General features: G+C 40.9%; 3 protein-coding genes, 1 long non-coding RNA gene and 1 other non-coding gene across 7 annotated transcripts; 4 read left to right on the top strand and 1 right to left on the bottom strand.

The window, feature by feature from the left end:
- Nucleotides 1–37,056: 37,056 nt before the first annotated feature.
- c9h4orf47 (chromosome 9 C4orf47 homolog) lies at nt 37,057–43,931 on the top strand. Of its 3 annotated transcripts, none has more exons than XM_037779485.1 (8): nt 37,057–37,130; nt 37,634–37,742; nt 38,882–39,101; nt 39,285–39,422; nt 40,231–40,306; nt 40,587–40,772; nt 40,892–41,055; nt 42,957–43,931. In XM_037779485.1, the coding sequence occupies exons 2-8, from the start codon at nt 37,643–37,645 to the stop codon at nt 43,000–43,002; spliced, it is 930 nt and encodes a 309-aa protein (XP_037635413.1). In that variant the 5' UTR covers nt 37,057–37,130; nt 37,634–37,642; the 3' UTR covers nt 43,003–43,931. The 3 variants fall into 3 exon arrangements, with proteins under 3 accessions (XP_037635413.1, XP_037635412.1, XP_037635414.1); XM_037779484.1 differs by having other exon boundaries at nt 40,892–41,109; XM_037779486.1 differs by lacking the exons at nt 37,057–37,130; nt 37,634–37,742 and having other exon boundaries at nt 38,961–39,422; nt 40,892–41,109.
- Nucleotides 43,932–44,706: 775 nt separating this feature from the next.
- Nucleotides 44,707–47,439, top strand: LOC119494981. The gene is made up of 5 exons (XR_005208329.1): nt 44,707–44,850; nt 45,588–45,690; nt 46,464–46,525; nt 46,719–46,784; nt 47,041–47,439. It is a non-coding gene; the product is annotated as an uncharacterized LOC119494981 (long non-coding RNA).
- Nucleotides 45,875–46,074, top strand: LOC119494995. Its single transcript, XR_005208337.1, has one exon. It is a non-coding gene; the product is annotated as a small nucleolar RNA SNORA74 (small nucleolar RNA).
- Nucleotides 47,440–49,529: 2,090 nt separating the features above from the next.
- On the top strand, nt 49,530–56,426 carry hvcn1 (hydrogen voltage-gated channel 1). Its single transcript, XM_037780883.1, has 6 exons — nt 49,530–49,702; nt 52,566–52,794; nt 53,474–53,575; nt 53,664–53,895; nt 55,394–55,506; nt 55,880–56,426. Exons 2-6 carry the CDS (start codon nt 52,615–52,617, stop codon nt 55,934–55,936), a joined length of 684 nt encoding a protein of 227 aa, XP_037636811.1. The 5' UTR covers nt 49,530–49,702; nt 52,566–52,614; the 3' UTR covers nt 55,937–56,426.
- On the bottom strand, nt 56,401–70,045 carry LOC119494758 (tectonic-1-like). The gene is made up of 14 exons (XM_037780882.1): nt 69,540–70,045; nt 67,898–68,015; nt 66,609–66,742; nt 65,513–65,664; nt 65,297–65,399; nt 63,901–64,013; nt 63,427–63,447; nt 61,609–61,743; nt 61,342–61,467; nt 58,244–58,332; nt 57,909–58,046; nt 57,670–57,823; nt 56,881–57,012; nt 56,401–56,759 (listed from the first exon to the last, which is right to left on the bottom strand). Exons 1-14 carry the CDS (start codon nt 69,979–69,981, stop codon nt 56,613–56,615), a joined length of 2,004 nt encoding a protein of 667 aa, XP_037636810.1. The 5' UTR covers nt 69,982–70,045; the 3' UTR covers nt 56,401–56,612.
- Nucleotides 70,046–71,809: the final 1,764 nt, after the last annotated feature.

The following is a 71,809-nucleotide window of genomic DNA, read 5'->3' as shown; positions in this document are numbered from 1 at the left end:
GCGTTAAGGAATTTAAGACATGACCAAAATAATCAATAAACAGAGATAATACGGACCTTTACTTGTCAGCGGTGATTGCTGTTCTGTCCTCTTTGCACTATAGCGTAGAAACTGTGATGAATAATAGTGAACACTTTTAGGAAAAAACTCATGGGCTGTCTTAACTGAAGTAGAATTATATACAACAGAAATATCCCAGAAGTGAGCGCAATCGCTGCAGCGTTAAATAAGAACACAAAAATGACTTTTCTTTTCCTTCTCACCGACCTATCGATCGGTCGGAGAGACATTATCCTTGGTTGAGGACAACCTTAGATTTAACCTAACCGCTTTTCTGCCATTTCTCTTCCAAGTATTGATAACGCTTTAACAAAGAGCATGGAGGAATCAGGGGCCCAAAGCAGGCCCGGCGGCAGTCATAAATCAGTGGGCGGGCATTTGATATCCGTGAGCGAGCATGATGTAAACATAATAGGCGGCGCCAGCACGTGAGTGTATTGATCAGGCTGATTATACAATTATAAGCACATCCTCTCGATCTATACGTAACATATGCAAGTTGCGCAGAATGTTCACTGGTCTGGAAACAACATGGTGAAGTAAATGACACTTTATATACCTAGCAAGTCCAGCCCCGGTAAAGCCTTCTGATTTTTACCAACAAAACACATATGAAGAGTTTATTTTAGACTTCTCTATCAGGCACTAAATATCAGACAATAAAAATAAGTATAATAATAAGTATGATTATTATTGCTATTGGCAAAATTACTTTTATTATTAAGACTGTGTCTGATTATTGGCAAATAATGAAAAGAGCAACTTCAGGACCCGCTACTTCAGTCCTCAAGGTACAAGGCAGTGCAATATTTAATGAAAAATATAATAAACCAATTTCTATTCAAGTTAAATCAACAGTGATTTAAACTGCTGCTTCTGTTCTCGTTCTTAACATAAACAGTGGTGTAGGAGCCATAAATGATTTCATAAAGAAGAAATGTTTGTAGTAATGTTAATTAGGGTTATGATGCTTTGTTTTTTTTGGTATGGGTATTTTTTAGTGTTTGTGATATTGTCAATCTATTATTGTGTCATTTATTATTATGGGATTGTGATGATATGGAAGATTTGGGTCACATGGATATGGGCCGCACTCATAGTTAATATAATCAGCTGTTCACCTGGATGCCAGGGGGAGGAGAGGGTGGGTGGGTTGCTGTATTTTTTTGTTGATTGCTATTTTGTTGTCGCAGTTGTATTTTATCTGGCCTTTGCATATTTTGCAAACAGCGAGTGATTTATCAAGGACAAAATAACAAGGAGGAAAATCGTTCGCTCGTCTGGCTCTTCCTCGCCATCAGCCCTGCTTTGTTTTGTTGTCATCTTTCTGAGATCCGCTGCTGCCGCATGGCGATGACGTTATTCACAGGGAGCGTGAACCGGAGTAACATTTAACATTTCTTTACTATTAAGAGTGCTAAAATATACATCCATATAACGATTGTCATGCTTAAATACAAGGTGCAAATTCTTAGTATCGATACAATCGATTATTCACCTTGCAGATCGATTTTGGATCGATATACATCCCCCTTGAAGGACAACTTGCCGAGTACCTATCGATGTAGTTGGATCGTAGGAATATAAATCGATACATCGATGTAGTAGATGAATCGCTACACCCCTAAGCTTTAGTTTGTTGGTTATTTTCTTGTAGGTAAAGAACGCAGAGCACCTATTCCCTTTTCTTCTTCGAGAGAGTGTTGAAAATAAATTTGAAAAAAAATCTAAATTTATCATCTTGGATGTGATATAGTAAAAACAAAAGTAATGACTTATTTTCTGCTTGACTGGAAACTAATAGTATAGCACTGGAACTGAAATTTGTTTCAAGACTTTTCTTGGAGAATATGTTTGTTGTGAGCTCTCAGCACCGTCGTAACATCATGCCGGAACGGTAGACACATCACGGGGGAGTTGGTATACAGGTTGTGTTTGCATGATGGGTCCATATGTGTTTTCCTGGGACATCAACCCATCACTCAGTTCCTCTCCTCTGAGCCTCCTCCTCTTCTTCCCGCCCCTCCATTCCTCTTTCCAGGCCATATGTCTCTATATTTGATGTGTGAACAACTGTGTATGCATCAGCACAGTTGTGCTTGCTCGCACATATGAGTGTGTGTGTGTCCATATTTGGAAGAGGTCTTAATCAGATTGTGTAGCTGAGTGAAATATGAAGAGCTGCGTGATTTCATTAAGGTGGTGGAGTGATGGAGCTCATCACAGCTCACCGACACCTCGGATTTCTCTTTATTTATCCTCAACATTAATCCAACAAAACAATTCACCTAAGAGCCTCTCTATCTTTCACACTCTCCCACCACCACCACCACCACCTCCACCTCCTTCTGTCTGTATTTCATTTTACTACGCTATGTGGAAAGCTGAGGCATACGGTTTATATGTCACGGTGTGCTTTGTTCCAGTGTGTATGCAATCAAAACGGAGAGGGACAGAAGGGGGAAGCGAAATAGAGAGCAGATAATGTATATAACTGGTTTATTTACTTGCTTTCACTTGCATCATTTTTCGTCTCAAAATCACACTCTGCACAGTAGGAGGCATGGCGAGCTCTGACATCACAAGCTCCAGACAGGCAGACAGGGAGAGATGAAAAAAGAGCAGCAGAGTGGAGGATTGGCTAAAGTATTACAGACAGACAGACAGACAGACAGACAGACAGACAGACAGCAGTGTCCATGGAGATAGCTCCAACAATGGACGATGTCAATAATATGTGTTTTCAGCAGCAGTATATTTCTTTGTGCTTGTGTCGACACCAAAACCTCTGCAACAGCCCAGGTGGGCCTGCAGGGCCACACGCCTGAGTTTCAGCCCGTTCCCACTCCCAAGTCGTCAAATACGGCAGCTTGGTCAATGGCCCTATGCTTCAAACTATGACACTCTATGTGGTCATAGTTATGGCGGGAGTAAAGCACGAAGTCAGGTGATGTATAAAGAGCAACAAAGTCCACGTAAAGAGGAGGTGAATGGATGGGTCCAACAAACACAAGGCTTTCATCCAGGAGACCGCTGTTCATGTCCCGTGCGTTACGTTTCACTTTCACTTTGCAATCAGTTGATCGTTCATGTTCACGTCAAGTCACATTTTCACTTTACAAATGTAGTAATTTTAAGCCCAACAATGTTGTTTTTTTCCTAAATCTAACTATGTGTTTTTGTTTAATTCACAACATTAAGCATGTGTTTACTGCGACCGAAAAGTGACGCCGAGGTGTCTGACAAAGCATCAGTATGAGAAGAGTTGAGATGAGGACGCGTTGGCGTTCACATGCAAACACAGCTTTTGTTCAAGACAAAATGAAGACACGCCTGGTTGTAAAGCAGCCCTGTGACAGGAAATCAGATTTCAACAGTTTCATGAAAACATTCAAATGAGTGCTTCGATTTTTTGAAAACTATTTTTTTTTTTTAAACTACTTCCAAACCTTGTTTTTTAAAGAACCCCAGCAGATTGATTACAATTGGACAAGGTCCTGAATAGTATGTAGATACTGGCATCATATAAAACTAGAAAACCTAAGAATCCATTGGTACCAACCAGTACAAGCTTATCAAGAAAGAGGATAAATAACACAATTAATTCATTAATTAAATGAATAATCATTAAATAAATAAATGTTGGCAAGGCCATTTTCAAAGAGGTCCCTTGACCTCTGACCTCAAGGTATGTGAATGAAAATGGGTTTTATGGGTACCCCTGAGTCTCCCCTTTACAGACATGCCCACTTTATGATAATCACATGCAGTTTGGGGCAAGTCGTAGTCAAGTCAGCACACTGACACACTGACAGCTGTTGTTACCTGTTGGGCTGCAGTTTACCATGTTATATATTAAATTAATAATAAATATATACATACAGTTGTATAAAGCAGCATATTTGTCCACTCCCATGTTGATAAGAGTATTAAATACTTGAAAAATCTCCCTTTAAGGTACATTTTGAACAGATAAATAATGTACAATTAATCGCGATTAACTATTTCTGTTAATCTATAACTTTAACTTTAATTTCCATACTAAATGATCGTATTAAAAAAGCTATAGTTCACTTCAGATCATGATATGTATATATCACAGCTGTGCGTTGGGCCAAACAATGGCCCTTAGCTGTAATATAATCACAACATACCCCAACATTGTGAGCTATTGCTTAAATATATCTACAATATTTGAGAAAAAAACACACACAATGTTTTAAGTTGAACGTGTTGCATACAAAGATGGCTGAGCTGCTTTTTTGTCATGTAACTGATACGATTTGGCCCGAAGGCTGGAACCAAAATTCAACAGACTACAAAGCTAGAATGTAATTAAGCATATTGCACCTATTAAGAATTACCAATGCAGTGAAATGCAGTGTTCAGAGTTTTTCATTGCACATTTGATTTAGTTTTCACCCCCTCAGAGCAAAGCGAGTCCACCCAGCTAGCAAATTAAGCAGCGTGCATCCGTCTTGCCTCTGCCTTGATTTAAGAATTAGCCCGAGGCCCTCTTCCTCCTCCACACCTGAACTAACTTGGTTGAACGCTAGAGGAAAATTATGGTAAGTATTGCGAAAGGCTGCTGTGAATAAATGAGCGTCCTCTTACCATGTAGGCTTTCTTTGATAAAATTGGGAAATCCCATGTCCTCCATTTGTTCTCTGTTTTCCATGAGATGAAAGTTCTTTTGGATTCTTACATTCTGTCCGCCGGCCTGACGTGATTTATTCTTCGTACCTGGACGTGAACTGTCCATCGTCTCAGAGTTGTTTTGATGTGATAGTGACAGAGGCCTGGCCAATAGGGAAACCAGCAGGACAACAGACGAGACAAGAGCAAAGCTCAGCAAGAGATACGACAGAGGGACAATGTGTGTGTGTGTGTGTGTGTGTGTGTGTGTGTGCGTGCGTGCGCTATCAAGATTGAGATGATGGAGTAAAGGCAATGTAAACATGGCGACTCATACATGCACACATGCGCACCAACACTACACATGTATGCACACACACACACACACACACGCCATGACATTTGGATTCCATTAAAAGTCTTTGTCTCTGATCAATAATTTAATAACCTGAAAGGATGAAAGACTCATCGTAATCAATACGTGTGTGTGTGTGTGTGTGTGTGTGTGCGTGTGCGTGTGCGTGTGCGTGTGCGTGTGCGTGCGTGTGGGAGCTGAGAAAACAGTTAAGCTCTCTGTAAATGCATCGTCCTCATGCATATGTGCCTGTATATATGTGTGTGTATAGTGAGTGCATGGCATGGCTCTATGTGGTTGGCGTGGAGAGGAGATTGTGTTGCTATGGCTCTACCTGTTTGGCGTGGAGAGGAGGTCATGTTGCTCTGGCTCTACCTGTTTAGCGTGGAGAGGAGGTCGTGCTGCTCTGGCTCTATCTGTCTGGCGTGGAGAGGAGGTCGTGTTGCTCTGGCTCTACCTGTTTAGCATGGAGAGGAGGTCGTGCTGCTCTGGCTCTACCTGTTTAGTGTGGAGAGGAGGTCGTGCTGCTCTGGCTCTATCTGTCTGGCGTGGAGAGGAGGTTGTGTTGCTGTAGCTCTATCTGTCTGGTGTGGAGAGGAGGTCGTGTTGCTGTGGCTTTACCTGTTTGGCGACGCCAGGAAGCTGCTTGACATCCTCCTGGATCCACCTTCTCACATATGCTCATATTATACGTAAGTATTATTTTTTTTGTCATGTTGTATTTTCATTATGTTGTTACTCTGTACACACGACATCTATGGCACGTCTGTCTATCCCGGAAGAGGGAACCCTCGTCTTCCTGAGGTTTCTTCTATTTTTTTTCCCCTGTTAAAAGGGTTTTTTTTTAGGGGGGGAGATTTTCCTTATCCGATGAGAGGGTCGTACTGTAAAGGACAGAGGGTGTCGTATCCTGTACAGATTGTATTTGGAATAATCTCAAACCATGGCAATACTCCACAAATGTAACTGTTCCTTTTGTATCCATCAGTTGTTGTTATTTAAGATGAAACTTTCTGTCCGTCACCGTTTGTGTAGCGCCTCGTAAGGAGCTGTTCTAACCGCACTCCTCACTGACAGTTCACCTTCATATTAGCGTCTCGAGATAACTTCTGTTATGATTTGACACTGTATAAAAATAAACTGAATTGAATTATTACTGAAGTTACAATTGCAAACAGCTGCTGATGTCAAATGATTATATAAATAAGAACGTTTGCTTGCATTCAGCACTAGCTACATGTCATGTTGTCATATAGAATAGAAAATGTTCTACATAAATTATTGAATTAATAGTAAATATATCAGTTGTCATGAACACTGTTCTGCTCATCTGACAGAGATCATACAATACAGCGGTATGTCAAAACAATGGACAGCCGATGCAGCTCTGCCACATGTGATATTTAATTGACGTCGCTTTAAAATGACGGCTCCGAGACAAGAATGTCTCGTTTGTTTAATGCCTGTTACCTTTAATCCTCTCTCCTCGCATCTCTTCCTCGTCTGCTCCGCTCACATCTCCCGTGAGCGGGACTAAGACGTGAGGAGAGGAGGCGAGGAAAGGAATCGAGGATGTACAAAACTGGGAAATGAGAAAGGCCCGTGGACTGCACAAAAGGTCCACCTCACATGCAGAAAATTAAATGGACTTTTCTCTATTGGTGAACTGGCAGAAGGAACTTGTATTTTGGGGTGTAATGAACAACAACTCATTGACTTTTGGTCTTGTTTCTTAATAAAAGAGACAAGGAAAAGTCGCTACCATGGCTGAGGAGAAAAAGAAGTGAGCGCCACCGACAGAAACGTCAACTACAAGAACAGACAATCCCCCGGAAAGTTACGTCACAGTACACAAATAAGTAAATGGGAGTCAGTGCCTTCAGTAGTGGTAACCTCAACGTCTGACAGTTTCAGACTAGTCACCTTTAGTTAGTATAACGTCCCGAGCTGCTGTCGTGTTGATGTTTGAATGGGACCGCTGTGTGTACAGTGTTGCCCTCTTGATGCTCTGTGGTTTTGGCTTGGTGTCTGTGTTGTCAGTGTGTGTGTTTGTCTGTGTAGAGGTATACGTGTCCATGTTAATACCTTTGTCAGTGTTGTTTGTGCTTCTTCATTGTCATTCTGGTGAGAGTTAAGTACTTTTAATTATGCTGCAGCATCCCTCGATCTCTAACACCGTTCCCTGTTTCTTTGTCTTTTTCCCTTTTTCTCTCATTTGATTCAGTTTTTTTCCAGATTCTCTCTCTCTCTCTCTCTCTCTCTCCCTCTCTCTCTCTCTCTCTCTCTCTCTCTGTCAGCATCTTCCTCCCTTTCTTCATTTACAATCTCCCACGCACTCCCTCTTTCTCAAATTCCATTTCAGTGTCTTGCTTTGGCAGGACATGCTGAGCTAGTGCCAAGGCAATAATGAGAACTGTCAAGCAGCGACAAATGAACAGGTGAGAGAGACGCAGGGAGAGGGAAAGAAAGAGAGACGAAGAGACAGAGGGAGAGAGAGACATGAATATGAAGTACTGGCACTGCTCTGACTACTGACAGTCCACTCACGCATGCATGGACACACAAGTACACTCCCATCCGCTCTGTGAGCACACATTGCAGGGCTCCTCGATGTATACGCTTTCGCGGCTGATACACGGACTGACATTTTTACGTTAATGCTGGCCAGTACTGATATTTTCTGCTAATGTCCAACATTTTACCACTTTGATGTACAACATTCTCAAACGAGGATTTATCTTTTTCAGATAGCTGTCTCTTCATCGACAAGTTTGGCTGGAGCGGTCTTTTTCGCTCCGTGTTCCAGAATGAATAAAATCTTCGGACACCGTCGCAGATCAATTATAACTCAACTCAAAAATGCAACCCCGACTCCTAAAAGGTAGGCTCATGTACTACTAATTAGCTGACCCAAACGGAATCTGCGAATTGATTTACAGTTTTCCCTGGTGATCCAGAATGAAAATCAGCGGAATTTAGCAGAATGGGTTTGTACTTTTTTACAGGTGCTGAAAATGCTGCACCGCCTTGTAGCAGGTAAAGTCTCAGGGGCACCGTCCGGTGCTGAAGTGAGTGATGGGTTTTTTCTTCTGTGGCAATGACCCATGCGAAGTTGTCAAACTCTGAGGTCTTGAAAAATCTTCCCGTTCATTTCTCTCATCTCTCCGAGCCGTAGTGCTCAGACTTGGTTGAGTTAATTGAGTCCAACAAAATCTGTTCAACTGTTTGCTGATGTTCCTCCCAGACACACTTGTTGCAACACGATATTGATGTGGGTGACTCGCAGCCCATTAAACAGCATCAGTATAGAGTAAATCCAGACAAACAATGTCGTCTTAAGCCAGGCATACACTGTAGGACTTTAGCTCGTTTCTGGCCCTATTTTTGAGCAGCACAACTCATTTTAGAGTCAAACCGAATTTCAGCTTTGTCGGGCGTCGTTTACCGTGCAGTTTACAGAGGGGACCGAGGACCGATTAACGCCTCCCAACCGGCCGTCGGACAGTCTGATGAATTTCTGACATGTCAGACATTTTGGTCGGCCGTCCACAGGCTCTCGCACAGTTGAAGCAGAGCCACGAGCCAATTCTTCAACGTCAGTGTCTTTTTTCGACTTTTTATTACAGTAATCAGAGTGCAGCTATCAAGATAACAATGTACAATAGATATAGTAAAACTTAGTAATTTCTCTCTGCAAAATGGAAAAGCCAAACTGTCCACATCTCCCCAGCCACCTGAGAGTCTTTTTTTTCAGCAGACGTGATAGCACAGATGATCAAGGCAGCACGTTTCTGCCTTGTTAGCATTGTGACCCGTACAGACCTCTGCTAGCAAATACACTTAACCTGCCTCAGAGCTTTCAAACAAATCTTTATTGACAACTGTCAACAGCTAGAACGGCCCTCAGGGGCCGACGGGCTGTGTTTTGTTTCTATTTTATACATACGGTGTGAGCACTCAGGTCGTGGCTGACGATCGGACCTTTTCAGTGTGAGCATAAATCGGGAGCTTTGACTTTAAAATACAATCTACTCCTACAGTAGGAGTAGGAATTACACAACAACATTTCTAAAACCGTACAGTATATGCCCAGCTTTAAGAAGCAGGTGGAGTGTATGATACAGCATGATATTTCTGAGCCCAGATGTAGCGCATGGAGCTCCCTGTGTTAGCTTGCTGATGAAGCTAATGGTGAACATCACTTCCGTACAGCTTTTCGAAAGGTCAACGATGGTTGAATGTATTGAGGCTTTCCCTGTTCCAACCACCCAAACTGAGGTTCGCCATTATTTAGCCAAGGTTGGTTATTACAGAGGCTTCTGTAAAACAAATTCTCTGCCGTAGCCTCGCCTTTAACTGATCGCCCAAGTCCAAAGGTGAGCTTTAAGTGGTCCGATACCTGCCAGTCTGCGTTTGAACAGATGAAAAGCCTCCTGTTAAATGAACCTGTCCTCGCAGCGTTAGCCATTTCAGTTCGCTGTGGTTGCAAGTCACACCGCCGTAGGGTTTTGTTGGGATAGAGCACCCGATTTCATGTTTTTTTTTAAAAAACGTAATCGCCATCAGAAATAGTATTCAACCATCGACAAAGAAGCGTTGGTGCTTGTCATGGCTATAGAATATTTCGAGGTTTATGTTGGCTCCCATACTTGTTTATGTGGATAATTATCCTTTTGTCTTTCTGAATAGGATGCCGAACAAGAACAGTCGCTTGATGTGTTGGAGTTTGCAACTGCAGGCCTTCAATGTGAAGGTCAGACATCTCCGTGGCAAGGATAATGTTCTGGCTGACACATTGTCCCACCTGTAAACAGCTTTGTTCGGAACAGTCTATTCTGAGTATTTTTCTTTCAGCATACAGTAAATTAGGGTGGGGGTGTTACATACTCCCCCCTGCTGGTTATTATGTGCATAATGCATCGGTTCTCATGATGTCCTGAGCTCTATTCCAGGTGAATCTGGTCTGGCACTGACTGTGGAACAAGTGCTATAGAGGGGGAAGGGCTCCTGACTGGCTCTCTCTCTGCCTTCTGGCCTCAGCAGCAGCAGCAGTTTGATTTTTATTTGAATGTTTAGTTCTTTGCCTTTGTCGATTCTTTTGTTCTGATGGGTCCGGTAGACCTGCTTTCATGGCTTTATTTCTGTTAGGCTTAGTTCTTTTGTTGGCTTAGATTAGGGGGTTGAGCCCAGATCTTACGATCCATTGTGGGTTGGTCTGGGTGGCTTCCCTTCATTTTGTTTATGTGTGTGTGTGTGTGTGTGCTTTAGCTTCATATTTTATTACTGATGTTTGTTTGCATCTGAGCTGCTCTTTTTTACTTTTAAGTTATACGTTTTCATATCAACAAAAGTGTATTTTACTGCACTGTTTATGACAAAGCTTTAGCATGTGCAGCTGAAAACACCTGGGCCCAGAGGTACAACACAAAAAAAATGCATGCCCTGCTCTCCACACAGAAACTGGTTATTAAAATATGAAAGTGCAGCTGAGCTTAGCTGAGCTATAGAGGCATAATATCAAATGCAGTCTTGGGAGAAACTTTATTTAGAGCCTCAATCTCATTAGATTATATGATACGGACGTTGGCATTTATCTGTATGATCTATTTGTAATGTGCAAAATAGGACTGTACACATTGTCACCCAATTTGTAGAAAAGTGTGGGAATAAGATCAGTATATGAATTTGATTTGCTACATGTTGTCAATCAAAACAGTATTATGGCTTACAGTATACACCTGCCGTGCATAAAGACACGAAGGCTGCTGTGGCCCTGTTAAATGATGTTTGTGGCAGACAAGTACAGGACCAGTATGTTCAGTCCAGGGCGTCAAATAGCGTAATATTAGACACTCAGTGGACGTAGTGTAAAGAGCAGCATCAACACGAGGCAATCAAAGGAATGATTGGCTTTAGTAATAATAGCAATTACACTTGCTAAACACCAAGAAATTACAGAGCCAATTTGATGATCGGATCTCAAGTCCATTACTCTCCTGTATCAGGACACCACAGGGCTGTTATCACAGCTTTACAATGGCCACTCACCACAGGAGGGTGTTTAATTCTCTCAAGACAAATAATTAAGGAGATCAACAAGATGTGTCACCTGGTAACGTCCATTCAGTGTTGATGATGAGAGGCATATGGCGTGTCTTACACATAATGATGATAATAACAATATATTTTATTTGGTGGCGCCTTTCAAGACACCCAAGGACATCTTACATAGATAAAATTATACTCAAACAGATAAAAACAGCCATGGATGACGGAGACACATTTAGGTAGACACATATGATAAACTGATGGACACTACAATGAATAGGCAAGTTTGAACAGGTGAGTTTTGAGGTGGGATTTGATTGTTGTAATAATGTCAGACTGCTGGAGGTGAGGAGGGAGGGAGGTTCCAAAGCCTGGGAGCAGTGCAGCTGAACGAAGTCAATCCGGTATTGGACAGGGAGCCAGTGTAGTTGGATGAGAATGGGGGTGATGTGGTCAGAGGATCTGGTGCGGGTGATGATCCGGGCGGCAGAGTTCTGAATGATTTGAAGTCGGTTGAGCAATTTGGTGGGAAGACCAGAGAGGACAGCGTTGCAGTAATCAATCCGGGATGTAACAAATGCGTGGACCAAGATTTCTGTGCTGGAGTGAGACAGGGATGGGCGGAGTCTGGATATGTTGGTGGAAGAAAGCAGTCCGGGTGACGTTTTTTATGCGGGGTGCAAAGGAGAGTGTGCTGTCTAGGGTGACCCCAAAGCTCTTGGCGTGGATGGAGAATGGAACGGAGAAGCCATCGATGATGAGGTTTGGAGCAGTGGTGTGTTGTAGCTTTGGATAGGTTGTTTTTGGAGCCGATGAGCAGGGTCTCTGTTTTATTTCCAATGAATCCTCTTTTTGACTAAAATGAGGCCACAGGTACTCGATGGCTACATCTACACCAGAATAGTATAGTTATTGTGCACACACAGGAAAGCTCTTAATCCTTTCCGCGGGGGCTGTGGCTCCTGTTTAAATCATTCATTCTTTATCCGTAACCGCTTATCCCATTCGGGGGCGCGGGGGGCTGGACATTTGGCGAAAGCGGGGTACACCTTGGACAGGTCGCCAGCCTATCACAGGGCTGACACATAGAGACAGACAACCATTCACACTCACAGTCACACCTATATCATTACCTTATGTTACTTGCAAAATGTACCCCGTAAAGAGCCTATAGCTTCTGTCCCAGCCTAGCCAAATGTGCTCTGCCAAAAAGGTCCCAAACCAGCCGACCCTCCCTATAGCCAACCAAATAGAGTTTTTAATCAATCGGTGCCGCAGCGAGAAGTCCTGAACCCAGAGTCTCGCCGGTGCTATCACTGTGGCAAGTTAGGCCATATCTCATACCAGTGTATAAAGCCCGATGAGCCATCATACGTCCCTCCTCATCACCCGCTGGCGCAGGCTTCTTCTTTGTGGAGAAGAAGGACAAGTCCCTGACGCCCTGCATTGACTACAGGGGCCTCAACGACATAACTGTCCTCTACCACTCATCTCTTCTGCCTTCGAGTTGCTGCAGGGAGCAGCTATTTTCACCAAGCTGGATCATCGCAACGCCTACCACTTGGTCCGGATGCGGGAGGGCGATGAGTAGAAGACGGCCTTCAACACGCCCACTGGACATTATGAGCATCTGAGCCTTTCGGCCTCACCAACGCCCCGGCGGTTGACATGCTGAGGGACAAGCACATGTAATAATATATAGTATAATACTGATACTAAATATCTCCGTAGTTTTGGGTAAACATCAGTCAGAAACTAAAGCAATGACCCTCATGTATACTACACACAGAGCAGGTAGGCTAAGATTACAATCAGCTTTTTCACTGTTGTCACTGATAGGAATAAAGGTTTTATATAATAGAGAGACATACAGTAAAATGACTCAGTTGGCCATTGCTGCTCATTTTAATGAAGTTGAACTCTGCTCAACTTTCTAGTGAAGTTGATGAGATCCGCTCTATACTGCTAAATTGCTTTTGTCACTTGTTGCTGCCAATGTAAGCGGATGGTTGTCATTGCTTTCCGCCATGTTTCAGACATCAAGACGTATCTGAAGGTTGTAATCTCAAGAAGGGGGAAAAGACTGGTGGTCGCATTCATGAAACAAAGGAAAGTGTGACCTTTGTCCCAGTTCAAGCATAACACAGATTACATTACTGTTATTAGTTATTAACCGTAATGTCTTAAACGCACTGGTATGAATGCACACACAAATGTTCAGCCATGCAAGGGACAAATAAGAATGGAACTACCCAAAAACACCCAAATGTCAATATGACACCCATTCAACAGTGGGAGCATACAGTATATGAGCTATTGAGTGGGTGGAGAAAGAGAATCCTTGAATCCATCCTTCAGACAAGCCGACAGCAAGAGGAGGACAGAAGGCGGAGGACGATAGGGGGGAGATAATGAAGGGGAGCACGGGATGAATGGAGTGGCAGATTAGAGAGGAGGAGAGTAAATTGAAAGTATTGAGTGACTGGGAGAGGAGTGGAGGGTCGAAGAAAGAAGCAGCAGAGAGTGAGGCAAGTTGGCAGTCTGAAGAGGAATGAGAAACAGAGAGGCGAGAGAAAATAGGGCTCAGGGATGAGGAGAGGAGAATATGTGGCAGGAGAACCGTTTGAAAGGAGAACAGACAGGTAAGAGACGAGGTGCAGGCTGCAGAGGAGGGCCACATCAAAGTAGAAGGTCGAGGTTAGAGGAAGGAAGATAAAGACCTGAAAGAGAGACCAAAGAGGGATGAACATTCTCAGTTACAACACATACCGAATATGACACAACACAAACTGTATATGTTAGTGGAATCACGACGGCTTTTTAGATAATATTTCTATCCAAAGGAGATATGCGCATATCCTATCTCAAATGCATGTGCGTTGGAAAGTATCACTTTCTTGAGTCTTGAGAAAGAAAGATCCCGCACACTGCTCTTGCTCAGCATCACAATTTATAAATTATACTGCTTCCTTTGTCAAGACTATTTCTTAAAAAAATAACATCTGTAAAAATATTAAATGAGTAAATCACAAAAAGACTCCAATGTGGTTCTTAAAAAGTTTTGTGATGTAATCCTGCTTTGGAGTTCGCACTCCTAAGAACAGTTTCCACCTTTAAAAAAATGTTCTCAAAAGCACCATTCAGGTTTTATGCAAAACTATTGGAGCACGTGGATTTGGATATTGATATTGGAGCGATACTGTAAAGGTGTGTTCAAACTGAATGCAAAGTGTCAACACAAATGTGTACAAAGTCAATTATGACACTTGTGGATTCGCTTTAGGTGGCGTTAACTGTGGCAAAGATGCATCTGCAACACATTCTCACTCCCAACTCGTCACACATAGACGCTTGGTCAGGACCCCTTGGTGTCACTTTTTAACACACTGGGTATCTCTTTATTTTTCAGCATGCAGGGTGGTCCAATAGACTTCAACACATTGTGATTCCAGGTCATAACTGTCAACAAGATCTCATCCCAGCTCCATCACATACTGAGGCTCTGTCAGACCCCTCGACGTCACTCTACGTGTCATTTGTACGCCCGCCATGCAGCAAAACTACTGTAACATCCACTGTTAGATTTAGGTTACAAAACCACCTACATCACCCTGGTAACGTGGAGGCAATCCCATTAAATGAAACTAGCAAGAAAAGGCAGAAATGGAATACAATATTCATGACTATGTTTTTATTAGTGTATAGGCTATAATCACCTGAAACTAGTTAGCTTAGAATGAGCCCTTCATATCTACATAGGGAGCGTGTCTTCTTCACAGAGACTGTTATGTTGCTCCACCATATTTCTACAATAGCACAGAATGGACAAACCTAGAGTGAGCCTTTCACGTTTTTACGTTACCTGAAGGCCACCGTAGTGCTACAACAGTAACGTGAGGCACAGAGTGCAAAACCGTGGTACTGTCAGCCGCCGTCTGACTTCTGTTGCCCCTAAAGTAGTGTTATTGCAACACGTTCTCATCCCAACTCATCACATACTGACACTTTGTCAGACCCCTCTGCGTCACTTTTCGGTCGCAGTGAATGTATCCTTAATGTTGCGAATTAAACAAAAACACTTGCTTAGAATTAGGCAACAAAACCACTTACTTAGGTTTAGGAAAAAACAACATGGTTGAGATAAAGATTATGTTTTTACAGTGAAAATATGACTTGATGTTGTGTACATGGGACACGAACAATCAGCTGATTGTAAAGTGAAAGTGAAACAGAACAGCAGTCTCCTGGATAAAGAATTTTCTGAACACATTATTTTTGCTCTTCCTCTGGTGCCACCACAGAACAAACTTTACTTTTTTAGCTCTACTACCGGTAAGGCTCTAAGAATAGTCATCAGTATATTGTTTGGTGCTTTCAGTGATTTTAAATTGTGGTGTGCAAAGAAACAGAACTGTTGTCGGAAGCGTAATTTAATGTCTTCAAATCACTAAACGAAGACATTATAAATGCTGTCATTTATCACCTTGATAGGGTTTGAATGCACAAATTATTGTTTGATACTTATTGCAAAGCCGGTATTTTGTTTTGGGCCGTATAGTTTCTGTCAAAAAGTCACGGCAGTAAAGCCAATAAATCAAAGCAAATTGACAAACGAAGGTAAAAATGATGAGAGAGGAAAGCATGAAACAGAGAAAAAGTAATAACTTCAGTGGAATGGGGTCAGAGAGATGGAGAGAGATGGGGGGGAGGGGGAGAGAAGAGAAACAGATACACGGACACAGAGAGAGGGAGAATAAAAAAGACACGGAGCGAGCTGGAGGATGAATCGACAGCGATGAATAGCAGTGCATAGGGGGGAAATAGCCAGGTGAGGAGGGGAGCGATGGATAGGGAAAGGGCAGAAGAAGAAGAATGATGGAGGGCGGTGGTGTGGGGTTGGTGGCAGCAAGGGGACGTGGGAGGGGAGGGGGAGAGCCGAGGAGCCCGACGGCGATGAGAACATTATGGCTGGATAATGAAGAGGTTCCACGCTGTCAGCCAACACCATTCACCCTGCATGGCTCTGACCCCAAAGTGTCAACAAGCTAAACGACCGAGCAGCAGCGCATTACTGCATGTACACACACTCACAAACACACACACCCCTACACATGTATGCATGCACGCACACGCAGACAGACAGACAGACAGACAGACGTACAAGCAGATATTGCTTACACACAAATGTGTGTCTGTATGAACCTGTGAATCAGCGAAATATTTATATAAATGCAAATATATAGTACACATGTTAGCGATGCAGTAATAGTTGTTTCTACATGGTCACAATGTACTGTGTGTATGTGTGTGTGTGTGTGTGTGTGTGTGTGTATTTACACAAAACCTAATAACAGTTACTGATTCACTCACACACACACACGCGGCAGCTCTGGAGTGTGTAGCCAGTGCTCTGCTGTTTGCAGTGTAAATATCATATTCTTTATTGGTATTCAGAACAGTGAAATTCAATAAATTGAGTCAACAGAGGTTGTTTCATAGAGCTAATCTCTGCTCACACATCACATCACAACACAACACAGTCACAGCGAGAAAATAGAGTTCAGACCAACTGAAACCTGCCTTCAACAGTCTATTCACTGTCCATGTTCCTCTATCTCTTTGTCTCTTGCTCCTCTCTTGTCCGTCTCTGTCTCCCGTCTCTGTGTCTCTCTCTATCTCTCTACCCTCCCAACCCGTTTGCTTTATCACACATTTGCACACAGGCACTGCTTTTCCTCTTTTATTCCTTCTTCTATGCAGCTCTATCTCCGTCTCTCTCTCTCTCTCTCTCTCTCTCTCTCACACACTTTCTGTCGTTTTTTCTGGATGCCTGATGCAAAGCCCTATCTGGGCAGTAAAACACTCTTTTTTGTGGCCCTCCTTCTGTTTCAATTCAAACTCCACTCTGCTTTACTGACATGACAGGACAGAAAACCTGTGTTGTAAAAAGCACTTTCCTATCGCCTGTGTTAGTAGACGTTATATTACATGTGCTGACAGACTACTGCAGCCCACATGTACGGACGCTTCAATTTTGAAAATACCACCAAACTTTATATCCGTATACTATAAACCACCTTTACAGCCACTGCAGAGAGAACCGGGCCTTTATTTGTAACAGACAGGCCTTTGTTTTTAATTTCTGTTTCATACGTATATCTCATATTTTAGTAAGAGGACTCCCTGTTTTCTGACCTAACCTGCCTCTTTTTAACAGGAACAAGAGGTAGTAAGAGGTTACTTACTAATTACAGTTTCAGTTTTTGCTAATGCTCCTACTGCCATCCAGCAGCTCACATTTACTAGATGAACTTCAAAATTGAGCTTGAAGGTTCGTTCTTGACCTTGGAAATAGTAGTTTGACGAAATATCATTAACTCAAGGTCCACTTACCAGATTTCCTCCAGAGCTTTTACCATAATTTATTGGCTTTCATCGGTGGACGGAGTCATGATTTAACATACTGTACTGAATTTAACATACTGTAATTGAATTAACATACTGTAATATTGTAGGGGCAAGTACTTCTCCAACTTATCTGAACAAAATATTAGTGCACCACTTTTTTTGTTGTTGATTATATTTGACATCAACATTCTTCAGAAATGTACATTTGTCTTTGAAGTGAGATATAAGAATGCAGATTTAACTTAGAGAATCTTCATCTTCCTTTGTATAAAACATCCCATGGTCAGTTTTCTATCAGATTTCGTGGCTTTACCTTATGAAATGAAAGTGTACATTTAATGGATTCCTCCGTGTCATTATCTATGTACAAAAATAGACTTAGAACTGCTCTGCTGACAAAATAATTTGATTTGGAAGCTGTTGTTCATTCTGTCAATACAGCAATTACTCCTTCTTCTCTGCATTTTCTTTTTTTGTTTGAACTATACGTATTTTAAATGTGTTATATTGTTGTGTTATATGTTAATGTTACATTAATTGTGCGTGCTCTTGTGTAACGTAGGTAATGTATGTCATTGGTTAAATAAAGGTCAAATAAATAAATGATTGGATAATCCATTGGTTGACTTTTAAAGTGAAACATCTACAGGAAGTGTTAAGTCTCTTTGACAGTACCCTAACACTGAACAAAAAAAAGAGAAACAGAATGGTGAATCATTTTTGTGGGAATTTTAAACCTTTATTATAGAGAGACAGACAATAGAAAGATGACAGGAAATAAGGGAGAAAGAGCTGCAACATCTTACCACTAATCGTTACAGCTATTCCAGTACAGTTATTGTTTGTAATTATTTTTGTTTAATTAAACAGCTTAAAACACATCTGGACTTAAATATAGTTTTGTTTGAACGCATCACAGTTCACTTAGCCGCCTTTTTGATTGATAGTTGTCACTACACCGTTTTTTAAAAACTTACAACCCCTACTCAGGCATTTTTCTTCCCTCCATTACCAGCAAATGGTTTTGGAGTGCTCCATTTCTGCTGAGCTAACAATGACAGGACTGAAAAAAATATGTCTGAGCTACCAACCAGGTCTCACGGGAAGGTGTACGAATACCACGACATTATGCAGACATTACGTGTGTCACGAGTACGCGTTATAGCCTTTTCGTGTGTCATTTGTACGCCGCTTTTAGCGTGTCATTTGTACACCACGCAAATGTGCGCAGTTAGGTTTATGCAAGAAAACCACAAACTTAGACTCAGGCGAGAAAACCACTTAGGGTTAGGAAAAACATCAATGTCGGGCTTAAAGTAGAGTAAAACCAGTACGGAAACAACTACAGAAAACATGTCACGAATGTCAATTAAAAAAAAGAAACGTGGCAAACGTCATGTGACAAACCTCACTAACAGAACTTACAAAACAAAACGCCGGTCAACAACGGTCTTGAACACGGGGTCTCCTGGTTACAAGTCTGGGGTTTGTTGCACGCTAAACGCCTTGCGCATCATTGTGGCATTTATATGCCTTCTCGTGCAAACAGGCTGGAGCTAATGGCTAATTAGGTATGGTGAATTAAGTGATATGGTTTAAAGAAAAACACAGCACTGTGTCTCACCATCATTTTCATCTGTCCATCGATATCCCCTCTGTCTTTCTGTCTTTCTTACTGTCACCTCTTAATTCTGCATACTCCTGTATTATATCCACCTATTCCTTCTTCACCTCCCACTCTCTCCTTATAAGTAGTCTCTCTCTCTCTCTCTCTCTCTCTCTCTCTGTCACCCTCCCTCCCACTCACTCTGCTTATGCGTTTTTGTCGTCTTTTATATTGTCAGGTGAAGATAGCCTACATTTCAAAATAAGACGTTTTGTTAATCAAGTTTGTTTTTTCTCTTAATCTGTCATTTTTGTCCCTCCATATCTCTAACTCTTTATTTTGCCTAGTATCTCTTCCTCCTTCTCTCTCTTTCTAAGAGTGTGTGTTTTAGAATTAGGATGTTTCATTAAGTGGCATCGAGAGCGAAGCGTCTCTCTCTCTTTTTTTCTTGTCTTACTGATAGTCGGCGCACCACAGCAATCTATGTGTGTGTGTGTATGTTTGCTGTGGGACTGGCTGGATGAGGAGAAAAGCCTCTGATGGCTCCAGTCACTCTCCCCTGAGCCTGCCGGATTAACTGGGACACACACACAAACACACACACACACACACACACAGGCGGCACAAACATACAAAGAGACAAACCACACACACAAACACACTTACAGTGTGTGTGTGTATACACGCAGCAAAATAGAACTGCCATCTGTCCGTGCATACATTTACATGCATACACCCACACACATACACACACTGACATAACATTGAATGGGACAACACTCACATAAGAGAAAGATTTTGTATACTGTATTTCAGGACACAGATTAAATCAGCACATGGACACGTACACACTGTAGGTGTGCATGCATCCATGCACACGTAAATGCACACCTCAGTAAAATGAAAGACGGTGAAGCACACACACAAACACATACACCCACCCACACACACACACACACACACACACATACAGATCCAGACAGACAAAAATATACTGTCCATGCATCACACGCTCAACATAGTGAGTTTGATTCCAGGAAGTGTTGCCTCGTCTGTTTTTAGTCTTGGACATTAAATATTTAAAGGGACCAATCACACGATTTAATTGAATCTGAGGCCCCGCCCTCCGGGGGCGACGGGCTCCGATCACAGCCAATTAGAGGCAGATGAGCCTGACAGTAATGGGTGCTATCTGTTAGTCCCTGGAGAGAGAGAGAGAGAGAATGTGCGCGTGTGTGTGTGTGTGTGTGTGTGTGTGTGTGTGTGTGACAAGGTGCAGGGTAGCTTGTTGTGCAGCATCTACACACTTACCGACCACCCATTCACACACACACAGACAAACAAATCGATGCATATGGGTACAGTATGCACACACACCCACACACACACACACACACACAGACTTGAACTGTCCCTCCTTCAGCAATAATCATATTTACGAAGTGTGTTTCTGTCTGTACTCTATGTGTGTGTGTGTGTTTGTGTGTGCGGAGAGAGAGAAGGGGGACATGCAAATCTACGTTAACCTAATTATTCTGTTGGTCCCCTGTGTTTTCTCATTAGAACTCACTGCCAGCAGGGACCAGAGAGAGATAGAGAGAGAGAGAGATAGGGAGAGAGAGAAAGAGAGAGAGACTTAGTGAGAAAGAGAGATTTAATAAGGCGGATTGAGCTGCAAATGAATAGAAAGCAGAGAAAAAGATGGAGTGATGCAGAGAGATGAGTGTTACAGAGAGACAGAAGACAGCTTGTTGAAAAGTGTATGAGCCATAAACTCCCAGAGGGACTCATGACTGAGGTTTCTCACCAACTTAGTGCGCATGCGCACACACACACACACACACTCACCCACACACATATATATATTTCATATCCAAAGTAAAATTGCCTTAATGTCATGATTATAAAAGTTTACAGTTTTGCTATCTAATGATTTATTTTAGATTTTGTATTATATATTAAGACAATTAAACATGACTAGGCTACTAAGTTGAAAAAAACTATATTTACAGTATTTGTCTTTTTCACATGAGAGACCAAACGCTTAATGCCCCAAGGACGATACCCAGAGATAAATAGGTTAATTAATATACACATTTATTTAGCTAGTCTTACAGCCTTATAGACAGGAGCAGATCCCAATTAACGTGCTACATTAGGGGGGCTTGAATTAAAAATGAGTGTCGGGCCCCTGGTGAATCCCCCGTCACTTTCTTGCCGAGAGTTAGATGAGAGTTAGTGAGAAGATTGATACCATGTTAAGGTCTATGTATGAAGCTAAAGCCAGCAGCCAGTTAGCTTAGTTTAGTTTAGTTTAGTTTAGCTTAGCTTAGGGTAAAGACGGGAAACAAGAGGAAACAGCTTGGTTGCGTCCGAAATTCCATACTAAAATGCTATTTAGTACGTTAAACAGTATGTGCGATTTTTTAGTTCTGAAACCTTAAACGTGAATTACATACTATTTCCAGTGAAATATTACAGCATGCAAATTCTGGACACTACGGCGCCATGAATATCCCACAATGCAGTGCATAAATAGCGGCGATGTTCTTGACAGATGTTGATGGACAGCTCTGTAACGTCAATAATGCTTCAATTGCAAGAGGCTCAATTACTGCTCAGTGCATCTGAAAAGATACATACTGTTCATTCACACAGAAGTATGTAGAACAATAGTACACATATTAGGTACTAAGCCCTTGTCCGTCCAAAGGAAACAGAATCCACCCACTAGCACCTCTGAGGTCCATTAATTACATGTTATATCTTGTTTGTTTAATCCGTACAAAGTGTAAAATGAGAAACCGCGAGTAGTCATCCATCTCCTCATGTCAATCTCAGCAAAAAAGTATTATATATTTTATATATCTGAAAAAAAAGAACTTTTCCTTTAAAAACGTCACAAGCTGTTTTCTGATATGAACGGAGTTGCCCTTTCATACATGTAGTACCCAACAGGAGATTGTCCGCATCAGACGTGTTCTCACCTATTGGGAATACTGCGTTTGGTTTAGGCGAGGGGTGTCGCCTGGGTTGAGCGGGCAGGAGGCAGGACATGACGCAGAAACACTGTGGCCACATAGCCGCTTCGTAATTTGGTCAAAAACAAAGAATGTCGGCGTCTCTCAAGTTTGACATTTAAAGGTTGGCGTCTTCATGTAAATGACCCCTCTTCTTCACCCTCGGGTGTTTGTATTCTTCTGGTTTCACGCCGCATGACAGAAACCTCATCAACACGCCCACTCGCAAAAGCTTTGAATTCTCCGTACAATGAGCGGCTCTATTCACACATAAGCTCTATCGGACATTACACAGGACTTGGTACTAGGGAGCTGGCGTGGTAAAGTCTGTTTAATGTGCACTCCAACTGATTCAGACATTTGCGTTCTCACATACAGCTCCTCCAGGTAATGTCTAGATAAGTTCAAGGTTGCAGTATGTGTGTGAAAGGGGCTACTGTTTAAAGTTAAAGTTTTTGGGAATAGAGGGAAAGGAACAATTTCACAAATATTTGGGAGGAAGCAGAGCGGTGGAAAAAGTTAGAAGAAGCCCAAGTGACTATTCAGACAATGAGGACTGCACCAGCAGGAACTCAAATCAACTTTCACCACTGCTTAATACAAGAACATCATCTATAATACATCTGCAATATGCTACAGAGAGGAGGAATCCAGGGGGGGAACAGGCTGTTCCTACACTGTTCTATTGTGTTTATTCTGTCTCTGAATAAACAGCGACGACAGATCGTTGCTGCGCAAGTATCCTATACTTCATTGGCTAATTTTTCATCAATTCTCTCTGTTATAATAATTCCTAATTGAGCCAAAACATCCATTCATAGCAAATCACATGTAGACATTAGCATCTCACAGTGAGGGACAGTTAATATGTTAATCATTGAATATGTGCTGTATGTTTCATTAGCAATGTGATTTGAAAAGAAAGAAATTAGACGACGCACCATAACTATCGCTGCATATCCTCTCTGCAGCCTGCGTGAGACCTCACTAAATGAAAAACGAGGCCACTAATTCATTTCCAGGGGGAAAGCTAAAGAAAAGGCCCTGGAGCTCTTCCTTAACTTTACAATTGTGGAAGAAGTATTCAGATCCTTTACTTCAGTAGAAGTAGCTAGTTTAGTTTAGTAGCTGGGTTTTTTATATATATATAAATTATAACTGATAACTGTAAATTTAGACTGTATGGATGGACCCAGTAGTTTAGGAGAAATGCTGCCCCATATTTCTTTGGAGCAGGTGGCTAGGTATTACACATTGTACCTTTTAATGAAAAAGCAGGATCTTACATTTCATTTGTAGTTGGTTGAGGTGGAGTTACGTTTTAACTATTTTGTAAAGAACTGCAACTAATGATTATTTTTAATATGGATTGGATCTGCTGATCATTTTCTCCATTAATCGACTGGACTTATTCGTGGTGTTGCTCTGGCTCTCTCTATTTGGCGTGGAGAGGAGGTCGTGTTGCCCGGTCTCTACCTGTTTGGCGTGGAGAGGAGGTCGTGGTGCTGTGGCTCTACCTGTTTGGCGTGGAGGGGAGGTCGTGGTGCTGTGGCTCTACCTGTTTGGCGTGGAGGGGAGGTCATGTTTCTCTGGCTCAACCTGTTTGGCATGGAGAGGAGGTCGTGTTACTCTGGCTCTATCTGTTTGGTGTGGAGAGGAGGTCGTGGTGCTGTGGCTCTACCTGTTTGGCGATGCCAGGAAGCTGCTTAACATCCTCCTGGATCCACCTTCTCACATATGTTCACATTATATGTATTATTGATATTATTGATAGTATTTTTTTCATATGGATTGTCTATGTTGTATTTTCATTATGTTGTTACTCTGTCCATACAACATCTATTGTACGTCTGTCCATCCTGGAAGGGGGATCCCTCCTCTGTTGATCTTCCTGAGGTTTTTTCCATTTTTTTTTTTTGGTGGGGAGTTCTTCCTTATCCGATGAGAGGGTCGTACTGTAAAGGACAGAGGGTGTCGTATCCTGTACAGATTGTGATTTTTGATTTTGGGCTATACAAATAAAATTGACTTGACATGACTTATTGATTTGCTATACTTGTTATATTTTCGTAAAATGTGTGTGCAACAATCTTAATTTGTAATATATTGACAAAAAGATTCAAGATTTAAACTAAAACAGCTTTTAAACAATACAAACTGCTCTATTGTCCTAAGAGTCCAGTAGCCATAGTGCATTAAGTTCAGGATCAATAACCACGCAACTTAAAATTTATTCCTGTCTTTTGTTTTTGAACTAATAGGCCTTTTTACAGCAGACATGTCATAGCAGGAAAAGCACAAGTGTAATCGATATCACTAATGCTGGCTGTATTTACTGTGCATGATGGCTCAGTAGCGTGACTTACTGGGACATTTCAATAAAACAGAGCTATCATTAATGTCATTAGAAACACCTGTGTTTCTCCTTAAGTAAGAGTGCTGTGACAAAGGCCTATTCAGGCAACCTCACTTCTGCTGTCATTGAGTTTTCAATAGATCCATGTAAATTAAGTTAAATTAAATACATTTCCCACTACTTCCTCCCACCTTTACAAGGGATAGTTTGGAGAAACAGAGAGAGTACCAGCACCAGCAGGGGCAGAGTCAACCACACTTCCCATATCTCCTCCTGTTTGTGGCATGATCCTCCTTTGACTGTGCTCCGCTGATTGCACACGAGCTGTATCTCAGTTCACAAGGAAAAACTGCACTTTCAGACTGCTGCATCTATTTGATAAAGAACCTGCACGTCTCTAGACGCCCTCTGAAAGTAGCATTAAACATTTAAAAAAAAGCAATGATAGGCACATTCTCACTGAAATGAAAAATCTGAATGTTGTTGGGGGGAGTGGCCCCTTCAAAGGAACAGTTACAGGGTTACAGATACAGATAAGTCAGGGATTTATGTCATGTAGTCACATGTAAACTACAAAGGTTAGACTGTTAAAAAAAGATTTTGTAACTGCCTTTAATGCAGCTATTATCTGGTAGGTTACGGAAGATTTTTAATACGGAATTTGATGCATGATTTATGAATTAGTAAGGAAATAAAAGCAAAGACAAGCTGCTGAGTTATGAACAAAAATAAAGAGATTGTCTTGACATGAAATGCTTCAAACAATGCAACATCAAGAACTGTGAATAGACAAATAAGACCAACAGGTTACAACCACCACAATTTAATGGGATTACAATTAATATCCATATAGGCCTGAGCTGGTTGTCTTCTTAATCTCACAAACACACTCTTGTCGTCAGCGTATGTCAGCTTTGCATGATGCTTTCTGGAATGTGAAGGAGCTTTTTAAGAATATTGGAACAGTGCTGTTGTCTCCCGCGCCAGGACTCTACTAAAGCCATCATGTAAGCATAGAGCCCATAATGCAACACAAGTCAGACAGCATGCTGAAAGAAAAAAAATGGAATTTGCCAAGTATTGTTGAAAAGAGAGCAAAAGTGTTTGGTGAAAGTCAGTGAGAACATGATTGAAGGAAAACACAGAATGGATTGTCTCTCTTATGTGAGTGGCGGAGAAGCAAAGACAGGAAATAGAGAACTTGGATCAGAGTGTGAGAGGAATGGAAATCTGAGGCTCACATTCTCCGCATGTCGTCCTTCTGGCACCTGTGATGCTAACTGCTAACTGCTGTGGTTTGTGGTTGGAAGGCTTCTCACCACTGTGTCACTGTCCACTCACTCACACACACACTCTCACAGGGAAATGACGATTTACTTATTCTCACACAGACAAAAGACCTTCTGTAATCCAACCCTTGAGAGCTGAGATAGTGGGCTCCATGCTAACACTTTAGCATGCACTGTGCTCACTGATAGCAGGCTGTATTTAATGACATTCAACACTCAAGTCCAGGGCTAGATATCTCAACAAGCACTGACCAAGTTTTCTATCAAATTGGGTATGGATATTCATGGTACCCAGAGGATGAATCCTAATGTCTTCACCCTGACCTTTCCTAAAGTATATATATAATAATAAATTATAATAGTCACATTTCTGTGGAATTCACTGAGCACATGTATGCTTCCCAGAGGATAAACCCTGTCCATTTTGGACATTTCATGAGCTTTCCTCTAACATACGGTGACCAGACACATCCCGGTTTGTCCGGTGCTGTCCCAGTTTCAAGCTGACGTGTCCCGAGTCCCGACAAATATCTGTAAAACACTCAAATGTCCCGGTTTTCACCACAATTAAAATAACAATATTATACTTACATAGACGTTTATCATGTTCCACTCATTAATTAATTTGTCCGCATGAGATAAGAGAGCTAGCACAGTGCACCGCTGCAGTCTCTGCAGAGATTGATGTTGCGCGCTGTTAGGCCACAATTACGCACGGACACAACAGATCCACTGGTTACATTTAGTGGAGTTTTGATCCACAGAACCCTCCGTACTTACAGTATGTGCACATCAAACGTGTCGTGTTGATGAATTATTCTACACAGTTCCTTCTGCGCATCAACAGGCATTTCCCTCCTCTTATAACTCCCTCAGGACCGTCCGTTCCTGTCAGTCTTTCACCCGTTGTCTCCATCCTGGACAAAATGTCCTCTGAGCTCCACAATGTTTGTTATTATAGCCTGTGACGAGCAACATGACGTGATAGTGATGGTTCGGGTTCAAAACTAAAGTTGAAAAATAATGTACGTACTCCCAGTCAACAATAAGTTTCCTCTGAGGAAAACTCTCTACAGGACTCCCAAACTGTCAGTGTCATGACCAGGATAGCCCTGTGATAAAGGGGGAGAAAGTAGTGAATGTGATAAGTCATGATCAATGCCTTTTCTCTGATCCCACTCCGTGATCAAATGCATGCGTGAACGTGCGCAAGCATGAACATGCGGTACATTTAAGGGTCCCGGTTTGGGGGTTTAAAAATATGGTCACCCTACTCTAACACCACCCTCAGGCCAAATGTCTGTGTATGTAGGCTATACAAGATATCTAAAGACTGGATTGCATGAAATGTGTCCTGGATAATCATGGTTACCATAGCAGCCTTGTTTCTAAACAAAATTAAGACCTGAAATAAGACTCGCTGTTGCGATTTTGCAACGTTTTCACAAAATCCTCGAGAAAATAAAAAAATAACCAAAAATATTTTCCTGATCAGAAGCTTGCTAAAGATAGTTTTAAAAAGATGAAAAAAATCTACATCAATAAAATCAATGCTTGGGTTTTAGAGGGTTAATAATATGTGATTTATAGCATGGCATTGTCTATCTGTATCATTACAATTTATGTCTTTTAACACACTTGACAAGTACATTATTTTATTGTGTGTGTGTGTGTGTGTGTGTGTGTGTGTGTGTGTGTGTGTGTGCGACTGTGTGATGCCTGCCCTGTGGGCCATATAGTTTAGTATTAGTATGATTAATAGGCCTTTAAGTTGGCTGAAGGGACTTTTTCCATTCAATCATATAGAAGCTGTCATCTGTGTATGTGACCTCTGACCTCTGACTAAAAGATCGTCACTCACTGACACACATGTACAGTGGCTCACATTCTCAAACATAGATTGATACTCCAGCGCATGAACACGGTGTCAAAGATTCTGTAGTCTCACATATACACACACACACACTTGCACAGCGATGGTGTCGGTGGAAGGTGTCGCTGGGCAGATAATGGCAAGGTGACAGGTCAGAAGCTTGAGGGAGGGTTCGAGAGTTAAGAGGTTCAGTGGGGGGACAGCACTTTGGCTGATTGGTTATGGTCCCGTGGGATGGGGGAGGCACTGAGACATGACATCATACTGTCCTGTGAGAGGGAAAGAAAAGAGAGCAGGAGAGAAAGAGAAGGGTGAAGGTCAGAGGGTCATAAAAAGGAGCACTGGGTGGTGACAAGAACACCATCTGCATGAGGTCAACAGCTTATTATCATCAAGCGTCCTGGTGAAACTCACAGTTCACACGTTAGCTCAGTTTAGCCTCAGAGTTACTTGATTACCAAATAATTAAGGTAATCAACCATTTTAAGCGCTGCACTCTAACTCTAGTCGTGCTGGGTTTCATATCATGGTCAGATGATTTGGGTAGAGTCAAAATGGAAGTACATTTGGGAAATGTTCCTAGCACCTGAACAGCACAAATATGGGGCAGCGTTTCACCTCTACTACTGCGTTTACAATCTAAATTTATATCTACTAACAGCAGGGCAATAATACGCCAAATTCAACCAAACTGCTGTAACTCTGAGAGCCGGTCAAAATAACACCGCTATCTTATACCTTCACGTGTGGCGTCGGCCTATATTGTGTTTACTGTGCCACTAACCGGGGGCTGTATGGTCTGTGTACATTTTGACAGTTTGGTTATTGGATTAAAACCAAAGTGGAAGAAACAAGAAAACGACTTGTGTTTTCGTTTTGTCCTCCCCGCCACCAGGGAGACCACTTCGCTGGGAGGAGACGCGCGGCAGCTCCGGGAGAAGGACCTTCAATTAGCAGGCTGTGTAGTAACTCAGGGACCGGTGGCCAGCGGCTGGATCTAACCTGTGTAACAGCAGCAGCAGAAAGTTCGCTGATTCGAGTCAGAATCAGGAGTTGGGGCGGTCCACCGGCATCAGACCCTCACTAACTGAAAGTCTGTCTCCTGGACCACCACCTGCTCTCCTTACGGCGAAGTAGTCACCTGGCGGCGGGAAGGATGAAACAAAAATACGAATATTTTTTTTCATTTCTGCCACTTTGGTTTTAATCCAATAACCAAACAATTAAAAGATACACAGACCCTGCACCTTCAACGTGATTAACAAGCACTCGGGGCAGCTCTACTTCTTCGTCCTCTCATGTTGGACTGAGGGCAAACTGGACGGAATAATAGTAGAATATTATTAGGCTATGCATGTAAACATCAATGAGGTTTTCATTGAGTCAATGTTTTATCATTTAGATTCTGTCTCTCACCTTAATTTTCATCTCCACCTTATCACTCATGGCTGGCTCTAGATAACCACGTGTATGCATGATCTGAAGTATGCGTATGCACACATTTTCACGACATGTTCTTGTTTAATAAATACCAGATTATGTGTGGTAAATAGTGTATTTTTTGCACGTATGCATAATACAACTGGTCCCAGCTCCAAACCTTATGCGCAGGCAAGAAAAGAATCAAATCATTTTCCAAAATGTTGAATGATACCTTAAACCAAAAAACAATAAAGAGTAACCGACAGGCTGCTATGAACTGTTCTAATAACAGCAACATATGTAGGTTAACCAGGACAAAATATGTGAAAAAACAACACATTGGAAGTTATTGTCGTAACATCCAATAATGTAATTGCATCTGTAATTCTCTTCTGCACAAAATGTGCTTTACTCATATTTAAATCGCCGGAGGAGCATGTCTGATATTTTATTACCTTCATTAAACTGTAAATCTAATCCTGTCCAATGTTGCTGTGGAACATCTGAATATGAAGCCCCTCTAACGTACAGTATGAATCGTAAAAAATGAAGTGTTTGCCTCAGTTTTACTACAGCGTGTAGAGAGAGTGAAAAATTCTGTCAGTGATTTATTGGGAAGTAAAAAAGATGGTGTGGAGTGGAGGAAAGAAAAAGGCTGCTATCTCTCCTCATCGCTGCTTAGAGTCCTACTGCTTAATGGCTTTGATGGAGGTTGGATAAATGAAGAGGTAAAGGGAAGGAGGTTGACCAATAAAATTAGAGTGAATGGGGCATTCTGGTGGATTACCACAACGTCCAGCCCGTTCTTATTCCCAACTCATCACATACAGACCCATTGGCGTCACTTAGGTTTAGGCAACAAAACTAATTGGTTAGGTTTAGCAAAAGATCATGATTTTGTTCAAAATAAGAATGTTTGTTATGTAACTGAAGTGTTGTATGTAAGTTAAAGTGGCAGTAGGCAGTATATATTTTTGGCATAATTGTGCAAAAATTCCATTATAACCTTTCAGCATATTGTAATTCAAGTGTTCTGAGAGAAAACTAGACTTCTGCTCCTCCTCATGGCTCTGTTTTCAGGCTTTAAAAAATCTAGCCCGTGACGGGAGACTCTGACCAATCACAGGTCATTTCATTGGGAAAGCCTTCCTATTGGCTGATCTCCGGTCATGTAACCAGGCGTTCCTTCAACAGATTTTACAATGGCGGCCACGTCACAAACTTTCTCATTTTACAGCTAAACCGTGCACTACAAGATGATTCTGAAAAACATATGAGGGGAGAAATAGGCATTAACATAACATAACATTGATTCATATTTGATCAGCGCAGCCAAGTTTGACTCTTTAGTCAGAGTTCGCGAGTGATTGACAGCCGGCTCTCATAGATGGCAGCTGATCAGCTCTGGTTGTTTTCCTCCGGTCTGTGAAATCTTGCAGATGCCGTTAGGAGCACCGGACGACACAGAATCACATGATTATTTTCAGTTTACCCGTTTCATGTACTACTGTCACGATATAGCGACCGTTTTATAAAAACATATTCATATTTGCTCCAATCTCGCCTTCTTCAGCTGTTACATATGTTAACTAATGTAAAATATCTCAACGTTGATTTTTGGTTTCACATGGGACACGAACAACGGTCTTATGGGTGAAAGTCCTATATTTGTTTAGCCAGGTAGTCTGAGACAGTTATGACTATTACAATAACAGCTCCCTCAGTTATAAAGGTTCATTGGCGCCTCCTAGGGGTGTACATGAGAGAGGGAAGTGAGAGCGCATTTCAGCAAGTTTTTTTTCATCTAGTGAGAGACGGACACAAGCACAGTAGCGCCAGCAGGTAGCTTGTGGGCAGAGAGTGGAAAAGAGTTTAACCAGTGTGATTAAAGTAGAAAACTAGTGGTGATAAACGAGGAGAGATTTCTTGACAGTGTGAAAGAGAAGTTACAACAACCACGGAGCCAAAGAACGTATTGCTAAGAGGTGAAAATCAATTGTTCAATTGCAAAATTTTGGACTGAAAGCGACCACCGGACGCCAGTAAAACGTCCGCCTACAAAGTGCTGTACAAAAGTAAAAACTAAATTATTTCTATTCTATTGTCATGATACTAATGTTTCTACCGAAACGGCCTGTGTTGAACAATAAACATATTATAAATATGCATACTTTTATAACTATTTACTTATTTATTTATTCAACTTTTTTGCCCGGCTGCTTCCCAGAGGAGCACAAAATGAGCGATGGACATAAATGGAAGTTAGAAAAATACATCACACAGATTTTTTGAGATAATAATAATAATAATAAATAATTCCTAGGGTCAGAATATCAATAAATACAGACTCTAATAATGAATAAATAATATAAAGGCGTTGTGCCAGTAGAGATGGTTCCTGCTCCTCTAATCAGGACTCAGTATAATACAGACTGCAGGCTGTTATTAACGTGCAGGTGGTTGTTAAGCAGGTAACGGGCTACAGAGAGAAAACACTGCTGCTCTGCCACCGATAATAACTGTGTGTCTTTATTAGTATTAGTGCAGTTCAGACATAAACAGCTGTTAAAGCCGACTGACAGCTGATCCAGCTGTGATCAGCTGCTGCTGTCATCAGAAACGGACGGCGCGCTTCAGAAGAAAAGGACGTCACATTTCTCTATAAACATATTTCCTCTCTTCCTCTCTCCTCGTGTCTCTTCCTCGCCTCCTCCGCTCGCATCTCCCGTGGGCGGGACTAAGAAGCGAGGAGAGGAGTCGAGGAGAGGAAGGAATCGAGGAGAGGAATCGAGCCGTATAAAATCAGAATTGGGAAAGGCCAATAGTCCCCCCCTTTGGTTTAGGTGTTTTAGGTTTCAGTTAATAATGTAATAAACTCATTTAAAAAAGGTAACATATTGTTAATCATTTGTACCGTACTGTTAAATTAGTGACTGATGTCTAAAGCAAAACTAACAGCTGGGAGCAGTTCCCATTAACCCTGATGATTATTCAGTTACATGTTTTTAAATGTCATCTCAGTAGTTTCTCGGTTTGTGCCCTAATCAAATTCAGACTGAGTGAGACTGTTTGGATTATGTAATATACTGTAGACTTCTATTTAAAACCCAACAGATTGGTTCCCAAAATCCAATCAATTCACGCTGAATTCTTCAGTGATTTTCCTCTTGGATTGGTGACTGAATGGATTTCCTGCATTGTGCCGCATGTCAATAACACTCAGAAGGAGAGTCAAGGAAGAAGGGAGGGAAATTAGAAGGCTGCTATTAGTATTTACAGGATTCAACTCGAAGTGACTCTTTATACTCAGCACTACAATTATTTGCTGGACTCTATATAGTATGATGTTCTGACATGTGGCCTTGTGTTAACTTTGAAATCGCTCTGAATATCTCAGCTTTGTAATTTGTCACTCTTGAGTTTGTAAAATGTTGTTTCACTCACATTCTTCACAAGTCCAATTGACCAAGTAGCCAAATCCTGACAGAGTGGCATCCCTCTCAAGTACACTGTGACAGTCATGCTGGTTGTGATTGCCAATGGGAAAAAATAACCAGCTCTGACATCAGTGAAGCAGCTCCAGGCCAAAACACAATACTGAACGGTGGGAGCCTCACATGCAGAATGCAGGAGTCACATTCGAATCATCCGGTAAAAGACCACCACTCATCAGAAGTCCACTTTCTGTATTTTATGACTCGGGTAACGCTTTTAAATTCATTCAGATTATGGACATCTCCAGAACAGCCACCGTGCAAGTTTGACAACGCAGGCAGGGAACAGAGACTCAGCTGCAGACACAGACACTGGACGTGAGGTAAGGTAAAAAAAAACAACAAAGTCTTTACTCTGAAGCAGGAGGTCCTTCACAGGTAATCATTCCAAACTGCAAACTATAACAGGCAAGGAGGAGGCAGACATCCTAAACCCTGGAAATGAAGCAAGATGTTCAAATACCAAAAACAACTAAACACTATAGGAAGGCAGGAAAGTGCTGTACACACTGGGATGGGCAAAGACAGTCTAGGGGAGCAGGGAAAGCAAGGGAGTATATAAACGGAGAGGACTAATGGCAAAATCTGGTGCAGGTGAGTAATTGAGAGAAGGGCTGTATCCGAAACCGCCTACTACATACTACTGAGGGACGTAGTATGCAGTATGCAGAACATACTGCATACTGCGTTCCTCAGTAGTATGCAGTATGTAACGGTTAAAGGGACTGTTTGTAAGAATCAGAAATTGGTTGTAACAGCGACACCTGTGGCCGTTAAGTCAACGAAAGTCAGTGTCCTGTTGCTCGCACTCGCCCGTGTGCACCGTGAGCATCCATCAAAATAGTAAGACAACACACGTCAGCTAAAACCACAATATCACTCTATATTTCACCTGCTTGGCAGTAATGGTAGCTGACCAGACGGAGGTCTCTCCATGAATCAATGCTGATCCTAGTGTTGATTTTTCCTGCTTCAGCCTCCCGACCGCGGTCAGAAGGGAACAGGGAAGACACCGGCACCCGGTCGGACAATAACATTTCTCGCTGCGGAGATCCGTCACTTCACAAGACATGGGAAAGCTCTGTTGGTCTGGAGGAGCTGCAGCAGTTATTTCTGCACAAACGTCCACTGGACATTCACTAGATATTCTCAGAGCTACTAACTCTTCTGCAGTGTGTAATGTGCATGCATGCACGTAAGCGATGTATTTAGATATTTAAAATATAGATATAGATATAGATATAGCGCTACACGTGTCCATCCTTCCGTCCGTTACACTTTTGTTTCCGGAGCAGAACTCGGAAACTATTCAATTTAGGAACTTCAAATTTGGTATGATGGTTGATGGTTGACAGTGTGGTCTAGTTGTGCCTTTTGGGGTTTAGAAGTCCAGGGCTCCCAACATTTTTTAAATTTTGGCCAAAAAACTGTGATTTTTTTCTACTTTTATTTTGTTTCCGGAGTAGAACTCAAACTCTTGTCTTCTACTGACTTTATCCTGAGGAAGGTGAGCTAATATCAAGCTAGATTGTGCTCAATCTGACTAATTACACCCCTGCAACAACTTAGTCGGAGGTATATAGCGCTACGCGTGTCCGTCCTTCCGTCTGTCCGTCCGTCCGTCCGTCCGTCCATCCTTCTGTCCGTCCTTCTGTCCGTTCACGTTTCACACATTACGTTTCCGGAACAGAACTCGGAAACTATTTAACTTAGGAACTTCAAATTTGGGATGATGGTTGACAATGTGGTCTAGTTGTGCCTTTTTAGGGGTTAGAAGTCCAGGGTGGCCAAAATTTCAAAAATGTTGTCCGCCCTGGACTTGAGGAAGGTGAGCTAATAACAAGCTACATTGTGCTCAATAGACTTTGGACCTACTTTAGTAGGGGTCAAGCAGTGAGCGGGGGCATGTGAGCCATGCTCACTTTTACCTTGTTATTATTATTATTTTTTTTTAATTCTTTATTTGTGATCCAATTGATCAAAGAGTAAAGGAAAAGTAAAGGAAAAGATTCTCTTGGATAATAGAGATGGTTGTCTTGATGATGAATCTGATGGAAATTGGATGTAAAATTTGATTTGTTGCCTGCTTGTATGTTTCTTTCCTATACGCACTTGGTTTTGTTGTGACGTATAATTGTCAAAACAGGTGGGAGGTAAAGTATTTGTAATTGTCTTCTGTAAATCCTAAGACAAAAGAAAAAAGAAACGTAAAAAATGATGGTCAGAGGACATTAAACACACAGTGACATCATTCAGTAATAACAGATTTCTGTGAGTGTCATGTTTTCTTTTTTTATTCCTGAATATCACTACATACAGTATGCATATGTGCACGCTGGTCAGTGTGTGTGTGTGTGTGTGTGTGTGTGTGTGTGTGTGAGACCCAGCTGCTGCTGAGCTGCCCTCTCCCGTTCTCCAAGGACGTTTGGCCAACAGAGTCAACCCCTTTGTCTCAATGTCTCTCGACCTCCTCTCTCACTCTGCATGTTGTCAGATGTCCTCTCTCTGTCTCTGTATCTTCTACGTCTTTGTCCATTTGTGTCTCTCCGTCTCTGTTTTTTTTTCTACATTTCTGTCTCCTCTGTCGGTCACGCTCTTTCTCCTTTTCTCACCAACTCCCGTTATGTGCCTCCTTCTCTCTTATCTCTCGATCTCGTCTCTGTCATGCATCACTTTCTTTGTTTCTTTTCCCTCTCTTTCTCTTTGCACCTCAGTGCTCCTCAAGGACTAGCTGTCTGACAGCTTTTGGGATTTTTTTTTTATAGTAGAGCGCTATACTATCATCTCCCCTCATTTCCAAGGCTGGCCTGCCACCTTGTGGCAATACAGACAATATCACTGAAGATTTTCAAATTAGACCAATTTATGTTAAATAATATACACTGCAAGAAGTGGATTATTTTCAGGGTAAAATAAATAGATACATGAAAAACATCTTGAAGGGAGACAGAGGACACAGAGGTGACTGGCACATTTACCAGTAAGCTTTTTCATACAAAACATATAATAAACATATCAAATATGATGCATTGTTATAGATGAAACTACTCAACAGTATATATATTATTAGTTAAACATATAGCTGGAAATGCAGGCACACTCTCCTGTCAGTTCAGCCCACAGTCCCGGCCCAATGGTCCTCCCAGAGCTGCTGCGCCACCCGACCCAGTCCAATCATCGTGTTCTCACAATATCTCAAAATACTATCACAACTTTTTTTTTTCTTGAAATTACAACTTTTCTCGTAAAATTATGACTATGATTATTTGATTTTGTTCTTACTGTCTCTTACTGTCATCGATGTGGAGCTCAACTTTGGGTTTAGCTGGTTCAATGAATATTTGAGTTGTTTATGGACCATGAAAGCTTAGTGTTGTTTACAGCAGTGTTGTATTGACCTGCAGCTTTTATTACAGTAAGAGAATTTTGTTTATCAGCTCAGTTTGCATTATACCTCTCCCTCTCTCTCTCTTAAATGGCTTTATTGGCATGCATACAAACTGTATGACAATACAAATTACACAATCATAATTAACAATAACAGTGCAAAAGGGATATGGATAAGAATAACATACAATATATGATCATTAATTATTTGTCATGTGAGACAGGGGTCTCTCTCTCTCTCTCTCTCTCTCTCTCTCTCTCTCTCTCTCTCTCTCTCCCCATAAAGGAAAGCAAAATGTCTCATGTCATATTGGTCCCAAATTACACTTTAGTCGTGCATGATTTACGCTAAAAGAATATTTATATGGGGCAACATCATAATTCAAACAAATACAGAAATATAAATACTAAATAAAGCATAGGAAAACATAATGAAAATATAGAAGCACTCCTGCTGAAATGGGATCCTGTAGCTCAATTACAAGTCAGCAGTATAGCCCACTGCACCACCACCACAGACTGGACTCCCTGGTGACTTGAATGCTGCATGATGCAGGTGAAACAGTTTGCTGATTCATTTCTGTTGCATTAGAGGGGTCACATGTCCCTCTTTTGTTCCTGCTATTTAATGTGTGGTGCAGAAATTTGGCTCAAACCCTGCTGTTCTTTTGAATCACATGCAAAAGTTGAAATGTTTATCTATATATTGTATTTTTGGTTATGCTGCACATTTAACAATGAAAGAAACAGACTGCATCTGTGATAAAGTTTTTTCTTTTCTTTTACAGGTACCAGCATCTGCAGGAAACTGCCGACATGTAGAATATATGTTAGCGGTACAATTACGGCAGGCCCAGGAGCATTGTGCTCTAAAGTCAATCAACTAAAGTCATCCAACAGCTTGATTTAGATCCCTGGAGGATTGCAACACAATAATTGCAAGCAAAAAGTCTAATAGTGTCGTTCCATCTTGTATTTTGACACAATTTTAAATTAATCAAGCACATGTTATGCTTTTGTTTTGGAGGCAACATTGCTTTACTTCCAGGAAGGATCTTACGAGCTTGACACAGTTTATTTACTTATCTCCTTGGTAACCAAACTACATACACAGAAACAGAGGTCATATATAGTCCCATAGCTACACATAGAAACACATGCTACACGTCAACCACAGGTATGTTCTAGACCTATATCTGTATGTGTGTTTATGTGTTTTACGTCACGTGTCCTCCTTATTGTGAAGTTTACAGAGTGTTTTCTACACTTTAACACAGGATTATACACTGACTATATTCAGTTCATGAGTTTATCTTTTATTAAACTCTGGTCACTTCTGAGGCCGTATTAGTGGTGATGTTGCATTAGACATTATATTAGAATGTGTTACTCTCTGTTCCCTTCATGTATGTGGAAATGGGTCAAGAAATCCTTCGACACCTTTCATAATTGATTGCCTGATTTTTTAATGGTGCACAGAAATGTCAGTGTTACATGAGCATTACAGTGTGTGTGTGTGTGTGTGTGTGTGTGTATGTGTGTGTGTGCGTGTGTGTGTGTGTGTGTGTGTGTGTGTGTGTGTGTGTGTGTGTGTGTGCGTGTGTGTGCGTGTGTGTGTGTGTGTGTGTGTGTGTGTGTGTGTGTGCGCGTGTGCATGTGTGTGTGTGTGTGTGGTTCCAGTGTATAAAGATGCCACCAGGTGACGTGAAGAGTGACATGGAGCGTGTGGGTGTCTTTAAAGAGATGAGCTACATCTCTGTAGGAGACAAGTATGCTCCACCCATCAACCGTAAGCATCTGTTTCTTTATCTACCTGAAAACATCAGATCAGATTACAGATTAATTCAATTCAATTCAATTCCATTCAATTCAATTCAATTTCATTCACACACAAAAACAGACATGCTGCTGCTTAGTTTTTGTTTTGAGTGTGTGTCTGTGTCATCATGGCTAAATGTGGTCCTGGAGACATACTTTACAGTACTTTAGCTTGTGTTTATAGGTCTGTCTGTCTGTCTGTGGACAGATTTTATCACCGTAATAGCGTCACAACTGTGTAAGATGCAGACACAAATCTTTACAGGTGTGTAGTTGAGATCAAAATGAAGGCCGAGTTTAAAGATGGGGGTGGTCCAAGCAAGGGCGCCGGAAGTAGGGGGGTAGGAAGTGGGGAAGGGGCCATTGGCCCCCCCCACTTTACGCCCCTGGTCTGATTTGGCATTGTGGCTGGTGTGACCCCGTCACATGATGGTCTCTAGTTTAAATGTAATTTTGAATGGAAGAGGTACACCCTGTCTCCTACAAAATCACATTCCCATACAACTAAACTGCATTATCAATTACATTTTGAGGTAAACATATTTTCTCCCAGTCTACGGCCAGAGTTTTAAACATGTGGTTAACGTTGTAAATTGAAACAAAAGAAAACAAAAACGCAACAATATACATAAGTATGTTTGTTAAGTTATTTATTAAAATAGTAATAGTCAACATAGACTTTTGGTTTCATGCGGGACATGAACAGCGGTCTCCTGGCTGAAAGTCCTGTGTTAGTTTGACCCAACCATCACCCTGACCTCCTTCCTACATGGATTGTTATTAGAAACATATTTGTGATTCGTCAAAGTCATACATAATCCCTCGATATGTAATTGACAATGCAGATTTGTTTTATGGGAACGTCATTTTTAAGAGACCAGCCTGCTAGGTACCACCAGGTAAGTAAGTACAGTAAATATGATTTTGGTGATATGAGTGAACAGACCTTTTGAAGTTGATACAAACATTAAACAGATTATGTATACACATATTACCTACATTCTAGCAAAGTTACAGTTTGGTGACACTGTTGCATCACTCTATAGAGATCATCATCTAAAATATTGCAGGCTACATGTAAATAATGTGACGTCTTCCTTCCTAATCCAGGTCCGTTCAATGAGTCGGCCTATCGTAGCAAGCAGATGCAGGCGGGTATCGCTAAGCAACGATGTGCTCTGCAGAACGGCTTCTTCGACAAGTCCTTCAAACGGATATTTGAACGTGAAGCACTGAGCGACCCGCTGAAACTGGCCCGACAGAACCGCATCCAGCAGGCCAATAAGAACCTGGCCAAGGCCTTCCTGCCCTGTAACGGGGTCAAGAGGCCGTGAGAGACATACACACACACACAAACCGTAACATACACAGATATACACACCAAAACTGGAGATAAAATGTAAAATATGTCCACTTTCCTGTCCTGTTCTAAAATCATGAGTACTCTCACATCGACTCATTTGTTGTATTTGCAGCGACTCCTCACTGTTCTGTCATTTCTCTCTGCCTCCAGCTGCGGTTCAGGTAGTTACTATGGGACTCTGTCAGGACCAGTTGAAGCCATGAGTCCAATGTCAGTCCCCCGGACAGCCCATCGTTCTCCTGGACGCAACATTGTCACCTCACCTCCCAAGAAAGGCAGTGGTTACAGGTTTATGGCAAGAACTCTTTCTAAAGTAGCTCACAACCACAGCATAATGTAACTTAATTCTGTTCTCTATACTCTGGAACAACTACAATACTAGAGGGTGTAGATGCATTTTTATAAACTGGTAATCATTATTTGAAGATCATGAATTATCTGACTCCTGTTTTAGGACAGCTTCTTATAGCCTGTAAACTCATAAATCAGATCTCAAAGTTCAGATATCTGTTTTAAAATGTAATGTGTAAATAATCCAGAAACAATGAGGAATGTTGTGCAGAAGAAACATTTATATGTTATTTCCATGGCCTAGGAAAGTTCATTCAATATGTGTGAACATGAGCTACTCTCTCTCAAAGCCAGAAACCAGAGAAGCAAGACTCAAACTTGTGACGTCATCAGGTATAAAGTGTGGAGCTGCTCCATAGACGATGAATGGGAGACCCACAGAATGTTTTTCTTTTTTATACCCAAATTAACTTTTTATTCTATTGTAGTTCATTGTCTATGGAGAAGTTCCACATATTATACCTTATGACAAGTTTGAGTTTTAGTAGCCTACTCTAGTTTTGGGATTTGGGAGAGAGATTACTAATACCTTTGGACTGTCTTAGACCATAGGAATCATTTTGAAAAAGGGCGCAGTTCCCCTTTAACATTGCACTGAGACCACCGGTGAGGGACTTCACACTCTGAATTGTATTCATTTTTTTAATTATTAAAACATACTCTGTAACAAGGATGCTATGTCTAACTCATGATAATAACACATTATTTTGTACAGCTGAAGTAAATGCCATGTTATCTCCTACAGCTATCCCAATGTGACACTGTCCAAAATTGAGCTGTATGCTTCAGACCCCTACAGCAGAGCCAAAGAAGTACTGGAGGTAACACTTACGAGACAATTCTGAATTACGGTATTACACCTTTGGGCCTCATAGTCTTATTTAGTTAGGGCCATCATTTCTGTTACTGACGTTACTGTACTGTGGCCCAGGTCTTGGTAATTAACTTGCCGAGAGTACAATGTTAATGTTAGCCTACTGACAAAAATGAAAGCTAAAAAAATACAAAAATATGACCCAAATTATAATAAAGCAGAATTGCCCTTCAATTAGTTGAGCGGTGGTGTGTGTGTGTGTGTGTGTGTGTGTGTGTGTAATACAGAAGGAGGCAGCAATCCATCGTTCCAAAGTAAGAGATGGCCCATTCCAACTCAACCTTCATCCCAGAGATTATTTCCAAGGCAATCCGTACCGCAGCGACAAGCCACGCCCACCATCACACAAGCCCCTCCCAGCTGCACAGAGGGTCTCTGCGGTCCCCTTCAAGCCCTCGTCCCCCAGCAAAAAGGTCATCCCTCTATCTGCTCTACCACATCAGTGTCATTGACCTGTGATCTGTCTGATTGATGTTTTACTGCACATTTTAACAGTCAATCTGTGTGTTTATGTGACTGTATCTTGTGTTAGATTGGAGGAATGAAAGCGGGGACATTTGACACTTATCCCTCACATTCTGCTGATCCGTACGTCATTCGCCGTTCCAAACCAACCAATCCAGAGCCAGTCTTCCGTCCCCCTCCTGGTCCTAAGAGCATACCTGTCAGGAGTATCGTCACTATCCATGTTAACAGGTTTGATCCCTGCATGAGCTTCCCTTTCTCTGTTCTCACACGGAGGGCTTTCAGGTGACACCAATCACCCTCTGGACATCATAATGGCTTCTCCTCATTAATAGGAGTCCCAAATTTAAGAAAGCATCATATTAGGTAGGACACAGATGAAGCTTCATTCTGAAGCTGCATTTACTGATGTTTTGAGCACTTGGAAGCAGCAGAAACAGGCTGTTAACACAACACTGACATAAAGTTATGGCAACTTGCATGTTAGCAAACACGTATCCATTTACATATCCAGCAGACATGCAGCATCATTAGCATTCATCTGGAGTCATGTTTGTGTCCACCTGATTCAGTCCCATTTTCACTCTCTTTTAGCTCTTGTTTTTAGTCTCCACCAACTCCTGAGGGAAATATCTGTCCGTCTTTAGCTGCTAAATGCTCCAATGTGTTCACCAGCTAGTCTCTGACTGTGTCTGTTTGCTGTTTGCTGCTGAGCAGGTTGTGAACAGTGGGTTTATCAGTGTTTTCACTGAAAACAGCTGCCTGGTCCTGCTGGAAATGAGGTTCACGAGTTGATGATAATTCTCTGTGGGTTTGACATTTCAAGTGACACCTTTCACTTATTACACAATTTGATTATGTTGCCAGTATAGAAATATTGATCAGTGTAGCTTTAACACATAATACTAGTCTATGCTAACTATGTATCTGTCCTCCCGAGAAGAATGACAGCAAAATCCCAAATACATATGTTTATGTTCAAGTGACAACGCCCTCTAGTGGCCGTATGACACTTTGCCATTTTAAGGAGCCAGCATATGATTGAGGGCTGCACAGGAAAAATGCACACATAAAATAGCTTTTTCATCTCACTTTCACATTAAACTACAGAGTTGTCCACCAAAATCGCTTACTTTAGTTCGCGATTTTGCAGAAGCATTGATGACGTAACTTAAGTGCCATGACACTCAGCAGGTTTCACTAGTTGCCATGCAACCATGCTGTCCACAAATTGTCATTCCTAACCTGACAGACGCTTGTTAGGGGGGCGCAGTTTGATGAGGTAGCCGAGTAAGTTACTGTATGAAATGTAAGCTATTGAAAGTGAGAGTATCAAAATGGACCACGGATGGTTTAAAATACTATATATCTCTTAAATCACGTCACATTCGGGTGCCGCCCGAAAATTTTCTGAGGGCCGCCATTGGCCCGCGGGCCACACTTCGAGGAACTATGTTATAGAGGCAGAGTCCACATGGGGGTAGTTCAGAGTGGATGCTTGGTTCAACAAAACATCAGACTTTCATATGGAAGTCAACTGTTTCTAGTTTATTATTGACACTCATTGCTGGTTTCTTTAAACCACGACCGCGGTCATTCCCTAACCATAACCAAATGGTTCTTATTGTAACCAATAAGAACCACGATGACGAGGGTCCACTAACTCGTAATATTATTTTTAATCCAAACCATGATCTTTCCTTCCTTTTCAACGCAAAGGGCATTTACAAACGTGCTTTGAGCTTTAATTTAGAGGACTTGTTGGCCGGGCATTATCTCAGATGTGGCTCAAGATATCCTGAAGTTCCTATGGTCTGACTTCAGTGTTATTGTTTTTTGTTCTTGAAATAAATTAATTAATAAAAATAAAATTCAATAAAGTGACATTTGGGAGATTCCCCCAATCTTTAATACATTGACTCTGAAATAACTTTGACATTTGACATAACTTGACATTTTCAAGGTATTAGCTGAAATTTGACATCATATTCCATTTCATCTGTACCTTGTCCCCGAGGAGAGCTGTAATACATAAATACTCATACATGTGTAATAAGTCTGTAAAACTAATTAAATTTTGACAAGAAAAAGACACATCTTTTTCTAACTTTTTTTCTTCTTCTTTTTTTCAGGAGTGTACACTCTGCAAACTACACTTCAACCATTCCAACCTTCTGACTACATTACCCATACTGCACCAACACTGGCTATCCTTTTCTCTCCATAGGATATCTTTGTAATGCTCTGGATGTCACACACAGTGACAAACAAGAGCTCAAATAAAGCTGAGAAGAGTTACTTTTGTTTTCCATTCTGTGACAAGGTGCTTTTATTATGAGATTTTATGGAAAGGAAGAATTACTCATGATCAGTGCAGCAGTATGTCTGTGCAAGTTGTTTGCAATGGTCTTTTGAAAAGAACTGGGTGTTGGTTGTTTGGTCATCCAGGATTAAAGATGTATTGCTTGTTGGTATCTGGTGGCTTGGGGCCCTTTTGTGTGGAGTTTGCATGTTCTCCCCGTGTTAGCGTGGGTTTTCTCTGGGTTCTCCGGCTTCCTCTCACAGTCTAAAGACATGCAGGAAGTTGCTCTGACTTGTCCTTCAATTCCTGCTGTATGTTGAGGTGTATGAGGTTGGCAAGGGGAATAACCAGGGAGAAATGGAGGAATTTAAAACTGTGGGTCTGTACTGTAATTGATGTAATCCTGTGCTTTCTGCCTTTGCATCACCAATCCAACTTGTGAAGTGTGTCTCATTATGTTCCCAGCAGTCTGTTAAAACACTCTTGCCAGTATGTGTATCACATTGCCTCTGCAGATTAACCCAGTAGGCTATGCCAGCATGAACTTCTCTTCTCCCAGTTCCACCTGCATCGCTGATACTGGAGATGTTTTCAATGAGCCACTACAGATTTTCAGGGTCTGAGCTTGAGGTTTCTTTCTGCTGCTGACATGTAAGCTTCGCACCCACAGTCAAAGACAGATCTCATGAGTGTTTTGATAAACAATTTAGGCGAAGTAGTGGAGCATGTCATTTTACACTGCCAAATGTAGACTGCCAGAGAACAAGAACAAATAATGCGAAAATCAGAAAGCAATTGGAGTGGAAGAATTGAGTTGAAAAAATGTATTTGACATTGGGGTTATGAGAGACTATTCCACTATTTGAAAGATAGATAGATAGTTAGATAGGCTGGTGGTACAAGAAGGCTACAAAAAATAACGAAATTGATTTGACAGTTAGCTTCAGCAAAACAGAAATGAAGAGCATTATTAAACAGAAAATGAGGGAAAAGAGGCAGAAGCAATGGGAGGAAGAGAGGAAAGGAAGGTGGTTTTACAGAGTTCAAAGGAAAGTGGGAGAAATTATGTGTTTAGGAAGGAACAGGAGAGATGAGACAATCATATCAAGACTTAGATTAGGACACACTGGACTAAACAGCACACTATTTAAAATAGGTAAACATGACACAGGTAGATGTAATTACTGTGGACAAGAGGAAACGGTGGAGCATGTCATATTGCATTGTGAGAGATATGAGGAAGAAAGAAGGCATTAGAGTCAAGGCCTCAAAGAGATTTAAGTACACTTTGATTTAATAGATATTCTACAAAAGAACTCACTAAATGAGTGTTATAGAACATTATTTCAGTATTTTAGACAAAATTAATATGATTGGAAAAATATGAGGTGGTTTGTTTTCTTTTTCTTTTCTTTTCTTTTTTTTTTAATATAGTAATTATTAGCCAGAATGATCCACACTCCAGACCAGTTGGTGGCGGTAATGCGCCAAATCGTTGTTTGCCAACCGCCAATAAACCTCAAAGAAGAAGAAGAAGAAGAAGAAGAAGAAGAAGAAGAAGGCTAGTGGTTCATCTGCTTGTAAGACGATCTTTGACAGAGCTTCCCTTCCCACAATGCACAGCGGCATACTGCACTATATAACCAATGCGTGTCTTCCGCTCTGCCTCTCAGTCTGCTGGAACCATGGAGACCAGAGAGGTGTGGAGGTACTGCTCAGCTAAGGTAAGCATTTCACCACTAGTAACCACTGTTTGTGTAAAAAATGACTAAATAGAGTTTACGTTATTGGAGGAAATAATACCCTCACGAGTGAAACACCACAAGCTGACCTAAAAGCTGCACAAGAGCGCAACCTCGACCACGTGGTTCAGTAAATGGACTGCTGTTAGCTAGCAACGTTATTGTGTAGCACCCTGATCACTGGAGTTCACGGTGGATTACAGGTCAAAACTAGCTTTAAGGAGAAACAACTACCCCACCTGTTGTAGGGCTAACGGTAGTGAGGTTTGGGTTTGCCCTAACGTTAACATAAGGCACCACATGCTAACCCAAGTCGCCCAACATGGTCCAAAACCACCGGGATTAACACTACTAAGGCTTCTTCGGCGCATCCTTGCAAGAGAAATGTTGTTTCTCAATACAGAAAGCTGACTTACATTTCAATTTGTAACGTTAATGTGATAAAGTTGGTTCCCGCTCACTTTTCAGTTTATTCTCATAAAACTAATTTGCATGATGCATGCTGTTGACAGTATCGACGTTTAGCTAAAATGCACTTAACTAAATTTTGATGGGATTTCTTTATGTACTTTGTTACAAACACGTGGGCTGTTGCACATTTAAGTGCAGAAAGTATTGAGCATCTGTGCCTCGCTGTAGACTGCCTGCCCACTAATGTGGGCCTGATTGTGTCCCCTTTATTGTGCACCAATGTGACCTTCATGTTCTGATCCTTTCAGAGATGCTGGGTCTCCTGATGAACACGTGCCATATCAGAGTGGCAGCTATGGGATAGAGCTACCAAGAGTCCTTCCTTGCCTCTGGTGCTAAAGGTAAAAAATGGTGAGTGCTGCACTACAGAGACTATTATATACCATGTCATCAAGGGGAGCACAGGTTTAGTTACATGTTAAAGAGGGGGGGGGGGCATTGTTCATGAATGGCCCTCTGCATGAGTCTCTGCTCAGGTTTCAGCCACCTTACATTCACTTATTGTAGGATAACTCCTGTGGTTGTTCCCTTCCACGCCACTGCTAAGTCAGCTGACCAGGTGATGTGTCTGGCTCAGTGTTACAGCGCTGGTAGAGAGAGTCTCTGTACCGGCTCTCAGCTTTGCAGGTTCTGTTTTAGAGGCTGTTGCTGCTGAGCTGCTACAGGGGCATGGCCCAACGAGAGTGGCCTGTCCTGATCCAACAGCGGGGCAGGCCTAGTATAGGGCCGCACATTCACACACTGACACCACAAGGGGTGCTGTTGGGAAGGCCACCACTGAGTTACTCTAGTGGAGCCTAGTTTGGTTGCAATTTGGATCTTTTTGTAGGTTTAGGGAAATGTCAAATTGTGATTTTTCTGTCTATTATTTTCCATAAATTTAACTACTAGTCTGTATCAGTGATCTACATAGTATTAAACGTAATCAAACATTGTTTGCACAAGAATAGAATGTGATAAAATGATGCAGTTGCTTGTTTGAGGTCTTAACAGGGTTTTGTTTTTAAACCAGTGAGGTCAACTTCTAAATAAACTTGCCTTGTGTTATATTGAAGACTCAAACGGTCACTTACTACGGCTTGTTCAAACACTGATACAATTATTTATCTTTGACTGTGATGCAGGTGGAGCCTCTGATGGGCTGCTCAGTGTGGGACTGACAAGTCATGCTGCAGGCTGACTGAGGGTAAGTGTGGCAGAACCTTACAGTTACCTTTTTTGTTCAATCATGTTACCTGCAGTGATGACTCAAAATGTAACACATCATGCTGACAAACACCGTGGTGAACCATAAACCCTGAGCATAGCAGCTGACTGCCAGCAGTGATCTGTAGTGTGGTTCTTTTTTACTGACTTTACTGCTCTGCATTTCTCTACAGGAGCATGTGGAGCAGCTGGCCTGCGGGGGGGTAGAAAACGCCTGCAAGGAACCGAGCCAGACCTAGGTATGTATGATGGCTGCAGTATATAGTGTGTAGACAGTGTAAACCCAATCGTGTACTGCCGGGGCAGAGACCTCATCTCTGCTGTGGAATCGTAATATTGGGAGAGAAAATTCAGGACTTGGCACAGGTTTAAGTAATGACTATTTACCAAAACCTGACTGAAGACCAGAAACACTAAAACTATAATACTGTTACACTAAAGCTGCTCTATGGGCTGTCTGGTAATACTTGTGCTTTGTGTTTCTATTGTGTTCAGGCTGATGTGGAGGAGTTCCTGTCTCAGTCCACCTGCTGGGATGTCACTGGGCCAACCCCATGGTCCAGCCATGTCTGCTCGACATGTTTGAGGCAACTTGTCAAACTCATTTTGTTGGATAATGCCCTGAAGGCATCACCTACATTTAACATCTACAGGAAATAATTTATCTAGAATATAAAATCTGAGCTTTGAATTGAGTCTTGTATCATGTACATATGTTTGAATAACATTTGATTTTGCATCCCCACAACATTCTTGACATTTTTACGATGTTTCCCTGCTGTTTGCTGACCAGCAGGTGATGATGATTTGAGTAGATTACTTCCTCTACAAGAGGCACACTTTCCTGTAGATAAGATGTTTGATTTTATAATAAAGTATTCATTTGCAGCATAATGTTGTGCAGACCTCCTTTGTGCCCGCTGGTGATTTGGCTCTAATTTATCAGAGGTGAATCCAAGGCTCAACAGATAAATCACATGTAGTAATAAGGTGCATCAACAAATGCTTTGAAAAGACAAGTTAACAATGTGGTGGTCTCTCAATAACTTCTGACATTCTGCCCTGGGAATGAGAACGGGCTGAAACATGTCACAGCCAGGAGGATTTATTAATACCGTTAAAGATGTTTACTAAAGGTACAAGAAATCAGTCTGTCTGGTTTTATAATCATTAGCTACTCTATACATTTTGCTTAGGAGTTACTCATTAACTAATGGTTCATTAGCAGTTAGACCCTGGTTCATTTTTTTTAATTAAGTAATCATTACCTACTCTTAACAATTTGATTGGGAGTTACTCATTAACTAATGGTTCACTAATAGTGAGATTCACATTTATTCCCCAGTAACTACTCGCATTTTTGTCTACCTTATTACATAGTAAGTGTTACCGAATAGGTTTTGGGATGCCAGGTTGTGGAATATCCTTCATCAGCTAGCTCTTTAATTCATCAGGAAGATGAATGTTTGACCACTGACTTTCTGAGAAAGGTCTGCAGGGTATTGCGAACAAAATCAATTCATAAACGACTTAACATTTACAACTACACAATTGATGGATTGCTATGAGAATTCATTATTAACATTTATAATTTTGGTTGACTGATGGATTATCAGAAGATGATAAACTAAAGTCTTACTAGCATTTTCAACTGCAGACATGATGACTTGTTAGAAGGTGAGACACACAAGCATTTTCAAGCCATTAAATACCTATAAACCCTTCATAAAGGGTTGAGTTCAGACTAGTGGGAGGAAGAAGAGCTCTTTCTGTACCATGAAGTTCAGCATCAGTGTCAACAAATGGAGTTACCTGTGAGAAGGAAAATAATTTAATTTATTATGAATTTATTATTACACAGCTATGTTTTTGATATGTTGGGTTGTATTTACAAGTGTATCTCTGGTCCCTGCTTTTCCACTTAGATCTCCACATGGCAATAGGATAAGAGGTAACTGGGCAGGTTGCTGGAAGAGGCTGTAGGTGGAGACCTGGCCAGAGCTGTCTGGCAGAATCTATCTGACAATGTTATTTACATATTTGATCTTATTTGAGTGTTATTTAGTTCTCAGCTCTTTTCTTTGGATGCTGTCTCCTGAAGTGTCCCCATCATAAAGGGGAGGACAGACTCTAAGCGTTTTAGTCTTTATATTATTGTATATTAATATATTGTGTTCTGCTGTAATGTCCCTTCAATAATTATGTAGAACGTCTCATATATGTATCATAAATCCTAGCAGCCTAATAATAATAATAGTCATTATAATAAATTCTCATAATAATTTTTGTAATCAAACCAGCCAGAACTCTCCTCTATATGAATTGCATGTGATGTGCAGTTGGTTTAGACCTGATACATTATTCACATATTTGTGAAATATAACCTAAAGCCAGCAGGTGGCAGTGTGGTCACACACACACCATCAGTGTCTAATGGGTGACAACTCTTCACCACAGAGTTTATTAAAAGTGCTAGTTTTGACAACATGACTTAAAACACAGTATTATGATTGTTGTGTTTTAGATACACAGAAGGAGTTTAATCTGGGTCTTAATACTCAAAGCTATTTATTGGATGCAGGTATCCCTCAAATAATAAACTTTTAATTAAAAGTAGCCTATTGGCCTTTTAACATAAATCATGTGATTATACCGTCGCTTCAAACTACTGCAAAAAAAGAAAAGAAAGCCTGACAGGATCATTCAGGATGCAAAACCCCTTTTGGGAAATGCCAATTAGCTGCAGCTCCTTCAGGTTGTTATCTCATATAGCAAACTTCATCCAAAAACACATACATTTAATCCTAATTGCCTTGCAACGATGAACATATAGTCTCTAATTACCACTATGGTCTTGACCAACATTTAAGGAGCAGCACTTTAATTCGGCTCATATAGCCAACCAAGAAGCATTTATAGGAACGTGTATTTTGTAAATGCCATAAGGTGCTTCTTAGTGTTTGTAGATAAGTGCAACACAATAAAACCTCCACATTTTAACCGTAGTCTGGCAGGAGGCTGTCTGTCTCACAGGAAAAGGGGGCTGGTTGGTTTGAAGAGGGAGGCGGAGTTTTTCATGCTGGAAGTTCACAGATTTGTTTCTCAGAGAGGAGCAGAGAGTTTTAATGTGAAGGAGAAAGTGGAGAAGAAACCAAAGGTAAGTCATCTAATCCGATATAACGGTTACTGGTATACAAATGAGCCTAACAACGTCAGCCATGACGCACTAACTTCAACCTTCAACCCGCAGTTTAACGTTACTGACAGTAAAAAACGCTTGGTTGGCACAAACGAATAAGACGGATGTTTTATCACGAGTTTTAGTCCAACTGGCCAACAGCTGCGATCCACTGAAGTACAAAACACCACTAACTAAAACAGACACAAACTGCTGCTGAACTATATATCTGCTAAATCTGGTTGAATATTCTCTGGTTTATTATAGTGCTGCAGACCAATCTGTTATTTTACATTTCAAAATCCTCTAATTTCCTAATTTTCTCCATAGCCTATATTCATGGAGGGATGAATGTTTTATTATGAAAATCTACCTTTGGTGTATTGTTTGTAGTAGGTCTATATGTATAATTAGACTTTTAAAGGTCCCATATTATGGCCATTTTCAGGTTCATTCTTGTATTTTGTGTTTTTACTAGAACACGTTTACATGCTGTAATGTTTAAAAAAAACAATTTTATTTTCCTCATACTGTCTGCTTGAATATTCCTGTATTTACCCTCTACTCGAAACGCTCCGTTTTAGTGCATTTCAACGGAATTGCAACAGAATTGCATTGCTATAGGCAACAGTTTGGGTTCATGTTTACTTCCTGTCAACTGATGTTATTTACATTCACTGCAACCAGGAATAAACTGGGACACATTTAGAATGTTTATGTTTAAAACCGTGTAATCGTCTAAATATTGTATATTTGTGACATCACAAATTGACAGAAATTCTAACGGCTTGTTTCAAACGCACAATTTCTGAATATGGGCTGTGTGTATTTCTCCGTATATGAAGCGCTTCGATACTTTCACAGTATTTATAAAGCACATAAACTTGCTTTATAATATAAAAGACATGAAAATCGTACTTTTTACAATATGGGACCTTTATTTGAAACGCTCCGTTTTAGTGCGTTTCAACGGAATTGCAGCGGAATTGCGTTGCTAGGCAACAGTGTGCGGGTTCATATTGATCTCCTGTCAGCTGAGGCCTGTACTACGAAAGCGAGTTCAACATACCCAGGCTATCTCTTCTCGTTATCTGGCTTCACTAACCCTAACAAACGAGATCACGCTAAGCGGCCCTACGAAGGTGGTTATCAACTCGGTAAATCAACCCAGGAAGGTTTCTCAGTCTGGTTATGAGCGCGTTCACATGAACGGGGCGGTGTTTACAGCATCCGACCAATCACAGTCATGGACATGTCTACAGACTTGCAGATAGACAGACAGGCAGAGCGGCACATTTTACAAAGAGTAAACTATATTAGACAAATATGAAGAATTTAAACACATAATCCAGTAAAAGTAACACAGTTGAAGCTGCCAAATGCAGGAAGGACAGCTGGCAAAAGAAAAAAACTCCCAATATGTGAATGCGTAAATTAACAGCTATTAATTTAAGGGAACACTCAAAAGTAAGATATACTTGTCGAGATATAAATAGCTTTTAAATGTATAACGGATGACTGGATTACACCTAATTTATGCCCACTAATAATATTGTGGAGTGTATGACTATTTGAACCTTCTTTCAGCTGCGTCCCCGTCTCAGGCGGTATGGAAAGGACTCAAGAGGAAGTTAAAAAAAAAATATGAAAATATAATTCAAAGCGGGAAGCACCTACAGCATGCCAGCTGTCCTTCCTGCATCTGTCAGTTTAATCTGTGTTAAACTGTGTTGTTTTTAGTCTGGATTATGACTTAAACTTCTTCGTATTTGTGTAATATTACCATACGATCTGCGCACCGAGCTCTGATTGGTCAGTAGGTGGTGCTTTCATACGAGTTTATCTCTTATCAGGAATATAAACTGCTCCGGAGCAGGTTAGCTGTTCAGCATCAGTTACCATGGCGATCTACCCCCGTAAGAAGTGATCCACCTTTGTAGGATGGAAAACCCTGAAGGGTTAAATCTGAAGTTACCTCGCTAACACCAAATCCTGCTTCGTAGTACAGGCCTCAGGTGTCGTTCACATACACTGAAACCGGAAATAAACTGGGACACATTTAGAATGTTTACGTTTAAAACTGTAAAAATGGTCTAAATATTGGACATTTGTGACATCACAAAATTACGGAAATTACGGAAAATCCTGATGGCTTTTTTTCAAACGCACAGTTTCTGAATACAGGCTGTGTGTATTTCTCCGTGGAGTGAGCGTTTTGATACTTTCACAGTATTTATGCAGCACTTAAACCTACTTTATGATATAAAAGACATGAAAATATCACTTTTTACAATATGGGACCTTTAAAAAAAATCATGTGCTCTTCTAGCCAAAGAATTGTTAGGCTGGTAAATTCTAGTCTCAATACTCCCCACGTCCTGACCTTATCTAACGGAAGGAAACTGAGAGAGCATGAACAATCTCATGACTTTCTTCCTTCAGCCAGCAGCTCTTGGGTTATTCTAAGGACGCTTCCTACAGCTTCCTTTTGACACCAGAGTGAGATGGTTTGCTTTCTCAATAATATGTTGCAACCCTAAAAAAAAAAAAGGAGAAGTAAACACAGATTGTCTAACATGTGGAGAAATCTGCCCAGATGCTGACATGTATTACAGAGCTCAGTGTGGAAGAAAAACAGTTTGTCACTGACTTACATTAGTCTGCGACTTTTCAAACTTTTGGCTTTGCTGTTATCGAGTGGCACAGCCAACCAGAAGGGTTTCCTGAAATAACACAACATTTGTAAATTGCAATCTATGACGTAGTACTGCTGTGTAATCTTGCTGTACAGCTTCTAATATACATTTAAATTGAAATGCACACTTCCATTCTTCTGTCTGAGGTGACCTGAGGTGGGGCTTTGGTCCAGTCCTTTCGTAGAGCGTGCCGCCATGGCTCAGTACCTGGGCTATTTCACCAGTGTGGGCGATAAGCAGCGGCAGCCAGTCGAGTGGGAGGATGAAGAGCTGCATGCGACCAGCGAGGAGCTGAGTCCGGCCACTGGCCAGTTTCCAACTACGATAACCTTCAGGGATTCACTGCAAAGGCTGTACAGCTCCGAGCGGTTCCAGGTATGCCTCTCTAGTCTTCTCCATGCATCTGTTGGTATATCAGTCCAAGGTAACCTCTTCAAATCGCTTGTTTTGTCCAACCATTGTCCAAAACCCAAAGATTGACAATGATATAAAACAGAGAAAAAGCATAAGATTGTCAAATAATATGAGAAGCTGAACCAGCAAATGTTTGTCATTTTACTTGTTTTAGGATTGCACTCTATAACACTGTCAGACTCATGACTGTTTTAAAAAAAATGGATACAAATGGATGACGCTGAACCAGAGATAATGTCTTATTAATGCCATACATTCTTCTTCCTTGCCAAAACCTGGCGCCTACATTACCCACAATGCAATTCAAGTGCTGACAGTACAGTCAGATATTCTGTATGTTATGTTAGTAGTAGCTGATGTAGCCTGTAAGCCTATAGCCTTGATGTGTTCTAACTCCACACCTCCAGATCTACTCGTATTCTTCAGACCCAGCCGACGCTGACTCAAGTGACATCACTTGGGGACATTTGTCAGCCTTTTATGTCTCCCTCTGGAGACTTTATACTACTTTTTCCACATTATGCAGTAGTTCTCCCCAGCTCCTGTAAACAGACTTTGATGTGCGAGATCGGTGCAGTTCCTCTTTAAGTTGCTGTATGAAGAGAAGCACCTTCCACTGGTTGTCTGACTTTGCTTCCAGGTGCTGGTGGTGTGTTTGGTAATCCTGGATGCCATCTTTGTTCTGGCGGAGCTGCTTATAGATCTGTCTCTTATAAAAGTGAATCATGGCCACATTGCTGAGGTGAGACACACATTTGTCCACTCACTCCAGGCACACTCATAGTTCTCATCTATAATACCATTTACTGACACATGAGGTTTGTTTGCAGGTGTTCCACTTCCTGAGCTTGGCTCTTCTCACATTCTTCATGGTGGAGCTGGCTGGGAAGCTGTTTGCTTACCGCCTGGAGTTCTTCCAACACAAGTTTGAGATGTTTGACGGATTGGTGGTGGTGATTTCCTTCGTGTTGGACGTTGTTTTCATCTTCCATGAAGACGCCTTCATGGGGACGGGTCTCCTCATCCTGCTGCGACTCTGGAGGGTGGCCAGAATTATCAACGGTCAGTGACACTTTGCTGCAGTGACTCACTATCAGTGACTCACTATCAGTGACTCACTATCGCCTTTCAAGGTACAAGTGGTATTACCAGACAGGACAGGCCGGGGCTAGCTGGTTAGCATGCTCATTTCAGTAAATATCTCTGCAACACAATACATAGACGAAGAGTCAACACTTTAAAGGTCCCATATTGTAAAAAGTGAGATTTTCATGTATTTTATATTATAAAACAGGTTTAAGTGCTTTATAAATACTGTTAAACTATCAAAACGCTCAATATACAGAGAAATACACACAGCCCGTATTCAGCAATGGTGCGTTTGAAACAAGCCGTTAGGATTTCTGTCCATTTGTGATGTCACAAATATACAATATTTAGATCATTACACGGTTTTAAACATAAACATTCTAAATGTGCCCCAGTTTATTTCCTGTTGCAGTGTATGTAAATGACATCCGCTGACAGGAAGTAACATGGACCCAAACTGTTGCCTAGCTACGCAATTATGTTGCAATTCCATTGAAATGCACTAAAGCGGTGTTTCAGACAGAGGGTAAATACAGGTATATTCAGACAGACAGTATGAGGAAAATAAAGTTGTTTTTTTAAACATTACAGCATGTAAACATGTTCTAGTAGAAACCCAAAATACAAGTATGAACCTGAAAATGAGCATGATATGGGACCTTTAACCTCTTCAACATTCTGTTGAGAATGGTAGTTCATTTTTTGAATGTTTTAAACTAAAATTCTGGCCACATCTTACACTTTGCACCTTTAAAGCAGGACCCTGCTTGATGTTTGTAACCAAACTGTTTTCGGTTGCTATAACTTATAATATTGTGGTTTATCTGAGCTTCAGTAATGTAACCTTTGGCCCTGTTCAGACCTGGTATTAACATGCGTCGTGGGTGATCCGATCACAAGTGGACAGCTCTGAGTACGTCTGTTCACACCTGGCTTTAGAATGCGTCTCCACCTGCGTCTCCAGTGGCCACTTGTGATCGGACCGCCGCTTTTCGTACAGGGTTTCAGAGTATGACGGTTACAGATAATGGATGGATGGATATACCTATATACAGCTTATAATCGTCAGCTTCTGACACATCATGGTAATATTTGTGGTGATGATGCAATGGATTGTATTAAATTGGAAGGTGTTCTTGTTACTTTTTACACTGGCTGGTTGGTAGGTGCCCATGGGGGCCCCTTAGCGGGTTAATCTGGCCCTGGACTTTAGTAGTCCTGGTGGCAAATCTGTGGAAAATGGTCACAACAAATTGTAAAGTGCAGATCTGGCATGTCTCAAAAAAATATTCTGACTTTATTATGAATAAATGATCATATACATTGTATAAAGAGGTATATCACCCAGAAAAACTTATTTATTTGTGGCTAAATAGATCTTTTGGTGAAATAAGTTAAAACAGGGTAATTTAGATTGGTACAGTATATTTGCTTGACATGGAGATGATGACTGTGTTTGAATGTGTTGCAGGTATCCTGGTGTCAGTGAAGACCCGTGCGCACCAGAAGATCCAGAAGCTGAAGGAGAGCTATGACCACCTGGTTCAAAGAGTCACAGAGCTACAGGAGCGCAGCGATAAACTGGTGAGTTTAAGAGTTTATGAAACTTAGGTTTGACTTTTGCAGCCCAGGTAATTGGTCCTATCAGTCACGATGACATTGTACTCAACCAAAGTAAAGGCCGAGGGCTCCGAATGTGGCGACGGCGCTAAAAATAGGTCCAACAGGGAACAAACAAACAAACATGAGTAGTCAGACGATCAGACCGGTTGTGCATAATGCATCTTCCCTTCACAAAACCTTTGGGAATATGGACACAAGGATGTCTAAAATCACAGTACCTCACCATGGCTAAGACAGAAATCCATGATATTTGGGCTAGCACAGTTGAGCTGACAGTGGGTGGGTACACTTTGAATGACTGACTCCTCTCTCTGTCTGTCTCCATCCACCTTAGGAACAAGAGAACCAGAAACTTCAAGACCTCCTGAAGAAGCACGGCATAGACTTATAACTTATCAAGCTAACTGTTGTGGAGCTACTGTTCAGTATCTTTTATATCACGTACCTTTCTGCACTATTTTCAAATTATACATTCCATGATAAACTTGTATTTTAGACCTGATTTCAGTATTTCTACTGCTTGTTTACAAATCCTTAACCGTTACTATATTAAAAGGGAAAATCTTCTTTTTTTGAATACCTGTATCAGTAGATCCATATCCAGGTTTCTTGTCATTATAGTGATGGAAACCAGTTAAAGGGCTGCATACATTGCATTTCTAATGAATGTCAGATATTCAGATGCTACTGGATATCACTCCATAAAGCTACAAGGTCATGGCCTTGATTTCATAGTAAATATTTGAATGATTCCTCACACTGATGACTTGCACATGTAACTAAATGTACATCTGCTAAGTGACATTTAAAAGTATTGTATGTTGTGTAAAAAAAAACAAAAACTATGTCAATAAATGAAGTGATTTCGTTTATTAAAAAAACATTTGTTAAATAATCTTTTTACAAACATCCTATATACATTATTCACAGAATATACAGGAACACATTGATCATACAAACAGTGCTTGTTGTCAAACCAATGAGTATGGTAAATGTTACCCTACACTGGTGAGTGGAGCCCTTATGGACTGTTTGGACAAAAGGGAAGAAGAGTCCTCGTGGGCTGTTCAGACAAAAGGGAAGAAGAAGTCAAAGGGCAGTTTGGCATCGATGGTGGGCGTCGCTCTGTAACCAGGAAGAGCAGCAGCAGAAACTGGTATGAAGGCCACAGAGCTCCTGATTGACAGGATGCTGCTGCCTCCAGACAACATGTCCTGTGGGAAAACAAGACAGTCAGACACAGTAGAAATGATTAGATTCTGTTCTGATTCTGATCTAGAAATTACTAGATCTGTTAAAGTGTCCTGCCAGTATTTATGAAAAAGCGAGTCTTACCAAACTGGTGGTGTTGGTTTGGATTACTTCTTTGATGCTCACAATCTGAGCTTGGGGGTTCACCAAGGATCCATATTTAGTCCATCCGATTTCTAAATGAAGTGACAACGGGATGATGCAACTCTGTGCTTCCTGCAGAACACAAACATACTGCTGGATCGTGGCCCCACAACATAAAAGCAAATATCTCTTACTGTGTTTTCAACTATGGAAACATGTACAGGGTGGACTAACATTGATTTAAAGATCAAAATAAGTAGCACAAATTATATTCAAAAATTATAAGCCACTGTGTCCACCAGCTGATGTTTTGTGATTTTGTTAGGAACACAGATTCCAAAAATAAAATTACTTTTCTGTCAACATGAAGTATCTTTAACTTATTTAAGGGAAAATCCAGCGACCTGAATTTTGAATTAGAATCCAGAGGTGACATGACGTGAAGAGTGATTGATGTCACAGTTTTATTAAAAAAAACACTAACCACAAGTAAATGAGTGAAATGAATAAAGAAAAATAAAATAAATAGATAAATATAAAATAATTAAATAAAAAATACTGATAAAAATACAAAAAAGGAAAACAATGTTCAAAGAAATACAAAAATAAAAAACTTTTACACTTGATGTAAGGACTCCAAACAAACTGTCACAAAAGAAATCGCACTGGAATATTATATTGTGCACATAAAATAGGTATTAATTGCTCCGATTTGGCTTAAACATCTCCAATCAGATTCAGGATTTGATTAGACCTTAGTCTCTGTTTCTGTTTTCAAACTGTGCTCACCCCGGGATTAAAGTTGTTCTCGATTGGCACCCAGTCCAGTGGATAGTCTAACGGGGTGTTTCCAAAAGAAGCCACATACTGGACACGGTTTGGTCCTCTCAGAACATCCAAAAGCACCTGAAAGACCAGGGAGCAGTTGGCAGCATCCTCCAGTCTGCAGGGACAAGACAAGTCACCATCACATACAGTATGTATTTCAGACAACGTGATCAGATTTGAAGAGTGTAAAGAAGTCCTGCCTTAATGTGCAGCCGGACACAGAATCCAGACCGAACAGGACAGGAAGATGCCGATGTGATCCCTGCAGACAGTCCTGGTCCTCAGCGCTGTGGAGAAGAGACAGTGTGTCTCTGGGGTCGATGCTTCGAGCAATCCCCGTGTCAACGACTGTTAAGGACAAATCCTGGGCCTCGTAGCACATCAGAACGTCATCCCCTTCTCATCAAACACTGTCAAAGTAGCCTTACTACTGCTGTCTAAAGACATGATTAAAATGTTAATATTCACACTGATTCCTACCGTCTATAAATCTAAATATAAAGGGAAATCTAGTATCCAGGCCGGTAAAGGATATCCTGCTGTTCTTGTTCCAGATACAAGAGGTAGTCCAACCACGTAACCTGGATTTCCACCGTAGTGGACGGCCACCTCCTGCCGACCCTCCTATTTAATAGACACAAAATACATCACATGCAGTTAGTCTAAAAACATAGCCCACAGCCAATTGTCTTTGCTACTGTTATATCAAAAGGGTCGGTAGTTTAAGCACACTAAGGGTGCTAAGGATGTCTACATCACCGGATTAGATTCTAATACATTTTACAAATCTGCAGTCTCACATGAAGAGAGCCGGTCCACTCACTAGTTTTTTTTTTACAGAGCTTTCAGTCATATCTGACAGTCTCTGCTTTGACCACGGCAGAAGCTTTGTCTCCCCTCTGAACACCATGGTGAGTGTATTCATATGCAGGCGTATACAGGGCTGTAGCCAGGGCAACATTTTAAACGTGGTCCAGGGGCAGCCGTGGGGGGTAGTTGAGAGATTTCCTGAAGTCCAGCAGAGCAGTAGCATCCATCTACTCTTAAAGGTCCCGTATCATGCTCATTTTCAGGTTCATACTTGTATTTTGTGTTTCTACTAGAACATGTTTACATGCTGTAATGTTAAAAAAAAACTTTATTTTCCTCATACTGTCAGCCTGAATATGCCTGTATTTACCCTCTCTGTCTGAAACGCTCCATTTTAGTGCATTTCAACGGAATTGCGTTGCCTGGCAACAGTTTGGGTCCATGTTTACTTCCTGTCAGCTGATGTAATTCACTTACACTGCAACCAGGAATAAACTGGGACACTTTTAGAATGTTTACGTTTAAAAATTGTGTCAAGGGTCTAAATATTGTATATTCGTGACATCACGAATGGGCAGAAATCCTGACAGCTTGTTTCAAATTCAGAGTTTCTGAATACGGGCTGTGTGTATTTCCCTGCGGATTGAGTGTTTTGATACTTTCACAGTATTTATATAGGACTTTAGCCTGCTTTATAATAAAAAAACGTTTTTATAATATGGGACCTTTAAATGCATAGTTAATATGTCTGATTCTCTGCTGCCTGTATAGCATTTCCTCCTTCTTTCTCTCAGTCTAAGACTGACTGATTGAGTCTGAGGACCCTATCTGACACCTGGCGCACAACCATCATCATTGCTAGTTTCAAACCAAGACAGCTGTCATTTTCACGCCCCGGCGCACACCTTGTGTAAGTAGGAAATGTATTTGCGCCAATCTGTGGTTGCAAGTACATGGGCGAGTTGGTCTTAAAATGAGGTGTAGTTAGGTGCTTTGTTGACACATTGCTATCTTCAGGCAGTAGAAAGCCACAGAAAAGGACTCGCTTCTTCAATTTGCTGAATCCACCATTTAAAAAGCAATGTGCCAATGTGCGGGCGCACCTGTCTTTTAAAGGAAATGGGAGATGCCACTCTGATTGGTTTCATTCATGTTATACCTACTACACCCAGCAGGGTCTGAAATTAGCACCCAACACCCGCCAAATGCGGGTAAATGTTGGCATTGGCGGGTGAAATCATCAGGACACTTGCCACTTTGTCAGGCAGGGAAAACCCTAGAGGTGAGAATAGAGAACCGTAGCTGTCCTCTTTCTTGGCATCGCATCCCTCCGTGACTATCGATTCCTCTTTCATTGATGCTTTCCGTCAGTTACGCTGCACAATGACGCACCCTGTTTTCCCCCTGATGATCATGCGACAGTGTGATCAACAAACCTGTGTTGAAATCAACAGGATGAGAGTTAATAACAACGTAACCTGTCAGCAGCAGGTGGGCAGCAGCACAGTCCTGCTTGGTTAAATAGCGGAGATAGATACTAACGTTAACGGAGTTGCCACTCAGTTGTTATTGTTATGAGGCGTTCAAAGTTTGCTCAGGAAAAAGGACTATTATTGGGTGAAGGTAAATTACAACGTTATCATGATGTGTTCAAATGTAATCCCGTAAAATTGAGTTTTTGTGCGAGAAACTTGAATAAATCCAGTTGTTTGAAGGAGATGTTTTCACAACAATATAAAAATAGATATTAAAGAGAGAATTATGACCTGTTTAACTTCCCTAACAACTTTCCAAGATTTTTTCAATCAATCAAAGCAAATATTTAAATATTCATAATCATTTGAATTGTGTGTTTTTATGCAAATAACCACTATAGATAACAATAACAAAGTACAGTACAGTACTGTGTACACTACCCTCCCTCCACGGTGAACACTGTAATTTACCATGTATATAATGTTTTTTTGTGTAAAATATATCGAACATTGAATGACATCAGATCTAAAATGTTATTCCTTCATTTATCGCAGAGATTTCAAAAGTGGCAGATAAAATTTGCCTTCCACAGTGGCAGGTAGTGAAAAAAAGTGAATTTCAGACCCTGCCTTCACCTATGATTAATTAAGAGACTAAATCCAACCCTTTTGCCCCTTGCGCCTTACTTTGTGCCCAGATTATGCGTCGTCTAACCAGCAAATGTAGAGTTGGACACGCCCTAAATGCACTTGCACCATGCACTTTATACCATTCGCTATAGATTATTTAAATAGGTTCCCTGAGACACTGGAGATGTGATTCTTTGGCTTTATTCACTCAGATCCTTCAAAACAAATAATAAAGCCAAATACTAGCTACTAAGTATATCACAGAAAAGTTGTAATAAATGTGTTAAAGGGATAGTTTGGATGTTTTGAGGTGGGGTTGTATGAGGTACTGCTCCACAGTCAGTGTATCACCTACAGTAGATGGAGTTTGGAGAAGAAGACAGGAGTACCAGCACGGGAGCAAAGCAATGTAGTGCTGTGGACATTTGCAGCAGAGAGGCTTATTTAGGCCGCAGATTTGCTATTTCAATGTCAAGGTGAGGAAACTGAAAAATGTTCTTTTAGTTTCAATGACTGAGATGCAAAAAAAACCCTATTAGACTGCCCTCACAATGCAAATTTACCAGCAAGGACCCAATCCCTCCCTTAGGCTATTACATCATTTAGTAGTTCTGAGTGCAACATACAGAAGCACTACAAACATTTTATCATCTAGAAAAAAAAACCTTTGGTGACTAACACTCCACGATACATAGACAATGTCTTGTTGAGACACTACCTGGACAAATGTGATATGGAACTCCTGTTCCAGGGACAGCGCTGCCTCACGGACAAATCCAAGTACCAGACACACCGTCACATTCACTATCTCACCAGCTGGGTTGTACCGAATCACATAGGCAACCTACGGAGACAAAACAGTCTAATAGGTCCAGCAGACAATGATTTTTATTTGCAAGAGTTTTCATTCTATGGCCACAATTTCAGCTATGAATCCAAAAATACAGGTTCAGACAGTCATGTGTTGGAGGTCTGGTCAACTCACCTTCAGCACCACATTAGCACAGAGGGTTGGATTCAGGAGAACAGGGTTGAGGTTTTCTCCACCGCTGATCTTTAGCTCTGTCTGAGTCCCATCAACAGACTGCAGGATGACTGAAGCCACCTCCACAGGAACAACCTCCAGCAACGTCACAAACACCCACATTACTCAACTCTTATTAACATTTATTTCACCCAAATGTTCTTCAGACTCATCCTGTGCGCTCATTTACAGCAGTTTGTTTACTGGTTGGTCCAGACTGAAATATCTCAACTACTAATGGATGGATTACCATGACATTCACGTTCTCCTCAGGATGAATTATAATACGTTTTGTGACCCTCTGACTTTTAATCTAGCGCCACTATCGGGTCAAACATTTAATGTGTCCAATACCTTGGTTTATGACCACACACTTGCTAAATTAATGATATTCCCAACAGCCTCAGCTGTACTTTGTGTTCAGTGCTAGTTGGCATATGTTAGCACCCTAAACTATGATTGTGAACATGATAAAAAAAAAAAAAATGATGCCTGCTAAACATTTGCATGTTAACATTGTTATTGTGAGCATGTCCTCACAGATAACTGCCCATTTGTCCGACAGCCCGTTATCCTGAAAGCAAACACCCACCGTTGCGCCAAAAACACTCACTCTCCCTGCAACAAACAGAAGCATGTGGCTAATTATTATGCAGAATTATATTTTTCCGATTTCTTTGTTTCCTACTGGCAAAGGCATCCGTCCTACTCTGCCTCTGATTGGCTGGTACTCGTAGCCTTAGTTGTGTTAGTTGGTTAGGTTTAGGCATGAGGAGAGGGAGTGGTTAGGGTAAGAATATCAGGGTAAGCCAATCAGAGGCTGAGTAGGACGGGTCATGCCTTGCTATGGCAGAAAAAAAAAACATTTTGCATAATAATTAACCATGTGCTTCTGTTTGTTGCAGGGAGAGTGTGTATTATTGGGAGTATGTTTTCAGGATAACAGGCTTTTTTCAGACTATTGGGGTTTCGGGAATGATGGGCCATCGGAATAATGGCACGGCACCTTTGCATGGCTGATGTGAGTACTTAGCTCAAAGCACTGCTGCTTGTTTCAGTGTGTTGTACCAGCATTCCAGCCCGCCATTAATTTCCATTGGCGTCTATTTTTTTTTTTTTACAGATATCTTATCATGGGCATTAAACGTTAAAAGCAAACAGGGTGTTCCCTGTGGTGATTATATATCTCAATCAAGTTTCAAGTCCCCACTGTTTGTTTTTCATACCATACTAAAATGAATCTATGGATGGTAGGAAAAACCTTTCTGAGAAACCACCAGTATAGTTTGATTAAATAGTTTGCAGTAATGTAAAGCAAAAAGTAAAGTGTGACAATAACTGAATACTTCCTTCTTCTTGGTAACTGAGCATAAAGTTGTGAGAAAAATGTAAAAGTGTTTTTTCCTGTCCTCACATTGCAGCAGTTAACCTCAACTTGTTGTCTGTGCTAACTTATTGCACTATGTGCTGTGTGACAAGTTGTGTGTCTATTCTTTGCGCAAAAGGAATGTCAGTGTCTTGCTAAATTTCCTGGTTAGGCAGGGGATGTGATGGCGTGTGAAAAAGAGGCAGTGTGACTATATACACATATATGAAGGCATTCTTTTGTATTACATGTGTTTCAAGAAGTTTGTTATGAAGTTGTGGCATTTAACCTGATTTAACCTGACTTAAACGGTTAATCGATTATCACAATAGTTGTCAATTTAATTTTGTGTCGATCGACTAATTAACTGACAGATCGTTTCAGAGTTAAACAAAAAAAGTAGGCGTACTTACTGCTGCATCTTCAGTCTTCCCCTGTAGAGTGGAAAAGATTACTTTAACATCTTTAAATTGACATCAGCTGATTCTCTTTTTGTAGTTTCTCTGTGTTTTAAGCATTTCCAATGCAGTAGCTCATTCATCTTGTGCGTTTGTACAAACATCCACGTTACGTTTTTTCTCTTATCCAAAACACTTTCCAGCTACCTCCAATATTTCTGTTAAGAAGATAATAGCTGGAGCAGATTCAGAAAAGAAGGTTAACAAAAGGGAACTCAGTTATAACACTTCAAAGAGTACTTGAGTTATTAAGTGTTGCACTTCCATAAAGTTAGGGAACTCACAAAAGACTTGAATCAGGTAAATCAGGTGGATTGCTCCTTTAATCCCAGTATATCTCCTGGAGTACATTAAACATCCCTCACTGATGATGTCTGAGAGTGTTTGAGGGTGGACAGCAGTGTGCGGCAGAGTAAACTTGAGACTCACAGCAAAGAGCCGGATGGTGGTATAGGTGTCCATGCGGAGGGCCGGCAGAGTGCTGCAGTTCTGCTGCAGGACCACACGCCGGGAACAACGACTGCTCTGATCCTTTAGGAACGCTGGGGAGACAAACAGGAAAAAACTAAAGCAAAAACACGCACACAAAATGAAAAAATTATATTCCTTTAAATTCTTTTAAGCATGTTTGAAATATGAAATTACAATACGACGTAAAGAGGAATATTTCCTAAAATGTCAGACTCTTTGAAAGCTGTGGATTTGAAAGAAATATTTAAAAAAAAAAATAATGGCATACAAAAGATGAAATAATCTTAATATGATTACATAAAAGCATGAAGGATTTTCTCTGAAGTTTCTGAAGAAGCATAACTACAACACTCCTGTTACAGGGTATAATTCAGACTTATCAACCTTTACTGGGTTTGGCTTTTATTTGTGTTGTACTTTGCATCGTGTATTATGACAGCAGTCATGTGACATGTCCATGAGTGCTGGTCAAATCTTAAATATAACATTCATAACAGTGTTGTTAGAAGTTGTCATAACACTGTTGAAGTGTTCAGCAACTACAGTTTTGCATACGATTTGCAAATGTATTCCAGTAATTTAAAGTCAGTTCTTCACATTATGCATGGTATGGTGTTTATGGGGGTGAAATGTTTACAAATCTTTCTATTTCTTATCCTAACAGTGTTTCAGTGAGGATCAATTGAAATCAGTCACTATCTGTCAAAGACTACCAAATGTAACAAAAATTAAGCACATTCAATTTCAGTACACTATATGAACCCAATTCAGCTTTTATACTTGGGAACCTTTGTATTATGATACACTACTTAAACCTTGTGCATCACTAGGGACGTTTTGGGCTTTTTAGTTTTTAATTTTTGATCATTTAGGCTTAATGGATATGGCATACATTTGTGAGGTTTTTTATGTTTTCTTTTCTAATTTTGAAAGATCAACCTCAGCTCCTATAATAAGTCTATAATAAACAGTGTAGCCAAAATACAGACACTCAGACCCTTAAAGGAACAGTGTGTAACAATTAGGGGGATCTATTGGCAGAAATGGAATATAATGTGTTTGATTTAGTGTATAATCACCTGAAACTAAGAATCATGTTTTCGTTACCTTAGAATGAGCCTTTTATATATATATATATATATATATATATATATATATATATATATATATATCGGACTGTCGGAATGTAACTGATATTACTGAGTCAGTTTGCTGACTTAATAACTCTACTTGTGCTACCATTACACTATGTTTTAGCATTTATCATTATCCCATAATAGTCACACAATTGCCGCAGTGACACCATAGTTCAGCAAAAGTGACACAGTCCCATCTTCCAGTGAGTAGGAGTTACCTGCAGGACTGGTGTCCATACAGTCAGCAGTGAGACCAGGAGCTGGCACCCAGAACATCCCTCTCTGTCCACTCTCTCCTGCTGTCACCATCACATCGCCATACTGAAACCATTAACCATCAGCACAGAATGAACATTGCTATTGCTTCATGATAATTACAAATAAACAAGTTGAGAAAAAACAGAGACAGATTAACAGTTAAAACAGAGACTCGCCTGGTATCCAGACGAGGCCTGGAGCTCTGCAGTGGATACCTGACCACTGTTCTCCTCTGAGCCAAAGATAAAGCTGGTGAATTCTTTAAAGAGTGAGTCAAAGTTGCTGTCAGCTGGCAGAACAGGAGGGGGATGAGATAATCCATCAACACCTAGACAGAACAAATAGTCAGCAACTGAGACGGACATGGAGATGGAGAAAGAGTTTGTGACATGGCTGCATACAGTTCGTGGTCTATGTCAGCCTACAAGTGGCCATACAACAATATTCTGTATAATATATTCTAAAAATTGGGAAAATTACACCAGTTTTATCCTTTAAATTCAGCATCAAAGGTATAGTTTGAATGTTTTGATGTATGAGGTACTTCTCCATAGTCAGTGTATAACTACAGTAGATGGAGTTTGAAGAAACAGACAGGAGTACCAGCATGGGAGCAAAGCAATGTACTGCTGTGGACGGAGGCAGCAGCTAAACGGATTCTAGACACCTAAAAAAAAGGCCCACGCAGATCACATAGGCAGAACACAAGAGTTGCTGGTCTACTGCTGCCTCGATCGGTAAGCTTATTTGTTTTATTGTGTGACTTTGGTGTTTTAAGGGGTTAGTTCAGATTCACCAAAGTCACACAATAACACAAACAAACTAACCGATCAAAGCAGCGGTAGACCAGCAACTCCTGCGGTCTGTCAGGTAAAATTACGTTTCTGTCAAAGGAGTCTGGTGGCTTTGAAGAGAACATAGATGGATATAAGAGCTTCAGTTCCCCGTCAGAAAGGGCTGTCTGACAGCAAGGTAAAGCAGTGAAAATATTATAAATATAGCGCACACTTAAACTGATATAGATTTTTTAGGTGTCTTAAATGCGTTTAGCTGCTGCCTCCGTCCACAGCAGTACGTTGCTTTGCTCCCGTGCTGGTACTCCTGTCTGTTTCTACAAACTCCATCTACTGTAGGTAATACACTGACTATGGAGAATAACGTCATACTACTATAAAATTCTAAAGTATCCCTTTAAGTAATAAGCGATATTTTCTTAAAAATACTTTATTCATAGGTCGTTTCTAATCCAAATGAACACCATTAATGACTTACGGTTCTGCGACTGAATGCAGAAGATGTCATAATTAGTCTCCTTCCGGACAGACGACTGTAGCTCGGAGTAGCCATCTACTGTGCTCCCTAAAGAGTAGGATGCTACGTCGTGGCTGCAGAGCTGCTTTTTGCCACTGCAAACAAAAAAGAAACATCAAAGATGAGCCTATACGTGTACTGTATGTAGACAGATGTTACTTTCATGTGTAAACCTGTCCGAAACATTAAACTGAGGAGTCCTATTCATACTGATACAGAATGGAAAAGGAGTCATTAAATATGACCAGAAGCAAGCATGTAATTCAACATAAATGTACAAGTAAACTGTGCCTTGTGAATAAAATCATATTTCAAATCTTTTATATGAATTCAAGTCAAACTGAATTAATTTACTGTAAATTATAAAACACTGGCCGGACTCGTAGAAGTGATGTACTGCAGAGAGAACCAGACCTTTATTTGAAACAGTTTTATTACAGACATGCCTTTATTTCTGATTTTCCCTGTTGCATATTTTATCATATTTTATGAAGAGGCCTCCCTGTTTTCTGATTTTATCCTATTTTAACTTGCTGTTAATACAAACTCAACACTTCCCATGTGTTTGCCTTTTTGCCTTGATTAATTCAACATAATGTACATTACCACAGCATTAATTCCAACTAGAGTCATGTCACACATAGTGTTTTCAGCCACTTCCATTTTGCTTCGCTCCATCTATGTATGTTGAGCTACTGTCACTGAAACAGATATATTTCACATTCAAAGCCTTCCAGGGACTCAAAGGGCTTACTGTAATCCCTCCCTAGTCCTCTAGGCTTTTAATTTGAAATGTGTTGAAGCGGTGACTTAACCATATACTCGAGAGTGTAAGTGATTGTAATTAATTTGTGTGTTAAAAACAGTATTTCTGTTATTAAAGAGAAACTGAGCAGCAGAGTGGTGAGTATGACATGACTGTGTTGTTGTACTGATGGAATTAGTGCGGTGTAATGAACATCACACTGAGCTTTTAGAGTACAGGTGATTCTACTCCTCCTCATAGTTTTTTACCCAGCCGTTACTTGTCCATGCTCAGCCATTATTTCAATAGTGGCTTTTGAGAATTGACAGTAAATGAAATCAACTGCCTTTTCTGTTTCCTTACAGTTTTACTTACAGTGCCAACACTTTGCAGCTCCTGGATACTTATGAATCATTGGGACTGAAATTTATGAAAGAGGCTAGTATGCCCCCCCCCCCCCTCCCTCCCCCCCCCCCCCTCCCTTTGGACCAGGTGGGAGACTTGCCTGATAGTGTCCACTGAGCAGCCGGTGAACAGAGCCACCTCCTCACTGCACGCTCTGTCACAGCAGCAGTTGATGTCACACACATCCTTGTGCTCGTCACAGGGACACAAGCTGTCAACTGAAAAACACACATCAGCTCAGGTTAGACAGACATCCTCACAACAAAGCTCCTTTATCCAACTTTCTCCATCTTATTGAGAAAACAGAACATTAACTCAACAAACCTACCTATCTTCTGGGCTATCTGACCGAGATATATGACCTCAGTGTGGTTATATGCTGTGTGAATATACACTGATCAGCCATAACATTGGGACAGCATGGGGCACCCTGACCGGTCTGTGGCTATGCAGCCCCATAAGCAACAAACTGCGATGCACTGTGTGTTCTTCTGACACCTTCCTATCGGAACCAGCATTAACTTTTTCAGCAATTTGAGCTACAGTAGCTCTTCTATTGGATCGGACAACACGGGCCAGCCTTCGCTCCCCACGTGCATCAATGAGCCTCGGGTCTGACCCTGTCGCCGGTTCACTGGTTTTCCTTCCACTTTTGGTAGGTCCTGACCACTGCAGACCGGGAATATCCCACAAGAGCTGCAGTTTTGGAGATGCTCTGACCCAGTCATCTAGCCATCACTATTTGTCCCTTTGGTCAAAGTCACTCACATCCTTACGCTTGCCCATTTTTTTCTGCTTCCAACACATCAACTTCAAGGACAAAATGTTCACTTGCTGTCTAATATATCCCACCCACTGCCAGGTGCCATTATAACGAGATAATCCATGTTATTCACTTCACCTGTCAGTGGTCATAATGTTATGGCTGATCAGTGTACATTACATGGCCATTATGTGTCTGCATGTGTATGTGAGTCATTCTATAATTAGGGGTACATTTCATGGCAACCAAAAAGTGAATAAGTCAGTTTTCTTTTTTGATAAATAATTTAGTTGTTACCATAATATACCCCCTAAATGTGCTAAATTCATAAATTGCCAAGCTTAAGTTCTAATGTCTTTTTAAATATTTTAATGAAAACAAACATTTTATTCATTATTTTGTCAACTGTGTTACAGACAAACCTTGTGTCATATAAAACATGAATGAGGTACTACATATTTGATAACACATTTGTTTGAAGGTTTTAGAGTCTATTCACCAGAGGTTTTTAAGGTTGTCTGTGTAACTGATTTGAAAATATATTATACATTTTACAAAGCTATGCAGGATATGTCCCAGTACCTGTACATCTATGATATGGTTGTGTGTGCAGGTGGATATCTGAAAGAGCAGATGTGTATGTACAACTAGTTATTACTTTCTATATTCTTTATGTATAAATAGTTGTAATGTTCACATATTGTTTGTGTACTTAGAAGCATGTAAAGTATTTCTTCAGTCAGACATTTGAAATGCTGGTATGCAAACATAAAACAAATGTAGCCTACTTGTGGTATTTTAGACCTCCAACTTCCACACCAAACTCCATGTAAAAACATCTCGATTTAAGGTTGTCATCAGAGGAACACTACTTGATGTGATTTAACCTATGTTACCTGGCACTACAAGAACTAACTAACAGAGTGTAAAGCTAAGCTGGATAGCTATTTAATACAATACTAATAATTGAGAATAGTACCGTTAGTGACGGGGGTGAGCAGGCGGCCGGAGACGGGCAGCGGGTCAGCGGGCACGGTGGGCAGGACGAGCTCCTCTGTCGGCTCAGCGGGCACGGTGGGCTGGACGGGCTGCTCGGTGCTGCTGGAGTTCGGTGTCGAAAGGACAGGCTCCTCGGTCGGCAGGACGGGCTCCTCGGTCGGCTCAGCGGGCACGGTGGGCTGGACGGGCTCCTCGGTGCTGCTGTAGCTCGGTGTCGGTGTCGGTGTCGGCGTTGTGGAGTCAAACTCTGTCGGCTGTGTCGGTGTATAACTGTCCGTAACGTCGTATGTGACGTCCTGGTCACCCGGCGTCGTACTCAAGTTGTCGCTTGTTGTGTTTTCGTTCGTAGTGACGTCAGTAAACGAGAGGAATAAACAGAATAGTGTTGAACTGGACCAGAACACAGCAGCTGACACCGCCATCTTTGTTTTAATCGTTGCTATGGTTCTTCTTCTTCTTCTTCTGTTCAGTAAACGGGTTCGTGCCTTTAATGAGATTTACCGCCACCTGCGGTCCAAGCAAGGGACTGGCGTTGTTGTTCCTGCATGCAGTGGAGGCAGAAGAACTAAAACACTAAAACACTGGAGGAGCTACTCTGAAAGCAGAGTTTTGCAAGCCACTAATTCCCCCTTCACACTGGAGGAAGTTGAACTACAGCAAAGCTACACTATGGAGAAATCTAGTTTGGTTAACCACTAAGATATTTAGAAAAAGTGGTTCAAGATGAAAGCCCTTTATTGTCATTGTGTAGTACAACGAAATTAGATTGTGACAATCCCATAGGTGCTAATGAAAAGATAATACAATAAAAAAAGAGATAGTGCAATATAAATATAAAAAATATAAAAGATTATACAATATAAAATATAAAAATACAATATGTATATTGATGCGATGACAGTTGCCAGATTACAGTTTTGCCAGATTATTGCACAAAATGTCCGTCAGAGTGATCAGCATGTTATTGCACATATCCATAACAGTAGATTTACAGTATTTACGTTGCAAAAATGACACAAAAGTGACCAACGTGTTATTGCACATTTACATTGCACGTGTTCAACTCAGACAGAGGAGACGTCAGAGTTCAGGAGGTTTATGGCAGTTGGAAAATAGCTGTTTTTAAGTCTGTTTGTGCGTGTGCGGATTGATCTGAAGCTCAAACTACTTTGTAAAAAAAAACATGACAGCAAAAGATGTCATTCAATTGAGTTTATTTCAAAAAGTGCCCACTTGTTCACAGGACATTGGCCTACATAAACCTTAAAAAAAAACACCCCGTTCAAAAAATATTTAACTTGCACCTTTTTTAGACCGTTTGACCAACTTCAGCTGTGGTCTAAACAAATAGGGCCTATTGTCTCACGTGTCAGTTTTGTAACATCTGACTTGTACAATCTTAACAACTAAAGCAGTCTTCAACTTGCTGAAGATGATGACGCTGTCGCTGTGTGAGCACTGAGCAACGGACGCTCTTTTGCACATGCAGGCGCTATACAAAGGTCAAAGGTCAAGTGTGGTTGTGGCTGCCAGACTCATAAATTTATGACTTTATTCTCATAATACGACTTTTTTTTTCTTGTAAACCTCTGACTTTATTCTCATAATATTACAACTTTTTCTCTCGTAAACTTATGATTTTATTCTCGTAATATTATGATTTTTTTCTCGTAAACTTATGACTTTAATCTCATAATATTACAACTTTTTTTCTCGTAAACCTATGACTTTATCCTTGTAATATTATGACCTTATTCTAGAAATCTCAGATTTTTTCCCCCTCAATTTGTATTTTACCATTGCTTCTCTCTTGTACAATGGATACTCCACTGTACAAGAGAGAAGCAATGGTAAAATACAAATTTTAAAAATCAATACTTTACTTTTATGGCCCTAGATTTTTTGTATTTTCAGGAGTAAATTACACAAAATTGGGAAAAAAGTAATTAAACTACTTGAATCACTATGCAAATATGAATGTAGTTGAACTACCAGCAAGCTACTGCAAAATGTAGTTAGTTTAATTACATGTAGTTCATTAGTCCCCAACACTGCATATCATCACCTCATCAAGATGTGTTAGCAAACAGTTGTCTATTTACACATCCGAGTGCTTGGAGACTACATGTAAGGGTGTTTAGGTTTAAAAGCTCTCATAGTGTTATCTAATTTAGGCTACCTATGTGTTAAAATGTCTAGTTGCAGTGTTTTGGTATCCACAAGATGGCAGCACAGGACAGTGAAACACAG

The sequence above is a fragment of the Sebastes umbrosus genome, chromosome 9 (assembly GCF_015220745.1).
Source record: "Sebastes umbrosus isolate fSebUmb1 chromosome 9, fSebUmb1.pri, whole genome shotgun sequence".
Lineage (NCBI taxonomy): Eukaryota > Metazoa > Chordata > Actinopteri > Perciformes > Sebastidae > Sebastes > Sebastes umbrosus.
Note: the sequence above shows the minus strand (reverse complement) of the source record. Positions and strands in the feature narration are given on the sequence as shown.

Excerpts from the sequence above, each read along its gene's own strand:
- c9h4orf47 (XM_037779484.1), top strand. The coding sequence starts at position 37,643 with ATGCCACCAGGTGACGTGAAGAGTGACATGGAGCGTGTGGGTGTCTTT. Across the intron at positions 37,743-38,881 it reads GTATGCTCCACCCATCAACC|GTCCGTTCAATGAGTCGGCC; the intron begins GTAAGCATCTGT and ends TTCCTAATCCAG. Across the intron at positions 39,102-39,284 it reads TGTAACGGGGTCAAGAGGCC|CTGCGGTTCAGGTAGTTACT; the intron begins GTGAGAGACATA and ends CTCTGCCTCCAG.
- hvcn1 (XM_037780883.1), top strand. The coding sequence starts at position 52,615 with ATGGCTCAGTACCTGGGCTATTTCACCAGTGTGGGCGATAAGCAGCGG. Across the intron at positions 53,896-55,393 it reads GGTGGCCAGAATTATCAACG|GTATCCTGGTGTCAGTGAAG; the intron begins GTCAGTGACACT and ends AATGTGTTGCAG. Across the intron at positions 55,507-55,879 it reads AGGAGCGCAGCGATAAACTG|GAACAAGAGAACCAGAAACT; the intron begins GTGAGTTTAAGA and ends CATCCACCTTAG.
- LOC119494758 (XM_037780882.1), bottom strand. The coding sequence starts at position 69,981 with ATGGCGGTGTCAGCTGCTGTGTTCTGGTCCAGTTCAACACTATTCTGT. Across the intron at positions 64,014-65,296 it reads TATGGACACCAGTCCTGCAG|CGTTCCTAAAGGATCAGAGC; the intron begins GTAACTCCTACT and ends TTGTCTCCCCAG. Across the intron at positions 57,013-57,669 it reads AGAACAACTTTAATCCCGGG|GAAGCACAGAGTTGCATCAT; the intron begins GTGAGCACAGTT and ends TGTGTTCTGCAG.